The sequence below is a fragment of the Alnus glutinosa genome, chromosome 3 (assembly GCF_958979055.1).
Source record: "Alnus glutinosa chromosome 3, dhAlnGlut1.1, whole genome shotgun sequence".
Classification (NCBI taxonomy): Eukaryota; Viridiplantae; Streptophyta; class Magnoliopsida; order Fagales; family Betulaceae; genus Alnus; species Alnus glutinosa.
Genome location: NC_084888.1, coordinates 1385644 through 1455668, shown reverse-complemented (window position 1 = coordinate 1455668; position 70025 = coordinate 1385644). Strand labels below are relative to the sequence as shown.

The following is a 70025-nucleotide window of genomic DNA, read 5'->3' as shown; positions in this document are numbered from 1 at the left end:
TGTTATCAATAAGAGAAAAGTATATTTTTGTTTCATAATTATTTTATATATGCTGATGTAGTAGTTTTAACCGATCTTTGAATTAATCTTTAAAAAAAAAAAAAATCAAAAGCCACGTCAGCATAGTTAGATAAAAGTGATATAAATGTGTAGTATATAGCATTACTCTATCAGTAACAATAAGGGCAGAGCTAATATTTGGAATTTGAGAGGCAAAATTGAAAAAATAAAAAAATGAGGGGGATAAAATTTTAATTTTTTTGGGACTTCCAAGCCCCAAGCTAGTTCCGCCATGGTAATAACATCACATAGCAAGAAAGACCACAATTTCCCATAATATTAGAATGGATGAATTTTTCATTTAAATTAGTTTGGAATAAATTTCTTAAATTTAGTTTGTTAGTAATGTATGCGAGAATTATATGATCTGTTTATTTTATTAAAAACACACATGAAAATCACATGTTTTATGTGAATGTTTTGATACCTAAACAACACACGTAAACGTTATGTTGGTCACGTACGGACCGGATCTCCATCATTTAGTTGGTGATTAAGTGGATCTCTATGACGAGAAGTGATTCACAAGGGACGGTTTATTGTCTCTATCCGTTATTTTTTATAAAAAAATATTGTTTTATTAAAAAATGACGGGTACCAATCATTTTCCCTCTATGACTCTATCTCCAACATTTTGAACATTTGTCAGCTTAATAGACTTAATTAGAAAAAGTTAATTAAGCATAAGCCAAACTTGAAAGAAAAAATTGTTCCACAAATTAAACCTAGCACAAAATTCAATAAGAAAAAAAGTACAAGATAAAGATGAAAAGTAATGAACACAACACGTATTTTATGTACATAAATGAAATAGAAAACGGTCGTGAGTCCGTATATAGTACCTTTGCTTGACATTTTAAGACTGAACTGTAAGAAATAACAAAAATGTGAATGCAAATGGATGAATTAGAGATATATTAAAGAGAGTATTTCCTTTCTTACTACGTACTGAAGTGTTGAGTTAAAAGATTATTGAAGAACATTAGAAAGGTAAAGAAGAATTCAGATCGTTTTGTGGGTATCTGAAAAACTTTACTTAAAGATGGATAGAACAAAATTTTATAATAAGAAAGCTATGACAAATATAGAAACGTTTCATGAAACAAATTATGAGGTTACTTTTTCTACTCAATTTAGTTTGAAATGATACGAGGGCTCTATATATTGAAGATATATTCACGCAATCATATATACACAAAGCACGTACATCCAAGAGATCGAAAAAGATAAGGAGGATCGTGCAGGAACTAACAAAAAATAATTAAGGACATGTCACTGTAAGAGGCAACCTATAACCAAGTTAAAGCTATGGATTTTTGATCTCTACTCTATTTCGCATTCATCATCTTCGTCTTCCTTAAATACATTACTGATTTAAGTATTAAAGTTATTCCGTCGGTACCCACCAGAAAGCTCCATTGCTTGCTCTTTCTCTCTTTTGCACGTGCAAATTGATCGGTGTTCGACCTGATTAAAACTGTTCTAACATAAATAAATTAAAATGAAGACATTTATAAACTGTTTTCATTCTATTCATTCCACTACCATCTCGTTAATTTGGTCTTATTCAAAGGCAGAGATGATCATAAAATCGTATCCTAATTAACCAGCAGACCGCTCGTTAAATAAATGAATGTATGTTTGGGTCTCATATTCGTCAACACGTATTATTATGTCGGTTCTCTACACTTGCTGAACTTTGCCAGCTCATTCTAGAGGCTAGGAATGATCTTTACAACTTTTCTAAGGATGATCAGTCAAAGTCTAACATACGTTATCAAGCAGGTAGTGGCAAAGTTAGGTTTATTCGGTTGATTAACTAAAAAAATATATTAATCACCCTTGAATGTGCTTCAAGCTAGAGTCACTTCCTAAAAGCGTTATTTAAATGATCTTCAAAAGGTAAATTATATTTGGCACACCTTTATCTTTTAACAACCTCCATTAATAAGAAATAATTAGGGTTAACTATATTTATCCTGCTCTAATTATTATTATTTTTGCAATACAATGGTAGGAGATTTCCAATGAAAAAAGAAAAAGCCATGCATGGTGCTAAGCTGAGCTATCCCAATCAGTGGCCCATATTTGGGTTGCATGCCCAAGGCAAATTTTTTTTTTTTTTTTTTGGTAGGTTGAGATTAATTGATATTCTTTTGGTAGGTTGAGATGAATTGATATTCGCTATCCAGCCTCTTCCATGTACCAATTGACATTGCGGCTGTCCGAATACAAAAGTGACAGAGTAGTGGTGACTGATTCTACCATAAAGGCCAACCTATATGATCTTAAGATGTCATTTAGTATTAATCATATTCATTTATAAAATCTCATTTACTTTTTCAATGATTTTAGGCGGGCGGGAGAATATTTTCCCCTAAATGTGACAACATTTAATATGAAAGGCACGTGCCTTCTCATTTGCAAGGAAGTTAAAGGAAAAACAAAATGTATAATGCTAAACTTACAAAATTAAGATAAAAAAAAATAATAATAAAAAAAATTATATACCTTTTTGAGACGTGTCATCATTTAATTAAAAAGTATTAATTTTGTTTTTTTCAATGGCTTTACATAACTACAAACACATACTTCAGCAAGTTATAGATCTAACATTATTATTAAAAATTAAAAAAAAAAAAATTGTACGATCACCAAATCTTTGTTCACTGAAACCCACCACGCATTGATCCACCAAGAACCAGAACGTCCTCCTCATCAAATATCTGCGCCTTTTTTATGGTCATGCTTGAATCTTTCGTCAGCGCCCGCCTCATTTTTGGGAGCTAGTGATCTCGCTTTTTGGCTGACGATATGAACCACCACTGCACCGGCCTTCCACTTTGGTTTGTATCTCTTGACAGGTTCAGTGCATTAATGTTCATACAAGGTGACAATGACCACTCCAATATGGCCACGCGTCAATCCCATGTAATTAGAAAACTGCATGCAGAAGCAGGCAACCATTATTATTGTGCATATGCTCTTTTGTTTCAATATTTGTTATGAAATTTAGAATTGTTCTATCTAACAATGATTTTTTTTTTTTTTTTTGGGCTTTAAATTAGGTCGGAAGAATTTTTTTTAATACAGCCTATTAAATTGATATATGTCTAAAATACATAACATGCATTTTTAATATAGCATGCAATTTTCACATGTACTTTTAAAAAAGACTGCTACTACAGATCGATACTATAAGTTTAATTCCTTACAGACTAACTTGACCGTCTATAAATTTTTAAATTATTAAAAAAAATATGATTTGTTAATTTAATTAGTTAGTGTTGCACCTATCAATCATGCACTCTCATTTAACTAATTATGAACTGCTACGTCAGTTGTTATGAAGATTGTAGTAAAAGTATGTAGTAAGAGCCCCAAGCATTTTTCTTTTAAAAATACATCCTTATCCTAGCTTGCACGTACACATTTTGGACACATGTAACTTTAATAGACTAAACTAGACCTAATTTTAAGGAAAACTTTATCCATAAAAGATAAAACAATACCATGTTTAAGTGTCTTTCCATATCAGCCACTTACAAAAATAAAAATGTTCGCAACTCAAACACATCATATCAATCGGTGTAAAATGAGTGTAACGATCATCAATTCTCTTTCGTTTTTTATTGAAATATGCTGGGTCATTAATTGGCACAAAAAACGAATGATTGTATTAGAGAAATGTTATATACCGAGCAAGTAGGTGCATTTTATTTACCAAAGTTGACGTGGCATGGTCCTTATACATGTCAGATTGCTATTCTTTCTTACCCAAAATAAAATATAAATACAATAAAAGTGGCAAGAGCCCATGAAGACAACCATACGATAAAATTTCGACCACGACGGATTTAAATCCTGGTTACATATTAATTAGGCCGTTTCTCTGATGAGCTAGAGCTAGAGATAACCTAACTCCAATCTCTTCTCTATAATATGCTTGTTTCACTCTTGCCACTTGCCACTTGCCAGTGTCATGTACGGAGAATGAAATCGAGAAAATATCTCCATATCATACCAAACACTACCGTGGGTACCACGAGAAGTACTGTACAAGATTAAGATCGAGCTAGCGTTTAGTACTCTCGCACGTCGCTCGTGATCTTCTTCTATATATATACCACTATAAATAATGACAGGGCATTAGTCACAGAAGTATCGATCGTACTCAGACGACAGAGACACAAAAAGGCCGTCGTACTCGTACATGTACGCTTGCAGACATATACAGACGGGAAGAGCGTTTAATATCTATGCGTTCCATGGAGGATGTTAGTGGAGATCAAAATCAGACAAGGTTCAATATGTATGCTTGTGCCTGTGCTTTAGTTGCCTCTATGATCTCCATTATATTTGGTTACGGTAAATTCTCGCTCTCTAACTCGATCTCTTATTTTATCTCATTAGGCTGATGGGAGGGTTTGTAAAGAGTAACAAGAGAACAGTGTTAAGTCAGTCCAATAAAATAGGTTAGGATGAAAGTGTTGTACATAGCATTAATTACTCTTTTTGTAAATTAAGTTTGTCAAAGTGTCTCATTTCATATTCTATGCGTACAAATTAATCCTATATATATATATAACGAAATATACATCAAAATCCTAACTAGATAGCGAGAGTATATAATTTTCATTTTCATGCGCAGATACTGGTGTAATGAGTGGAGCCATGATATTCATAAAAGAAGATCTCAAAATAAATGACACTCAAGTTGAAGTCGTAGCTGGAATCCTGAACTTATGTGCTCTAGCAGGCTCCCTCGCCGCAGGAAGAACATCTGATTATATCGGTCGCCGCTACACAATTGTCTTAGCCTCCATCACTTTCTTGCTTGGTGCAATTTTGATGGGCTACGCCCCATCTTATGCAATCCTAATGACTGGAAGGTGCACCGCCGGGGTTGGTGTGGGCTTTGCGCTCATGATAGCTCCCGTTTACTCGGCAGAGATTTCCTCTCCTTCGTCCCGAGGCTTTCTAACCTCCCTACCGGAGCTTTGCATCAGCCTTGGAATCTTACTCGGCTATTTATCCGATTACTTCTTCGGAAAAATGACCTTGAAACTTGGCTGGAGGATGATGCTTGGAATTGCGGCAGTCCCATCACTAGCCTTGACTTTTGGCATTCTAAAAATTCCCGAGTCCCCAAGGTGGTTAGTAATGCAAGGCCGTCTGGGAGACGCGAAGAAAGTATTGTTGCTAGTATCCAACTCCAAAGAAGAAGCCGAAGCTCGTTTCCGTGACATAAAAACAGCTGCCGGGATCGACGAGAACTGCCAAGAGGATGTTGTCAAACTTCCCACAACGGTGCGTGGTGAAGGGGTTTGGAAAGAACTTTTACTTACGCCTTCTCAGGCAGTCCGCCGGATTTTGATCACGGCAATCGGAATTCACTTCTTTGAGCATGCAACGGGCATAGAAGCAGTCGTGTTATATAGTCCAAGAATCTTCAAGAAAGCTGGGATCACCGACAAGGACAAGCTCTTGCTTGCCACAGTTGGTGTAGGGCTTACAAAGACTGCATTCATATTTATAGCAACATTTTGGATCGACAGAGTTGGGAGGAGACGACTTCTTCTAATAAGCACAGGCGGTATGATTGCAGCCCTAACAGGATTAGGATTTAGTTTAACAATGGTGGAGCATTCGGAAGAGAAGCTCTTGTGGGCACTGAGCCTTAGCATCGTTGCTATTTATACATACGTGGCTTTCTTTTCTATTGGGCTTGGACCCATAACATGGGTCTATAGCTCTGAGATATTTCCTTTGAAGTTGAGGGCACAGGGGGCAAGTATCGGGGTGGCTGTGAATAGGGTCATGAATGCTACAGTTTCTATGAGTTTCATTTCAATTTACAAAGCAATTACCATAGGTGGGAGTTTCTTTATGTTTGCTGGTATCTCTGTGTTGGCATGGGTGTTCTTTTATTTCTCTTTGCTGGAGACTAAGGGAAAGTCTTTGGAAGAGATGGAGGCGTTGTTCAGCGAAAACGCTAGGCCTAGAAATATAGGTATAGAAATTCAGCGAAGAAGCAATGTGTAGTATGCCTGTCGTTTAGTGAGAATATGTTCACTTCTACGTTAAACTACGTACATCGATCCTTTGTATGTTTGTTTCAGTTTGAAGAGTACTGTATAGTAGGACTGAAAGATGATCAACGGCTGTTATTTTTATAATTTATAAAATAATTAAATAAAAAAATTGGCTTCTGATTTCAAAGCGTGCTATTTGCGATTTCGATTTTAAAGTCGATGTTTAACATTTTAAATAATTGCGATTTCAAAAATTAATCTTTTAAAAATTTGATCTGTCAAGCTTTTAGTAAAATTGTTGTCTAGCCTTAAAAAATTATATATTTTTTAAATGAACCCAGCTACATATATATATGTGAGGCCTGCACGCGCATGAAAAGATGATTGCAATAAAATTTATATACTCCTTTATCCAAGAAGTAATTAATATAACTTTTGTTGCAATCTTTTTATAATTGGATTTGGTGATGTGGGTAATGAATCAAATATTGGAGCGGATTTTGGTTCAGGAAAAGTCATTTTATTTTAGTACTATTTGATCTTCTCTTAATTGAACAAATAATAGGAAAAGATCAATTAGTTTCTTGTCCAGATCATACTATGACCTGGTCTTGAGCCTTGTTAGACACCCATTCACAAATTCCGGTCTTGGGCCTGGTTTAATCGAATTTACAATTTCTTCCAATCCTTAAATGGCTTAAAAATAGAGTTTGTCCCAAGCAAATGAATTTTCACATTGGTTAATGTAGAGACATAATAATGATTATAATAACAATAATAATAATCCAAATTCCAAGAAGGCCCTCCACATTCACATGCCCAAGAATGTGAACATTCTTAAATGCTTGGGAATTATAGTGATCATACCGTCCTCTAATTTGATTAAGAATCTAACCAACAAAAAAAAAAAAAAAAAAACCTTGATCTGAAAGAAATTATACAAAAATAATTAATATGTTCACACATTTGTCCTAACAATTGCAAAATTAAAGAAAACTTGCATCAAACTTTACCTCTAAAAGACGTCTCGCTAGTCATCTAATCCTTTCATCAAACAGTTTGATTAGGGACGGCAATGCCATTTTGTAGCCTTCAAATCATGGAAGTGAAAAACTTCAACCTGCATGTGTAAATATAACAATACTTAAACAAAACGGAAATTATCTTGTATAATTTTTCTATTCTCAAAAAAAAAAAAAATTGAAAAGTAAAATACAGATAAGAAAATTATTAAGATTTTTTTTTAAAAAAAATAAAGATCAGTTCGAACAAAAATTAAACAAGATATTTTTTATTGTTTTCATCTCACTGCTTTTGGAAAGGAAACCAAACATATATATATATATAACCCTGGGTTTTTGTCTATAGTTTTAAATGCCCGAAAAGATAATAAAAGAATAACATAATAATAATAATAAAAATAAAAGACTCCCCTTCAGAGAGAAAAAGTTTCTGAGCTTTCTGTCTCTTTGATGCCCGAAAAGATAATAAAAGAATAACATAATAAAAAATAATTTTAAAAAGAAAAAAGAAAAGATCGACACATGCATTTCTCTGCTGATGTGCTGATCATATATATATATATATATATATATATATATATATATATGTATATATGTATGTGTGTGTGAGACTGCGGAAAGTGCATTCTAGGCTGCAATTTAGCAAAGTACGCGCTGCATGATTACTGTGGGAAATTGGGAATAAAGCAATAATTTGCATGTCCTGTAAGAAGTATATATATGTTTTTAGGCGGGTGAGGAGGCATTTGCCCGCTCTGGCCTTTCGCTCACTCCGTGGTAATTGCCAGTAAAAAAAACGCTAGTGGAAGTCCTTTTTTTGTAGTGAATTTATTTACGAGAATCAACTATATATGATAAAATTGCTTGTAAACATGTAGCTAAATTTAGTGTATATATAGCTAAATTATGTGTGTGTATATATATATATATGTCATTAACTTAACTTTGTCATGCACATATGCTCATATCCTATATATATATATGGGGTATGCATGAAGCATGGCTACTAGACCTTATCACATTAATTTTGTAAGATATTTATGTGGTACTATATATCATTACTCTATTACTTAATTAATATTGATTAAAAAATGGCGTGTAAGTGATCAATAAGAGAGTCATTGGCCAATGGGTGAAAATGCGGATACGGTTATTAGAAATATCTGTATTTGCAGTTATTAATTTTAGATATCTGTATCCGCATTATATGATTATTATCCGCATTTGTGGCTTTGTGCATTTATTAAATAAGGTCATTATCCGCTATTCGTATATGAGGTAATGGGCTTTTTGAATTACTGTCTAAATCTATATGCAGGATTAAATAATGCAGTTATTACTATGTGCAAATTTAAATAAATTAAGATTAGAAAGTCATTGTCTCATAGAATAATTGAGATTTGGATTACCAAAGAAAATAATATATATATATATATATATTGTAAATGTAATGAGGTATGACTTTGAAATAATAGTAAAAAAAACCTAATATAACCTAAATGATAAAATTACGAGCCGTTATTATTCGCTCTCATTTTCACCCTTAATCCATGCATTATGATAAAATTGACATGCCCCCAATATATACTAATTGGCTGAATTGAAATCATTAGTATTGTCAATTGAACAAACAACATGCAATTTTCGAAACATGTTAATATGTGATTGAAGTCAAAAGTTGTAAGTATTTAAAGCCTTCTACTATATATAAAGAACAAATTACTAATGTGGCACCATCTACATAACATGCTGAGCAAGAATGTTTAAATGAATTGAAGAAGACCGCATGAGTTGGCCGGGTACTGTTAGAAATAATCAACATATTACTTAAACTAACATGCGCAGCGGAAAACGAATAAGACAGGATTCAGGCTTACCTTTAGCCATTTTTGCTCAAGCGTTTCCACGATTCATCTGAAGAACAAAAATAAAATTATCTGAGGGATCTTCTAACCTATGTCTATGACTGTATTGCCGTACTGATGGTGTACACAGGCTATTAATTTATAGGCTAGGTCAGGGACCCTCAAATATGGTAAGTACCGTATTGTTCCTCCCATCAAGGAAACAATATTATTAATTGATTTTAAATCAATTAAATGATTCCATTACGGTAATCTAAATTAATTAAATTACCTAACCGTAATACCGTATATTATATTTATAATAAATATAATAAACACTGTATATGTGGCATATAGGCCATATATGGAGACAATATCTAACATTCTCCCACTTGGCTTTTATGACACATGACTTTATGGTATTAGGTTCCTTAGTTTGGCCAATCACTTATGGAATCCTCCCACTCAGATAAGAAATGTTTCACACGAATCATGGCGGTAAAACCATTATAAAATTAGGTCGTCCCTTCCATGTATCAGAATGTAAAACACTCCTTACATGAGTACCTTATGGATAATCAAGCTTTATGAATGAACTTACTATAAGTCATTCGGGTCCAACTTTATTTATCCTCATGGATAAAATAACAAATATGCACAAAATCTTTGTTATAATAACTTTATGTCTATAGACCAAAAGAGACAAACCAAGCAAAAAATGAATTAATGAGTCTCATATATTCCGCATGACTTTATTCTTTATTTACCGGTAAACTTTAAGTCATGGGATCCGCAATCATTAATTCAGTACTTATATGCTCAATAGACCCTTTATGTCTCTTAATGTTATCTCTCGTACTGAGATACTTGATGTCGATTTACTTCTGCTTCTACTCTTTATTCTTATAAAAGAAGATTATAGTAGAATTACCGCAAAGTATCTTTATGGTCTAACTGTAAAATCGACGAAACTTTCAACAAAATGTCTCATCCATCATGCCTGTGTACTAAATTCATAGCACGCTAGAATTTTAGCTTTCTTGGTAAACGTAGCAACTATAGTTTGCATACTGTATCTTTAAGATATATCTCTCAATAAAAAGATATATAAACCCTAAAGTAGACTTTTTACTATCTACACAATCAGCAAAACTCAAATTTGAACAACTAACCACCTTCAAATGGAAAGTGTATCCTTAGGTTAAGTTGTACTTCTTGGTTCCTTGCATATACCGCAAGACTTTATTTGCAGCACTTTATTGACTCAATATACTTATTGTCAGTCATATGGTTATGTATAATGCAGACGCTTAAAACTTTTCATCTGCCCTTATTCCAATACCTTTTGGGACATTAATCTGTATTTAATTGATCCCTCTTAATTACTACTGAAGGTGCATAATTCTTCATTCTAAATCTTCCCAAAACTTTTTCAATGTAGGCCTTCCGAGACAATGTTAATATTCTTTATGTCTCTGTGAATCTCTATGTCAAAAGACATAAGAGATTTCACCCAAATCCTTCATTTCAAAGTTTGTGAAATGAACTTTATGTAGCAAACCTAAATCACCACTTGCAAAAATAATATCCACATATAGGACTAGAAAGATTACTGTACTCCCACTGACCTTAAGGTATATATACTAATTAACAAGGTTCTTCAATAAACAATAAAATAATAACCTTGTAAAAAGTATATCACTGATGAGAGATCTATCATAGCCCATAAATAGAATTCTTTAATTTGCAAGCTTTCTGACTGTTATTTATAAACCCTTTTAATTGTTTCATATAAACCTCTTACTTGAGATCCCTATTCTCGAAAGTTGTTCTTACATCCATTTGATGTAGATCTAGGTAAAAAATGAGTTACTAATGCTATGATTATCTTGGTGAACCATTCTTAGACACTAGAGAGAATGTTTCACGATAATCAATGCCTTCTTTATGAGTAAAACCATTGGCTACGAGTCTAGCTTGACTTTTGAGCCATAGATTTATCTCTTACTTCATGGCATTGAATCACTATGTGGAGTTTTCTCCACTCATAGCATGTGAAAACAATTTTGGATCATCTTTATGTCCAATGTCAACATCAGACTCTGGGAGATATACAACATGATCACTAAGAATTGTTGATCTCCTTATTCTATAGGATTTTTCTTAATTCTACTTCCTCTGCATTTTGCAATGGGAGAATAGATTTTGAACCTGTTCTGTATGAGTTGGTTATTCTAGAAAAGATTGTGGCTCAGGATAATCAATCTGATTTTCCCTGAATACAATCAATCATCCTCTATGAGGAGGAGATTTGGCCAACTCTAGTGCTTCCTCAAATTTCAATTTGTGTGAATGAGCACTCCCACTAGGTTCCGCATCCTCTAGAAATTTTACAATCAACAACTCTATACTTATATGAAGGATAATAAAACATTAAAACCCCTTAAAGTTTACTAGATAGCTTATAAAATATCCGCTGGTTGTCCTTGAATCTAATTTCCTTAGGCGAGGATTTATAAATCCCCTCTTTAGCAAGGCAACCCTATATGTGTAAATAATTTTAAACTTGACTTCCATTTATTTCATAAAAGGTGTCTTAAGGACAACCTTAAATGGAATCTTGTTTAACATATACACAACGGTCTTCAAAGCTTTACTCTATGAGGGTAATAACAGATTAATATTACTAATCATTTCCTCTTTTGTGTGTACCTACCTTAATACTCTATGTCTATATTAGATCTTATGATCTTCATATTGTTTCTCTTCTTCTTTCTTATAGGTATTGAAAGCATTCAATACCCCAGCTTTAATATTTAGAAGATAGAAATACATAAACTTTATATGGTCATCACTAAAAGAGATATAAATATCTCTGACCATTTAGGCAATGAGTAGAAAAAAGTTAACACATTTCAATGTACATGATCTCAAGAATCTCAAAAGGCTCTCTTTGGCACTTTTAGTGGTCTTGCTGGTACGCTTTCCCTTATGCAATCCACACAAGTATCAAAGTCAGTAAATTACCGACTTTTATTTTTTGTATGGAGATATATTTCAATCTCCAAAGTCATAACAAGAGCATTTTTAAATTCTCAAATACTCTACTTTACGTCAACATTAGTATGCAGAAACAAACAAATAATTTTGTTTCAAAAATTGGGATGTAGGTCAATTTTAAATAGACTTTAAATAAACCCCAACCAATATTCCACCCAAAAAATAAGAAAAATTTCAAGTTTAAAATAAAATTGAATTTTTTTTTTTAACAAACCAAACTAGAAAATAAATTTCTAAAAGATTATGGAATATAAATAATTTTTGAGATAAAAAATATAACTGAATCTCAAAATTAACCTATAGATCCCAACAACCTCAAATTATAAACACGTGTTATTCACTTTAAAAATATCTGCATTTGTGTTGACAATGTGGATTGTTAAACCATAATCAATCCACAACATATTTGAATGAGTCACTACAAGAGATTCACGACATACTAGATATACGAGATTATCTTTATTTTAAGTCATTTCTTTTACTTCATGCAATCTTTCTTTATATGTTCTTAATTTTTCTTATTGCATGAGAAATAGGTATCTTGATTGCCATAATACTTTATTGGCACCTTATTCTCATGCTTTAAGTGTTGGACATGATTGCATTTATTGGTCATTCCTTTGACATGAGTAATCATGTGAACACTTTATGAATTCTCTCATATCCTTGAACACACATGGTTAGAAGTTTATTTACTAACCATTTATCCTTATGTGTGTTACAAGACAAAATTCTACACTTAGAAGAGAGAATTCAAAAATTGAAATAGACCAATAATGACTTAAAAAATCTCAATCTTTAAGGACTTAAGCTAAACTACAATATCCTTCATTCCCATAATGGAATTAGAAATACTCAAATGAAAAAGTATATTAATCTTTTTCAATATTACCATAAGGTATTGGAATATAAAACTACCAAAGTAGAGTAATATGAATAGCTGCAAAAACCAAGAAAATAAACACTTTAATGCTATGAATTAACTTTATTTTAAATTAGCTAATGCCAATTTAAATAGTAAATTTCAACCTACCTGTGGGCAAAGGTTGCATTACGTATGAAATTTACTCTTTATTAATAAGACTAATAAATTTAAATATTAATAAATAAAATTCTCCGTACTTGTGGGCAACCGAGAGAAATTTTACTTTCAATACTAAATTTGTATCTTATTCTAATTAAGTCATAAAAATAAAAACTTCCCTGTGGGGATAGGTAATTAAATTTATGAATTAATTATAAGACGATGTTAGCTTTATTTTAAATTAGCCAATGCCAATTTAAATAGTAAATTTCAACCTACATGTGGGTGAATGTTGCATCATGCATGAAATTTACTCTTTATCAATAAGACCAAAAAATTTAAATATTGATAAATAAAATTCTTCGTACCTGTGAGCAACCGAGAGAAATTTTACTTTCAATACTAAATTTGTTATCTTATTCCAATTAAGTCATAAAAATAAAAACTTCCATGTGGAGATAAGTAATTAAATTTATGAATTAATTACAAAACGATGTTAATTTTTCTATATGAAGTTCATGTGTATGATCTTTATGCAATTATTATAAAATTGAGAAGATGTAGCTCTCCCAAAATCATAATAATCAATCTGCAATTTATGAACATCTAACAAAATTCTTTATGATGTTCATATGTGTAATTCTGATGTAATTATCATTAAAAATTGAGATGCTGTGGCTCTCCCAAAATCATAATGATAATTGCGACTTCATTAACATCTAACAACTTTATAGATGCCCACTAAATAGCCCCAGGAATATAACAAACCAATACCTAAATGGGGTAAACAGCATTTTTCAAAGTGCAACCAGGTGAGTTCCCAGGAAAGTGAGGGGGGTCACTTGGACACACTTAAATCCCAAGACTTTCCTAACCAGAACTTTTCTAGACATTGTATTCTTCGATATTACTGTAAATACACCAACGTATATGGTATTGTTAATTATTCTTAGGTCTAGGCATCAAGTAATTTATATTTAAACAATATAAATTCAACAATTAAAATATATTTCTCAATTCATGTATTAAAGAAACAATAATTTTAATACACAGTACTGTAAATAATAAAGGAAATAAAACTTTAATAAGAAAACATAAAACCATGCATAGCTGAATGGTTTGAAGCTTGGCACTTTATGGACATGAAGGTTCCAAGTTCTAACCCCATATAAGCCATTCCTTTTATTTTCTTGAATGGGCTACTACTGTATTGGGCTGATGGGTCTCTTTATAGGGCTGGGTCAAACCCACTTAACTGAGCCAGGCTTATGGGTCAATGTATAGGGCTAGCCCAAACCGGGTTAGCCCACTTAAATAGGCCTCCTTCTCTTTTTTTTTTTAAAAAAAAAAGAAAAAAGAAAAAAGAATGGGTTTCTTCTGGCTCGGGTCAGCCCGATACCCGACCTGAAATTACATATATGCTGACCCGACCTGAATTTCCTGATGGGTTGAAACCCTACCCTGATGCCTTATCCCCTTGACCCGAAAATTGAAAACCCTAGCTGATAAAATTGCAGCAGCCGCCGCCTCTTCCTCCTTCTTCTTCCCCATCTGCCAGCAGCCTACCTTATGCAGCGGCCACGAAGCCGCTGCTCAGCAGCAACGGCGACCCCTTCTAGGTCCCCGTTTACTCAGAAATCTGGCGGCCCGTAAGGGTCGCCAGTTTCGGTGACGGGGAGAGTCCGCTTCAGCGGCCTCTCCTCCTTACACGGACTACGCCGGCCATTACGGGCTGGCGCCTACTGCCTATCGGGGAAGAGAAAGGGGGAGGAAAACAGGCAATGGTTACAAGATGGGTTTTACGGTGAATTCGCGAGTATCACAGCAAAACCTTGTGAGTTTTGCAGTGTAATAACCAATGAATATCATGCTTTTCAGTATTTTCACAAGCAATTTCCTCCCTACTGTTTCACGACAAATCATGTTTTACAGTGTGCAAGTGTATAGATACAAAAAAAAAAAAAAAAAATCTCTTTAGGCACAGATGCAGTTTTTCACAAAAACGGACGGTATAAACAAATGGAAAATACCCTTAAACCCAAATGTTTTGTCAACCATATGTGAACAGTAAATATGATTAAAAGAAAACTATGTTCACAAAACAATGTGTAAACGACTGTACATGAACAATAAACAACGAACTATGTTCACAGAAATTATGAATTCAATAAAAAACTCAATGCTGAGCAAAATAGCATAGAGGTTGCTCTGATACCACATGTTAGAAATAATCAACATATTACTTAAACTAACATGCGCAGCGGAAAACGAATAAGACAGGATTCAGGCTTACCTCTAGCCATATTTGCTCAAGCCTTTCCACGATTTATCTGAAGAACAAAAATAAAATTATCTGAGGGATCTTCTAGCTTTTGCCTATGACTGTATTGTCGTACTGATGGTGTACACAAGCTATTAATTTATAGGATTGGTCAGGGACCCTCAAATATGGTAAGTACCGTATTGTTCCTCCCATCAAGGAAACAATATTATTAATTAATTTTAAATCAATTAAACGATTCCATTACGGTAATCTAAATTAATTAAATTACCTAACCGTAATACCGTATATTATATTTATAATAAATATAATAAACACTGTATATGTGGCATATAGGCCATATATGGAGACAATATCTAACAGGTACATCTTTAATTTATATGAGATATGATAAGTTTACAATTTTTATGTAACTTTTGTACAATTTTAATAACTTTTTTGAAAATTAACCATTAGATATTTAAGACACACATATAGAAAAATAGATACAATGATTAGTTTGAAAAAAAAAATTGTTAGAGTTGTATAGAAGTTGTAAATGTATTACATATCTTTTTTTTTACGGTCAATTCAAATTAAATCATCACTTATCTCAAAAGTTTAAGATCCAAAAAAATAGGAGGGAGTTGCACAGTGGATAAGATCGTGGAAACAAAAGTCCAAGCCGCCAATTCACTTGGAGATCAGGTTGGAATTTTTGTCCCTGGCCTCAACGTAATTTGGAGCCTCCAAGTTAGATTTAGATTTTTCGGATAATTATATTTAGTAGATATTTTTAGCAACTCAATCTTATTTATTATATCAACCGGTGCTGTAGCCTATATTTATTCATATTTTGAAAAGAGAAACATATTTTTATATCTCTATATTTTCAGTAAATCTTTTTTAAAAAAAAAAAAATTAATTATTGGATCTGATTGATTTTTTAAAGCAGAAAATACGTATGAGAGATATACATGTAACAAGTATCTTTTGAAAATAATAACCGTTAATATGGTAAAATCTCATCCATTGAATTACAAACCAACATTAGTTAAGATTTGAAGAAATCTAGTGGATAGAATAACCTACATATGAATTCTAATAAATCCTAAGCTAAGTAAGCAATTCAATCCAGACTGGATGAATGGAAAGATCGAACGACTTGTGACAAATGGATGAATACAAATATATATATATATAGGCAACCAAATCCAGCTATAGTTTTCCCATACTAGCTACAGCTATAAAGAGGGAGAGCCTTTGGAAATTGCCATTCCCCCTCATATATATTCCCTTTTAATTTCTTTGCCAGGACAAAGGCCTCCAATATTTTCATTCCAACCCTCTCTCTTTATTCATTTGCCTATCCGACCAGCTTCAATGGGGGAGATAGTGGGGAAGGGTAATGGAGAAAAGTTGAACAAGTATGCTCTTTCCTGTACCATAGTTATCTCTATGATCTCCATAATATTTGGTTATGGTGAGTTCTCTCTCGCTGCTGATTGATGCTAATATATATTCAGTACTGCTCATCAGACTACTTCTCTCTAGTGGTCGGACCACAACTATGATGTCTTTTAATCAAAACCAAAGTTTTCCATCATCACATGCAACGACAATATAATCACGTTTTCTTTAATATTTGTCCATATTATTTATTATAGATTAATATTGAAATATTAATTATTCTCCTTCTTGGATATTCAGATACTGGTGTTATGAGTGGTGCCATGTTATTCATAGAAGAAGATCTCAAAATCAACGACATCCAAGTGGGAGTCCTCGCCGGAATCCTAAACCTATGCGCCTTGGTGGGTTCCCTAATAGCCGGGAGAATTTCAGATTACATTGGTCGTCGTTATACAATTGTTTTAGCCGCCAATGTTTTCATGGTTGGCTCGGTTCTGATGGGGTATTCCCCGACCTATCCGGTACTACTAACCGGAAGGTGCATTGCTGGGATTGGCGTGGGATTTGCACTTATGATTGCACCTGTTTACACTGCGGAGATTTCGCCTCCTAAATCCCGCGGCCTCCTCACCTCCCTGCCGGACATGGCCATCAGCTTTGGCATCTTACTTGGCTATATCTCAAACTACTTCTTCGCCAAATTGACTTTGAAGCTTGGATGGAGGCTGATGCTTGGTGTTGCAGCAATCCCTTCGCTTGCCTTGGCTATAGGCATCATGAAAATGCCAGAGTCTCCCAGGTGGCTTGCAATGAAAGGCCGTCTAGGTAATGTTAAATCTCTACTTATGAGATTGATGAATTTAATTAATCATTTACTTTATATTCCAACTTAATTTCCCTCATGTATGAAAATAATTACAAATACTAGCAACAGTTTAGGTGACAGTCTTCGGTGATAGTGTTCGACTTGACTTGAATTTTTGAACTTTAAAATATACTCGAGGTGCGAGTGAAATATTTAATTGAAATGAAAAATAAATAAATTAAGAGCATCGGATACTATGACAAATCATTATATCACTATTTTTTCTAACAGGTGAAGCAAAGAAAATGTTGATGAAAATATCCAGTAGTAAAGAAGAAGCCGAGATGCGGTTCCAGGACATCAAAAGTGCAGTTGGGATCGATGAAAACTGCACAGACAATGTTGTCAAGCTTTCCAAAGAGGCTCAGGGCGGAGGGGCTTGGAAAGAGCTGTTGATAAGGCCTACACCTGCTGTCCGCTGGATTTTATTCGCAGCAATCGGACTTCATTTCTTTGACCATGCAACGGGCATTGAGGCGATTGTGTTGTACAGTCCAAGAATCTTCAAGGCAGCTGGAGTCCACGACAAGGGAAAGCTCTTGCTTGCAACTGTTGGGGTAGGCCTTACGAAGACTCTGTTTATATTTGTGGCTACATTTCTTCTCGACAAAGTTGGAAGGAAGCCGCTATTAATGATAGGCACAATGGGTATGGTTATAGCCCTAGCAGTGCTAGGTTTTGCCCTTACCATGGTGGAGCACTCAAAAGAGAAGCTGATGTGGGCGCTGATCCTCAGCATTGTTTCTGTCTATACATTTGTTGCTTTCTTTTCTATGGGAATTGGGCCTATCGCGTGGGTGTATCTCTCCGAGATATTCCCCCTCAGGGTGAGGGCGCTCGGCGTTGGCATTGGGGTGGCTGTGAATCGTGTCATGAATGCCTCGGTTTCCTTTTCTTTCATTCCAATTTACAAAGCAATTACAATCGGAGGGGCCGCCTTCATGTTTGCTGGCTTTGGCGTGTTGTCTTTGGTGTTCTTCTATTTCTTCTTGCCGGAGACCAAGGGGAAGTCTTTGGAAGAGATTGAGATGCTCTTTGGCAAAACGAAGAAAGATGTTGGAATAGAAGCTCAGCCCATACGCAATCAATATTATCAATAGATGTACACAAACCATTCATATATAGAGAGCTTTGTGAGATCCCAATCAAGCTAGTATATGATATCCCATTGCTTTCTATAAGAGGCCGTTTGTGCAGAAACGTACCCTCAAATGCGTGGAGGAAGTACGTTGGTGTAGTTCGCTGCTAATTAGGTGCATGTTTTGCGACACCTTGCAACAGACTTTGTTCATGAAAGAAGTGAGATTTTCATTTTCCTAAGATGACTAATGAATCGTTACAGTCACATGGATTTTTATTTTGTGCACTTTTTTTTTTTATTATTATTTTTTTCGTATAGCCCGCTACATCCTTTCTATTAAATTACCGGTTATTTTTGAAAATTTAAATTATAAATTTAATCATCTAATTAATATTTTAATATTTCTTCCTATAGACTTTGGTAGCTAGCTAGCTTCTTCTTCTTCTTCTTCTTCTTTTTTTCCTATTCAGCCAAGGAAAAAATGGTTACAGATGGGGTTTTTCTCGTACTTGATTCGGGTGGAAGAAAGAATAGGAGACCAATCATAAATGCTTTCAAAACACAAGGTAAGAAACCACCTATTTAGCTAAACAATATACTCTAAAATTTGCATTGTGAGAAATTTTCAAAGCAGCTGGCAAATGTAAGTGGATGTCAGAAAAAATGCTAGCAAAATTTCAATAAGCAAACAAGCTAGTTCGGATCATTGATAACATAGGTCTCAGTACGAGCATCTCCGACCTTCTAAAATGAGGGAGTTGTATTCGCGGAAAGTTTTTATAAATAGCTATTTGGTATTCTCTTATCTTTATTTTTATCCTCATTTTCTTAAAATTAACTATTCAATCTGTAGGACCTAGACCTTCACCTATGTCCTAGGTCATAAAAATTTAATTATTGCTTTTCAAAAAACAAAGATAAAAAAAAATGAAATAATACAAAATAGCATTTCTCACCATTAAAAACAGCCCCACCTGGAATGGTCCATAGACCACTTGACCGCCTTTCCTCGGCACACTTTTGGGCTTCAGCCCTTCGACCAGTGGAGTCTGGCCAGCCTATTAAAAAGCAAATAAAAATAAATCACAAAATTGGTTGGGCCCTGATATAGAAAATTAATCAATCAGATCGAGCTATAAATCATGCCCATCGGTCTGGATTAGTTTACTACTCATATTAACTTTTACAAATTTAATGGTATTATTGGTATATATATATATATATATATATATATATATATTATCAGGTGTTATTTTAAAAAATTTAAATGATGCAACACCATATATTGTTAAGGATATAGATATAAATTTCTTACAAACTGATTTGTATGAAATTTCATACAACCTACATATAAAAATGACATGTGTCCTTTAAACATGTAAGAAGCACGTTTTTTTATTAGTGCTATTAAAAAAGAGTAATGCTACACATCATCCCCTTGTCCTCCTTTTGTCACCTCAAAATTGATGTGACTCTTAAAATTAGGGGTGTGCAAAACCCGCAATCCCCGCCCCGCCCCGCAGCACCCGCCCCACCCTGCCCCGCAGAGGACCGGGTTTTCAAGTTTTTTTGCGGGTTAGGGTCTTAATTTGAGAAATTTTGCGGGGCGGGGCGGGGTGCGGGTTTAGCCTTTTAAAAAATGCGGGTCCCCGCCCCGCCCCGCCCCACACCGCACAAAGGAGAAAAAAAGAAAAAATAAATAAATAAGGGGTCCACTAGCTCATTTCATTGTGTGAGAAATACAATTTTTATGGTTCAATTTCATGGGATGTTAAAGTGTACACTTTTTTATTGTATTGTTATTTGAAATAATCTTTTCATTACTTCTGAAAAAGACAAGAAAATTGATTAAATGGAATAATGAAATATTATAACTTTTTATTCTTTACATTTATTCAATTATGCTTTGTTGATGGGAGAAAATAGAAATCATGTTTCTTAGAATTTTATCTTATAATTAATAGGGCTTTTAGTTTAAAAGACTAATTCCATAGAAAATGTTCTTGAATGGAAATATGAATTTAATTTTTTATTTACAAAACCAGTATTTTTTTGAATTTTTTTTTTTTTACAAAATAAAATCAAAATTACGTAAATACCACTCAAAATACCCGCCCCGCCCCGCAATACCCGCAATCCCCGCCCTGCGCGAACCCACCCCGCAGTGATCCGCCCCGCACGGTTAGTCTTTATCAAGTGCGGTTTGCGGGTTGAAAATTTCCAACCCGCAAAGGTGCGGGGCGGGGCCAAAAAAGGCGGAAACCCGCCCCACCCCGCCCCATGCACACCCCTACTTAAAATCACCATTGAATTTTTGATATATCACTCTTGGATTTTGATCCAATGGTGATTTTAAGAGCCACATCAATTTTGGGGTGACAAAAGGAGGACAAAGGGATGATGTGTAGCATTACTCATTAAAAAAGCACGTGAGAATCACATGCTATTAAAACAGCATGTGCTTCTCACATGCCAAATGATACATATCAATCTTATATATGGGTTGTATGAAATTTCCTACAAATTGGTTTGTAAGAAATTCTTGTCCTATTGTTAGATATAGTAAAAAAGCGTGGACCATGAATTTAATTCCCTTAATTGGGCTTGTACGTAAATTAAACTAAAGGAACATATAACTAGAATTGAGCTTGATCCATCTTGATGGGCTAAGCATTCATCGAATAATGCTAGAAACCACACTTTTATTCTACCACTATCTCACTCTGCTGACGTAACAGTGTCAATCACCCATTTTTTTTTAATATATATATATATATGAAAATAAGTCTAAGAGGAATTACAAATGACCATAGATCACATACATCAGCACAGAAGGCTAAATCATTGCCCGTAGGCTATCACAGTGACTAGAGATGAAGAATCTCTACCCATTAAGTCAGGAAAATCCAGACTTAAAGCAGCTACCAACAGTAGACTGTGACCAAGATCAAGAATATACAAAATCTACAGCTATCCAAATAATAAACAAACATTACAAGGAGCAGACATTAAGCCTCTCTTGACAATGAAGCACAATCATTACAGATAAAAGAGAAGCAGATCTAGCATCCAAGCCATCAAACAGATCCCCATATTGTCTGAAAATTACAAAGTCAAACTGTAAAAAACACAAGCAGAAACACAAGTTCAGAACCGGCACAGAGAAGACAACATCCTAGTGTCGACGCGTGACTCACACGCGCCGCCCCTGGGACTCCCCTTTTGCTGTTGAACACCGGCCATCCCGAAAGCACCAACAACCAGGCTGAAAAAAGTGGAGCGTGGCCCTCACACGCAGGCCCCATCATCAGCGCGTGTAAGCCACACTCCGAGCGTAGAGGTCCGACATGGCCGAAAGTTGCAGCGGCGAAAACGGAAACTGATGGCGAGCAACTTTGAAAGGGACGTGTCACAAGATTTCCGGCGTAGCAACGTAGATCTAGCTTGAAAAGTGGCCAGAAAAACACGAATGGTCACTCCCCATAGACGACTCAAACGAAATGCTTCTGCAAAAAAAAAAAAAAAAACAAATAAACAAACTCCATAGCCCCAACAGCTAGGAGGACAACAACCTTTACCGGATCTAACTGGAAGGAACAAAAATTCCACAGCCCTAATGACTAGGACAACATTTAGCCCCACTAGAACAAGCCAGGGGGAACCAAAAGAGCCCTTAGCTCAAAAGGAGCCAAGGGTGAACACCAACCGGGAGGAGGGAGGTGTGAGGCCCCCCCCCCCCCCCCCCCCGAAGCTACAAACTTCTCACGAGCGCACTCTCACTCAAGCAAGAAGACGGAAGACTCGAGCAAAGAACCCATATATGTATATATAAGGTCAGATTGACAACGCCACATCAGCTGTATGTGATAAACGTATGGTTTCTAGCATTATTCTTACCAATTGAAATTTCAGGATAAATGCAAAATTGGTCCATGTATTTTGGAATTTTTGTTAGAATATATTAGGGATTTGATTTAAGAGATTTATTGTACGTAATTATATTGTTATCTCCTATAAATCATATTTGAAGGTAATCAAATCTGATTGATTTGATTGTAATCAATTTTGATGATAATGTGATTTGATTACTATACTTATCTATCCAAACTCTCCTATAAATAGGAGCATCATGTATTATGAAATCACCAAGAGAAATAAGAGCATAATATAGCCTTTTGGGCTTTATCATGTGGACGTACATAGATCATAGACCGAACCATATAAAATCTTTGTTCTTATTTTATTTATTTCGCTTTTCTTTTATATTTTTATAGCATTATCTTTTCTTTCAGTTTTGACTAAAAAGGTCCCTGATATTAGAAGAATTGACCAGATCCCTCTTCTTCTTTTTTTGGATGAGGACTGAATTCATTAATTTGTCACATTAGCACCCATCACTGTGTGACATGTGTCACTTATAATAATAATAAAAGGCGATTATTAAATTGTTAGGGAAAAAAAACAAAGAAAAAAGACCCAAGTACCGAATGACAAAGGCGATATGGCGAGAATGACAAAGAATCAGTTGCCCAGTGGACGAATCAAATTCTTGGATTGATTTTGCCCACACGACACCTCCAAGAAAGGAGATCAAGCCTTAATTAAGGCAAATTCGCACCCACACCACCCTCTCATTCCCATTTTCCCTCGTGGCCCCTCTTTTTCCCTCAGGGATCGAGCTGAGGCTTGAGGGAATGAGAAACTAAGGCGTACGTACGTTTAAGCCTTTGATTCTAACCCTCTCTCTCTTTTTCTCTTGCCCCCTTCTTGCCTCTCCTACCAACTCATTCTTTCAACTTCTCTCTCTCTCTCAGAGACTTACATGAGGAGACTTTGTCCGAATATTGATCGAGAAGATGGCCTCGAGACGGTTCTTGAGGTCCCTATACCAGAAGAAATGTTCACAAGCATGGGGACTAATGTAACATTACGGTGGCAAAACATGCTCACATGGATGAGAGCTCAAACTTCCGACAAATGGTCGTCGCCGGTCATCGCCGGACGCTTTAACGAGCTACGTTTCCTGCTTTACCTTGTTGGATCCCCACTAATCCCCCTTCAGGTCCAACTGGGACACTCGATCCACCGTCCTGTCAAAGATTGTTCTATTGTAAGAGTTTATCTATCTTAATTTCTTGGTTTTTTCTATCTTTTTCTGCATCATTCTGTGAACACTTTTTCCTATTGATTTACGAGGATGATATGTAATCCTCTAAAAGGATGGCTGGCTGGCATGGATCGGAGTTGTTTTTTCTTTAAATGTAACTACTTTTCTAATAAACCATATGGAAAAACCCATATATCGTGGTTGATTTCCATGCCGTTTCCCTTCTTTTCTAAATCCGGATCACCGGCAATTTGGTATCTATTTGCTAACAATTCAAGCCGTATATGTGTGAGAGTTCTTATGACGTTTACTTGTCTGAATAAGCGGACGAGCTGCCAAATATTATATGCTCAGACAGCTCATATTTATTGTCCTAATTACTAATAATTGGAGTATCAAAATTGCTTGGAATCCATATATATCGATCAGCAGCAACGGGAGGCCAACCTATAATTAATTCTCATTTCTTACAGGAAGCTTCAACGGCTAAATATATTGTTCAACAGTACACGGCAGCAACGGGAGGGCAACCGGCATTGAACTCAGTGGGAAGCATGTGTGTGACCGGGCAGGTGAAGACTAGAGCATCGGATTTTCACCAAGGGAAGTACGAGAGTATAGAGGTGAAAAAGTGCACCCAGGAGGTTGGCGGATTTGTGCTCTGGCAAAAGAATCCAGACTTGTGGTGCTTGGAGCTTGTTGTGTCCGGCTGCAAGGTGAGCTGTGGAAGCAATGGAAAGGTTTCATGGCGGCATTCCTCTAATCAACAGACGCCCATTTCAAAAGGTCCACCCAGACCCTTGCGCCGTTTTCTACAGGTATATCTATGTTATCTTCTTCTAGGACCTTGCATGTTTAGTGTGATATGTATAGATTGCCAAATGACAACTTCTAGCTAGCATAAATTATCTAAAGAACTATATATATCTATATCTCTTGAAGGAAAAATCATTTTTTTTTAAAAAAAAAAAAAAGAAGGAAAAATCATAATAATAATAATAATAAAGGGGAACTACCGAACTATGCTTGCCCTCTTCAGTCTACTATATATGCAATTCTTTAATTTGGTTAATGACAACAAAAAATAAATAAATAATGTAAGTCTTTTTAAAAAAAGAAAGCTAATCCATGCATGGCACCGCCGTGGGTTTGGTGAACCATGCATGACAACACCGTGAGTTAGAATTTTAAAAAAAAAATAAAAGATAAAATCTGGAATTCTTTAATTTTTCCCAATGACAGATTTGGTATGTCACATTAGCCTAATTGAAAAATTGAGAGCATTGCAAATGAGATGGTAAATTGAGAAAGCTAAGTGTAGTTTCCTCAAAATAAAAGAAGAGAAGAAGAATAAGAAATCATTACATTGAAAGAATAGCAAAGAAAGGACTTAGTATTTATTGTATGAAAAATGCTTGGGGTTAGTAAAATTTAATTGTTTAGTGGAATATGAAGTATATATATGCCATATATATGCACGGACACGTCAACTAATAAGTGACTTATAATGAAAATTATATGTCTCTCACCATGTATACTCTTATTATACTCTTCCCTATCAAATAGCACATTTGGGGGGGGGGATAGCACATTTGGGGGGGGGGGGGGGGGGGGGGGGAGAACGTACAACCATCCCCCCTCGACTCAGATAAAACCCAAAATTTGTCCCTGTTAGAGGAAAAGAGTAGGAAATTACTTGGTTACAAAGACAAATCTATGGGGAAATTAAGTCCAATATATATATATATATATATATGAGCAAGCTTACCCCGAATCAGAATTCCCTATAATTGTGAGAGGCCTTGATGGGATCCACTTAAGGCTCACATATCCAAACAGGTGCTTAGGCAAGTCAGAGATTCGCAACAATTTTGATGTTTGGATTGTTAAAAAAATCTTTATAGAACCCACCTGTTCAAACAAGTCTTCGGTTCTCCGCCTTCTTGCTCAATCAGGTAGGCTCCATAAAGACTTCCCCACATTTGTTGCTTAATTGCTATAAATATGAACAAAAAATTGTCAAAAATTTAGATCCGTTTTCTTAGGCAACTCCCCGAATAAGACCTATTGGGGTCTCTCACAATTGTAAAAAATTACCTACAAATCGAGCGATCAGTTTTACCGTGGTGAGTTATATATATAGCAATAACATTGTTAGAGTTTTGATTGGCAGGGATTGGACCCAAGGGCCACAGCCAACTTATTTATAGACGCAATGTGCATTGGAGAGAGACTCATAAATGATGAGGATTGCTTCATACTGAAGCTAGAGACGAGCCCAGCAGTTCGCGAGGCCCAAAGCGGTCCAAACTATGATATAATCCACCACACAATATGGGGCTACTTCAGCCAACGCTCCGGCCTCCTGATTCAGTTCGAGGACTCGAGGCTGCTCAGGATGAAAACCAAAGGGGGCGAGGACGTGTTCTGGGAGACGAGCACAGAGTCGGTGATGGAGGATTATAAATACGTTGATGGTGTAAATATTGCGCACAGCGGCAAGACCCACGTCACGGTTTTCAGATATGGGGAGCAGTCCGCTAACCACAAGAGGGAGCTGGAAGAGACGTGGAAAATCGAAGAGGTGGATTTCAACATATGGGGTTTGACAATGGAGAGCTTTCTGCCTCCTGCTGACTGCTGATAAAGAAAACAAATAAGATATAGTTGAGAACATTTATAGCCTTAAATAATGGATTTTGTAATTGAGGAGAAATAAATGAAAAAAAAAAAAAAAAAAGTGTAAATACCAGCAAATTGGGAAGCAATGCTTCTTTTATTACAAACAAATTGGAAAGACTTTTTTTTTTTTAATAAAAAAAAAAATGGAAATCAATAATTTTCTATCCACTTCAACTTTTAAGATAACCAAGTAAAAGTGACACAAAGATGTAAGATATTATGTTTTTCCGGTTGATTATTCAAATTTATTGAAATAAATAAATAAAAATAGTAGTCTTTTTTTTTTTTTTTTTTTTTTGGTGTGTGTAAATAATCGTACTCTATTTTTCAGTCGGTAGAAGAGATCAAAATTTCACCCACCTAAACGTCAAAGTCTTTCATCAAAATAATCATTTCTAGGTTTGACATTCTAATTATTAGAAAATAGAATGCTATTCTCCCTGAAAAAAAAAAAAAAAAAGAAAAAAAAGAAAAAAAAAGACGAAAGAGCGATACTTTTGCTTCAAATTATATGTAACGCAGTACAAGTATAGGTCACTTGAAAGCTGTATAGAAAAACAAATTTAACAAATAATGACATATAAACATATAATATAACAAAAAAAAAATCACTAGCTACATTAAAACCGCTATATTATTATTTTTAATTTACATATATAAAGATAGGTGGTTAACGGTTATTAACCATTTTCGCTACTCTTAAAATGGCTAACCACAACCGTCTTAAGCTGTTATACGATTATAGTTATTAGCGATGGACAGTTAATAATCGCCTCACTTGTACGCATTTAAGTTAAGTGCAATTAAATGAGATAATCTTTTAAAATTCTCAAGAATCCTATAAGATTATCCCCATCCAAACGTTTCATAAATGTTAGTCAATAGCAAAATGGTCTTAAAAATTCAAGCTCAAAGAACATGGCCAACTTGTGATCGGTTGCAATAGCTTTAATTTGGACAAATTATTTTAGAAAGACACCTTAATTTATTTTTTCTTATGTGCTATCTTGTTCTAACTATTCATTTAAACGATCCAAATTAAAAATATTACACCGTGTATCAGAGCATTCACAGCAACTTTCTTAAAGGGGGTCTGTTTCCTAAGTTTTAGAAAAAATTTCAAAAAAGTTACAAAAATCCCTCCACAACAGCTTCCCTAAAATTTTCATTTCCTTGAGAAATGAATAGTGATTCTCAATGCATTGAAAAGTACTATTTACTTCACATTCAATTGTTAATTCACAAAATATATTATCTCTCTCCTACTTTATTTTTCTTTCCTACTTTTAATTAAAGTAAAGGTAAAAAAATATATTATCTCTCTCCTACTTTATCTTCTTTTTTCTACTTTTAATTAAAGTAAAAGTAAAAATAATGATATTTTAATGATATAGAAAAAAATAAAGGGAAGCTGCTATGAAATGTTTTTTTTTTTTTAAGAGAAAAAAAAATAATAATAATTTTGTTCCCTACATATAAGAAAAATAATTAAAAAACTGTTGTGAATGCTCTCAACCCAACACGGTTAAATATTACACTGCATTTCTACTTCCATCTAAGACACCTTATATTGTATTCATTCTCTTTCCGCTTGGGAAGCTAGAAAAGTCAACTAAAATATAAATTTTGGTACGACCATATGGCTTGTTAGGAATTTAGGCCGCTACCAAATATTTTTCTAGTTGAATTTTCGTATGTCCTCCCCCTCCTCTCTCTTTCCCTGCTCCTAGTGGGAAAGACCCCCTTCTTTAGCCTCTTTGTAGTTTTCTTATGTACTTAATATATATATATATAAAACACGGGTTAATTGCAGAAAACTTGCACGTGATGAAGTCAATTTTTTTATTTTTTTTTCAATGAATTTGAATAACTTCATTAGGTATAGAGTGTACAAAAAGTACATAAACTAGTAGCAAATAAATGATTGGCAATTTCGCCATTGCTTTAAAAGGGAAAACGAACAAATAAATGAAGAGCAATTTAGCAAGGACGTCAAATGCAACGCGGAACCACGAAGCCATAGCTATAAGTTCTAGATTCACGGGTTTGTATTTTGGCTGTGGGTGAAAATGCGGATGCAGATTTTATTTGTATGTGGATATGATTATTAGCTATATTTGTATCTGCATTTATATAATGTAGTTATCATCTTTAGGTATTTGCATTTGCATTGCTATTACAGCTATTATCTGCTATTCGCATATGCGATAATAACTCTTTTGGATTACTATATCCAAATCTATTTGCAAGCTTAAATAATGCAGTTATTATTATATGCAATCTTAAATAAATAAATAAATATTTCACTTGTTATATAATTCATGATTATCAACCATAGAGAATTATTGTTTCATAGAATAATCGATGTTTGGATTACTCAAATAAAATAATAAAATAATAAAAAAAGTAAACATAGTGAAGTATGACTTTAAGATGATAGTGAAAAAGAACTCAACATAACCTAAAGATCTTAAACTTACCAAATTCATAACGACGTTGTTTTAGTAAATTTAATTAAATTTATATTAAATGTGTGTGTTTGTGTGTATATATATATATATATAAAATATGTAAAGGGAATGCGGATAAAGTTATTAACAGCATTTGGATGCTCTAAAATCGTGTCTTCACCTGCATACGAATAGCATATATAAATTAAGTGTGAATGACGGATACAAGTGATTATTTTCCGTCCGCATTTTCACCCCTAATATGCTACACACCTACAACGATGTCGCGTTGCGTCGGTTGTCTCATGTTTCCTACATCAAAGCCTTGAAAAAAGAGTTACATCCCATTGTCAAAGCCACGGTCCATATCACCCAGCAAGAGTCCAATAATTAAAGTCAGCGTTTTACATCATTCTCAGACCACTCACCACTCATCAGGCCTCCCTCCTCTTTCTTTTCTCCCCCGTTTTTTTTTTTTTTTTTTTTTTTTTTTTTTTTTGAAAGCTATAATCACAATTTACTATACACCCGCACCTTCTCCTCTCAATGCGCTTCCTCCCTGTCTTTCCCGGCCTTGATCCACTTGTTGAATTACATCCTTTAACATGCGTGTACAGTGCAATACATGTGCCGCCACGGCATACGTGGCCTACACACGCCGCTCGTTGTTTTAGTTCCCTCTCATCATGCCTGAATCTCCATAGTTGGTATGTTAGAAATAATTTTATACATGAAATTATTTTAACCTAACATGCGCAGCGGAAATAATAAAACATAGAAGAGTTTTTAGGCATACCTCCGGCCATTGTTGCTCAAGCACTTCTTCAGAACTTCTAGGAACAAAATATGAGTGTCTTCTAACCTATGCCTATTGCTTGATGGCTGTACTGATGGTGTACACAGACACTTTATTTATAGGCTAGGTTAGGGACCCTCAAAATGGTAAACACCGTATTTGTTTCCTTCCATCAAGGAAACAATATCGTTAATTGATTTTAAAATCAATTAACCGATTCCATATTTACGGCAATCTAAATTAATAGAAATAACCATAATACCGATTCCATATTTACGGTAATCTAAATTAATAGAAATATCCATAATACCGTATATGTTTATTATTAAAATAATAAACATAGTAAACACCGTAAATGTGATATAAAGGCCACAACCAAAAAGGAATATATATTACATGGTAGTCATGTTTTATCCATGAAGACTTCCAGATCCAATTGCAGATTCAATTTTGATGTCCTTTAGTGCTTTTATTGTCGGTTACCTTTCCTGCTAGACATCACAGTGATGTTCTGCTCCAGCAGGTCTCATCCCGCTACTAGTAGTGAGTAGTGATAGGCAGGGGCCATCTTGCCGGCCCCTGCCCGGCCCTTTCCTACGTGGAAAGGGCCATTTCAATTTTAACCTTTTTTTTTTTTTTCAAAAAACAAAAAATTAAAAAATTAAAAATTTGAAAACAAAAACCAATACAGCACCCTTTTTCTCATTTTTGTTCCCCGACCTTCCCCCCAAATTTTCCCTCCCTCTCTCCATCTACCCTAAAATCTTCCCACCGTCGACCACCACGCACTACCCGCCACCGTCGACCACCACGCACGACCCGCCACCGTCGTTCTCCATCTTCGGCCAACGTTCGTTCTCCGTCGTTCCGGCGACCATTTTCACACGACCCGCCACCGTCGTTCTCCATCTCCGACAGAGCGACCGCCGACGAGGTCCCCCACCGTCTGACGACCCATACCCAACCACCGGCAGTCTTCCAGTTCCGGCCCTCTTCCATCTCCGACCGTCTTCTAGTTCCGGCAAACCAGCCTTTTTGTTTTTTTCAGCTACCATGACCCAGCTCCGCCACCGTCGACCACCACGCACGACCCACCACTGTCGTTCTCCATCTTCAGCCAAAACCCAACAACCGGCCGTCTTCCATCTCCGGCTGTTTTCCAATTCCGGCTTCCCCCCAAATCCGTCTCCTTCAAGTCGAGGTCTCCGTCAGGTATTAAAGCAAACACCTTTCCTTCTTTTTTTTTTTTTTTTTTTTTTTTTTTTTTTTTTTGCAGTTATGCTTGTCTTCAATAGCATTTGAAGCCACAGACTCTTCCCTTATGGAAGGAATTCATTACTAGAATTTGGAGCCATCAGAAATAGGATAAAATGTTGCAATGATGTCAGTTCATGAATTCCTGAAACCTATCCGTCCATGCTTAAGCAGAGTTAACTTGGAATAGAATTTTGAAAGGCAATGTTAAATAATCAAAGATTAACGCTTGTTTCACATCCTTTGTCTCCTTTCATCAGAAGCATATTTGGAAAACCATAGTCCCATTGGAAATCATGACCTTTCCCTTCCAATGTCATGGTACAGACCATTCTTTTGACATATGTTGGAAATTCCAGAACCCTTTTCAAATCATGGAATTATCTTGTGTTGTTGATTTTTGTTGAATTCGCAATTTAGAAACGTGTTATAAGAACACTATAGTGATGAAAATCAAGCAAGTAAAAAGAAAGTGTCTTTTTCCTTTTACAAGTAAAAGTGGCATTAATTGTTCAAGGTTCATGTCCAGAAGGTATATAACCCAACCTATTCTAGTCTGTCTCAGTGTGGAATAAATGCATGCTTAATGCTTTGAGGTTCTATAAAGAAGCTAATAGAAAGGCTTATTCTTTGGGTTTGTGAAGTTTTGATATTGTTCTTATGCTTAGGCCTTTATTGAGTGCTATGAACTAAATGATAATGCACTGATATGAATTTTTATTTGTTACAGAAACTTTTAGATGGACTTATTATATATGCGCATTTGATTCATATATGTTGACAAAAAGTTTAATTTCATATATATATTAATCATTTGAGGTATTTGTTTCAGACGTTCAGAAATTCACAACCATCATGTATTTTGGAATGAGATTTTATATACTTGTCGTAAGTGGTATGGTCTCTTTGATTAAAGTAATTTTTTTTTTTTTTTTTATTTTTTTCGGGAGGTCAATTGTTCTTACTAAAGTTTGCTTGTGTGCTAATTTTTATTTCAAGGTTCCAAGTAGTTGTGTTTTATATCTCATTTGTTTTACACTCATTTGCATTTATCCTTATTTGAGTCCATATTTTTTTTGTTGAGGGCAGAGTTTAGTCAGGTTCAAATTGTGGTTGGCTTGATATAACTCGTCCTTAACCTGCCATAGTGTGTTCTTTCAATCGATTCCTGGTTATCCTATGCAAAATTTCATGACAATACTCCTGGATCCTTGTCAATAACAGCATATATTCTTTGCTGTATTTATAAGAATGGCTAGATTTAATCAATCTAATAATAGTGGGAGCAACATGCCTAAATTGGTAAAATGGATAATCTCAAAACAAATAGGTGGCCTGCTTTATTGTGAAATTTGTAGAAATTTTCCTATATAATTGCTGCATACGAGGTGTGATGTTATAGCCTTATTGTCATCAAAATTTGTCTACTTTTGTAATAGATATGTGCATCTTTCTCCTCTCTTTTTTTTCCTCAGTTTTTCTTGGTTGTAAGTTACAAATGCATCCAATGGATCTTAAATGATTTTTCAAGCATTATTTGTGAAAAATGTGGATCTTAGAATCCTTGTTTTCACTGCTTATTCTATTGTTACTGTTTATGTAGAATTCATATTTCCATTTTCCGGGGAGAATTTTAACTCTCATGAAAGATGCTTCTTTGATGTCAGGTAGAACTGGCCTTTTCCAAAAATGAAAAGCAATGAGAAGCAGGTATGTGTTTTGTAAATTGATTTATATTGAAGACCTTTGTGAATTATATACTATACAGACCTTTGTGAATTAGAGCAGATATATATATATATACTTGTAAATGATAGGACTTGTAAACGGTTAACAACAGCAAGAGCTGGTATCTTTTGCTGTTGTTAATCTCAAAATAAATGTTATGATGTGTTTGAAGTACTTAAAACTGCTGTGATATTCATGTGGCTAACTGCACCATAATTCTTTATACAGACTTGTTTCTTGCCCTGGATAAAGATATGAATCGAACATTGAGCAAGCAGGAGCTTCAACACCAGTTTCTACATTATTTTCCTACTTTTTCTATGTAAATTTGGATTTCACTTTTTGTAGTAAATTATCTTATGGATAGTTCAGTTTTTCACGGACACTTGAGTTACTCCTCTATGTTGGCTTCTTATTTTTCCAATCTAGTTGTTAATTGTATATGTATATATATTTAAAGATATATAGCAGCAATCAAAACCTAATTGATGGGGTCTTGGTCTTTTCTTTTTTCTTTTTCTTTTCCTCTTTCTTCTGCGTGACAAAGAAACAAGTGGTCTTTTTTGTTACAGAGAACATTCACGGATGATAAAATGAGAAAATGAAAGAGAACCTAGCTACAAATAGGTTAGGCTGACTACATTTTTGTTTAATTATATGCATGGATTAATAAGTGGGTCGAGTTTAGTGTATGTTAAGCAAATTGAGAGGCTAAGTCTCGCCTCTGCATCTATGCTACATATGTTATGTTCATTTTCTATTTTTTCTCTCTTGGATTTTTAGCCTATCACATATAGAAGAAAAAATTGAGAGGCTAAGTCTTGCCTCTGGATCTATTTTTTCTTTTCATTGATTGAACAACATATGCACCTCGAAACAAATCATTCTACACTTGATTAACCATCTCATTGCTTGTTATCACTCTTCTCATAAGTTACGACATCTTTCCTGGATCACTTATGTACATATGAACTATATATGATAATTTTATGTCCAGAAAATACAAATGGTATACATAAATCCTAGTTCCATACAATCCAGCCACTAGAAAATCTATCCATTCTGAGTGGTTATCAAACCAAACCTTAAATCTGAGTTTAACATACATTTAGGAAATTCGTACAAGCAGAAAAAAGTTTCATACAACTGAATTGTTTCCATAATTTCATTTTAACAACAAGTTAATATGTCTAGGTTACTATAACTACAACAATAAAAGGCTAAAAGCAAAATGACAACTAATAACAAAACACGAAACATCTTCCCATTATGTTGCGCTAATTGTTCCTTACATTTTTTTTCAATCAATTCCTTAACTTTCTCCTCTATTTCATTCAAATGTTGCGCCAATTGTTCCTTGCATTTTTTTTTTCAATTAATTCCTCAACTTTGTCATTGTCAGCCTGTCTTCTTTCCTCCATCTCTTTCAGATGTTGCGCTAATCTCTTCTCGTATCCAGACATCTCATTATCAGCCCATTCAAAAAAATCATAATCACTGACTTTATGCATGAAAAAAAAAAAAAAAAAATGGTCAGCAAAAATGTCATAAACTACTAACGACAAAATATAACACAAAAATTATGTGGTCCATACCAAAATTAACACAAAAATGCTAATTTCAGAATATAACAAAAATTAAACACTCAACAGAACCTAAATATTTTTTACCCCAACTACTTAGGGACGAGCAGTGACTAGATTTACATAAATTGAAGTTATTGTCCACAAATTCAAGATCTCAAGAATCACAAATTGTCAAAGAATCTAGCTTCAATCCCACCTCCATAGTCATAATTGCAAATTCAAGACTCGACTCACAAGAGTTGCTAAGAAAATTTAAACTGTTTCTACTGCAAACCCCCACCCTACCCACTAAAAAAAAAAAAAAAAACAGAACAGGTTAATAATGTTGAACAAAAAATGACACGACCTTATTGGCTTTGAAACTCCAAGTATTTACATCAAATATACAAACCCGAAAAACTTTCAGATCATACCGAGATAGAGACTTTAAACATCAATACTTATGAGTCACTCTTGGACTGATTTGATCAATAACAGGTCAAACCACTGCATTGTCAAGGTACCTCCGACTGCTGGCTTAAGTAGATATATTCTGAAATACCCATCTCCTTGAGAAATTCTCTTGCGATTTTCCAGCCCGTCCATGAGCTTGAAGAAAAATGAAATACATCATTGAAGCCTAGATAATGTACATGGAGACTTTGTCCATCACATTGATTAAGAGTGTTTGGGCACATCCATTTTCAGACAAGGATTAAACCAATATTAGTGTGTAAATCTAAAGGAATGCGGTATACATAAAGTGAAATCCAAATTTACATAGAAAAAGTTTCAAAATAGAAATTGAAACTGGTGTTGAACAAATCCACTTCTACGCAAAGCAACTAGATCAACATAGTTAAGTTATCCCTTCTCCACAATAACAAAGTGATAGGAACCGTGGCCGTGGTTGGAGGAGTAAGAAGCCTAATCCGCGTTATGTGGATTAAGCTTCCACGTGGTGATTAGGTGAAGTTCAAACTGAGAAGTTGATTGCTATCACACTTCTCAGTTGAGTAGCGATAGAGCTACAACTATGTTTCCTTTAAATTGTTATGTTTATCTTTTTCTTATGTTTATCTCTTTTGCTCTATGTTATCGTTTGCTTTATTTAAGTTGGGAAGAAGGAGTAATTAAGTAGGAATAGAGTTCTTATCAGATGGGTTGTTCATGCCCAGTAGGAGTAGTTGTCTATTTAAGGGAGGAAATAGCCAAGAGGAGGAGAGAGAAGATATAACACATTGGTGTACGGTGTTTTCCTACCTAAAGTGGAAAAGGGTGTTTTCCTACCTCAAGTGGATTATTTATCAATTCCAGTATCATTTCTCATTCAATTCCATTCACAACCCATCCATCAATCTAGTAGATCCTTATCACAAAGCCACTTCTAGGATCACTAGTTTGCCTAGAAAGAAAAAAACATACAAAAATAAATAGTTGAAAAACTGAATAAATTGATGTAAAAAATTGCCATTTGGACCATAATATTACAGGCTACTCACTAAGTTAACCAAGAAGTCGATGAATAAAATTTTCCAATTGTATGCCTGAATAGAAATTAACAGGATTCAACAAAGCTCAACATTCAATATATGACCACAAAGCTGTAAGTCTGAATAGATATTCAACAAAGCTGTAAGTCAATACATTCTATTGTTGAACAAGGCTAATATATGCAAAATTAAGATACAATTCTATTGTTGAACAAGGCTAACAAGTTTGGCTGTAAAGGCTTTTTCACACAACACAGACATTGAATTCCACAGCCCATGTTCCCTGCAATGCTTGAACTAAACTGTAGGATTATTTGACCATCTTTCATGCATATGAACTAAGAGCTTACAAGCACTCTTGATTTATTCAGGTTGTCAGTTTGGCAACCTTGTGCAATCTATGTACATGCCCTGCTCGGTTGCAGTTGTTTCAAGCATCATTTGATGTCTGCCATTAGAGAAGAGTAAAGGCCATCTAATGTTTACAGCATTATCAAGTACATGGTTTATTTCTACATGGAAACTTTATTAATTCTTCGATCAAGTACAAGGACGATTTCAACTACCACCAACAAATGAATAAATTAAGATGGAAAACAATAACACGTCGACATACATTGAAGCCGAACAAAGATGAGTTGTTGAGTGGTAAGAAAAGTCATCGATGGGGCTGCATGCAGGATATGGTGCTTGTTTAATATTCAACCACAAACATGGGAAGTAAATGAAGAGCAGAAACTGAGCTGTATGATCATATATATGTTTCTCAGAATTCTGCATTTTCTTACAGATCGTCTGATCGTGCATGTGGTGTTTAGCAGTTAGCTTGTCAGCCATGATCTGGCCATCTATTGCTAGTAGGCAGATGTACAGAAAGCCCATTTCACCTGGGGAACCCCACTATAACACGAAACCTCAAAGGTCATATACTCCTTCCAAAGAATTCTACAAAACACCCAAAAACAACCCAAGTGAAGAATACCCCCTCTGGATGGTCGAATATCTGACCAAAAAAATGTTCTAACACCTGTTAGAGTCTTATTTTCATCTAAATCAATTCCATCATCTCAATCCAATTTCCAGTTTACAATCCAATTTCCAAAAGAATTGGTGTTAACCACAAAATGATAGCGCAAGACTCAATTTTACCAATTGGTAATTGGTTTTATGTTTACCTTCGACTTCGGGGCTCAAGCGTGTAATCACTAAAAACGAATTTCACAAAAAAAAAAAAAAAAAAAAAAATGTCTGTCTAGTATTTTTCTTTTCAGTTTCTTATAAAAGGAGAATGTACACTAAAATCATGTGGCATAAATATGCGTAGCTATAACAATTGGGCAGACATCAACAACACATCCATCACAAATACAAGAAAAAGAAAAAAGAAAATGGTACGACAGATCAACAAAGCATAGAAGAACAACACAAATCACAGCAAGGAACTAAAAAAAGCAAATCTGAAAACAACTGAAAAAACGCAAAAATGGGGGAGATCGGTACCAGAGCCGGAAATGGGGGAAATCTGGGCCGGAAATGGGTCGCTGGAACTGGGGGACCTCGTCGGCGGTCGTTCTGTCGGAGATGGAGATCGCACGGTGGTTGGGTTTTGGCCGGAGATGGAGAACGACGGTGGCCGTTTGTAGTGGTTTTGGGGACCAAAAAATTGGTTACAGAGAAGAAGACGTACTGCACTGGTTTCGCACGGCCGCCGGAACTGGAAGACGGCCGGAGATGGAAGACGACCGGAACTGGAAGACGGCCGGAGATGGAAGACAGCATGAACTGGAAGAACGACGGTATTGGCCGGAACTGGAAGAACGACGGAGTTGGCCGAAGATGGAGAACGACGGTGGCGGGTCGTGCGTGGTGGTCGACGGTGGGAAGATTTTGGGGTAGATGGAGAGAGGGAGGGAAAATTTGGGGGGAAGGTCGGGGAACAAAAATGAGAAAAAGGGTGCTGTATTGGTTTTTGTTTTCAAATTTTTAATTTTTTAATTTTTTGTTTTTTGAAAAAAAAAAAAAAAAAAGGTTAAAATTGAAATGGCCCTTTCCACGTAGGAAAGGGCCGGGCAGGGGCCGGCAAGATGGCCCCTGCCTATCACTACTCACTAGTAGTATTATCTCCCCTTTTACGGTTTCCAAGTTTGCATATTGCAGCAATAGGTGTTACTACAAGCAATTCCGACTTTGGATTGTCTCTTCAACCTACCGTTTACTACAACCATTTTCTTGCTCGGTGTGCCAAGATTCAATTGGGTCGAGCTAATATTTTAATCTATTTTGCAATAATCTTTAGGTTTACGTTGTGTTATAACAGTTTTTGGTATGTGTGGACAACACGTTATTTGATGTTTATAGCGTTCCCATGATTATTGCAAAACAAATAAGGTCAGGAGAACTTGTCGGCGGGTCTTACTTCGATGCTTAAGTAAGTTTTTAAGTGAAAAGTATGCTAAAACGCAATAATTAAGTCTAAGTTTCGTTCTTGGTGTAAATGTTTATTTATAGGGTAGGAGGTAGAGGCAAATCTGAATTATGACTTCGCCCACAGCCTATCCACGCAATGCCGCCAAAGCTTGGTTTTGACTTAAAATGTTTCTTGGATCTGAATCTGGATTCTTTCTATTTGCCTTAGAGTGAGATCCTCACTAGATTTCTTGTGATCCTATATGATATTGGATAATTCGGAATTGCGAAGTAGTCGCCTCTTTCCTCAACGACTAGATTGACCTCTCGGTTTTGGGGGCACGTTCTTCCCGAGACTCAACAAACTCTGAGCCCGGGTCATATTTATTCCTGTGGGTCGGATCCGGATACGCCGCTGATTAAGTATCCTCGAAAATAGACATTTTTGGGGATAGCTTATCACACATTTTTCCAATGGGCTCTTTGTTGGGAGACATTTTTCATAGGCTCAGAGCCCATACTTTTCTCTGGGCCGATGCCGATTCTAAGACCCACGACCTTTGAGAAGGGCCAGACTGAAGTGGAATATTATCAACAAGGTCTTTGCAGGCATGCCCCGCCCGTTTTCCTTGTTTTTTCTTTTTTATGTATTTCCCGCTTCTATGTATCATTTATGGCTTAGAAAAGGAAAAAAAAATAACAAAAGTCAAGCCAGTAAATAATAATATAACGTGGTGGCCCGCATAATATATTAATATACATATAATATATAAGTGAGTGCCGAGTGGCTACCCACCTTTTCCCTGAAACGGCAAATATTTCTCGCAGATCGGACTCTTTTCTCCTTCAAATCTGAGAGTCCACCTCAGACGAACACTGAAATTAGAATCGCATTATTGAAATCCAATCCCAAAATCTCCAACGCTGTTTACGTGATCGAAATGAAGGACGACGATGCCCTTCCAACGACGACAGCTAACACCAAGAAAGAAAGCTCGGATTCGAGTCTATTTGGTAAAGGCCGGTACAAGTTCTGGGCATTGGCGGCCATTTTGTTGCTGGCATTTTGGTCCATGTTCACCGGAACTGTCACGCTCCGTTGGTCCGCCGGTAACCTCAACCGCCTCTCCGCCGACTTCGATATCCCCATCCACGACGATCTCGACGTCCTCGTAAGCATTTGTATTTGTTTTTTGTTTTTTTTGCGTGTGTTTTTGGGGTTGGATCTTTGAGTGGGATTTGACCGAGTTGATTGGGGGTACAGGAAATGGAGGAGAGGGAGAAGGTGGTGAGGCACATGTGGGACGTTTACACCAACAGCCGTCGGATCAGATTACCGAGGTTCTGGGAGGAGGCCTTCGAGGCTGCCTACGAGGATTTGACCAGCGACGTCCCTGGGGTCAGAGAGGCCGCCGTTACTGAGATCGCTAAGATGTCCGTGCGCTCTGTTGATCTCGATCCTCCTCCCGTCCAATCAACGGTTCGTAATTCTTTTTCTCCTTCGTATTCGTCTTAGCGTTGTGGATTGTCACTTGCTTGAGCGCTTTATTTAGGGATTTCAGCTGAATTATTATTCAACATTTGGAGATTGAGATTGTTTTTTTTGGTTCTTGCTAAGTTGCTATAATCTACTACTAGCATTGTTTCCCTCATTCCCTAATCATTTGGAAGTTGAATGGATTCCATTTTTAGTTTTTGTTTTCATTTTACAGTCAAACTGCCTGCTCAGCTACCCCATATACTAAGAGGTAGAGGATAATGCTTTTCATGCCTTTTGTGGCAAAATGTAGTTTTGGAATGAAAGAGAAGGGTGGCGATTAGGGACTGAGATTAGGAATTAAACTTGTAACATTCCCTACCTTAGCCCTAGTTTAGTCCATAGGTTAGCCCAGGGTGATGGGCTTAGATTGTGCAGGCCAGCCCTAGCGACCGGGGCGTTACAAAACTTGTTCGATCTGGCGTGGAAGTTCGGATGTATTGTTGTTTCCATTGTTTTTAAGTTAGACTTGTGACCTGCTATAGAGTCTAGACTACTGTCAAACATTGATTTTTTTTTTTTTTTTTGTTCTTTCTAATAACCCTTACCTTGGTTGATGTTGGGAATGGGGTAACCTTTGCCACATGATTCAAATTCTGACAAGTTTTGGATTTGATGTTTGTGCATTTATTCTGAGGGTATTAGTGATACTATTTTGCCTAATCAGTTTAATCTCAGTGTTATGAACTTCTTTTGATCATTTTATTAGGTAAGAATAGCCTTTTAGTCTTGTTGTGATTGATTGTATTATTTTATTAATTGGCAGATTTATCGTTTTCCCGAAACTTTGGTGCTGTATGTGTTTTCACTTAACTTGAAGTCTTGAAGATGTTTTCCCCTGTTGATCTCCATCATTTCTATATTTATTCTGGAATATCCATCTACATCTTATCTAATTTTACTATTTTCCTTCAAGAGTCGAGACTAATATATACTTTTTACCCAATCTGAAAATGTTTAATGAGCCTTCTTTTGTTGCTGAGAACTAGCTTTTCCCAATTGTAAATTTACTTTTTCTAAGCCCCAATTGTAAATTTACTTAGTGACACAACAATCATCTTAGCTGTAAATTCTTCATGATTTGTACAGTCAGGGTGCAGACCTAGCACATGAGGCGAATAAAAGAAATAGAGGTCTCAAGTTCAATAGATCTAAGAGTTTTACCAAGTATGTAGAAGTGAAACAATTTCTTGCAGCCATCCAATCGAAAAGCAAGAAATTTGAACTGTTATCACATCGATGGTCCATTTTAAACATCATAGAGGGGCTTGGCCAGAAGACCCTAAATTTATTAGTCTCCTATGGATCCATAACATCTTCACCAGGCTAATTAAGACCCTGTTACAAAGTACTAAAATCAGCATTGGGTTTTACAATCTCCATGAAACATCAGGACTAAGGTTCAACCCCAGTTGAGTGCAAACAATTTATTGGGGCCACGCTTGCGGGCAAAAGCTTGAGCTTTATCCGACCTTTGTGGAGCGGGCGCTTTGCATGGTGTCCTGAGGATCTAGTTGGGGCGAAGCCCTGAATACCTTGGGTATCAAAAAAAGAAAAAGAAAGAAGAAAGTGACGAGCACGTTGTAGGACTGTACAGTCCTATCTTGGGCTACACAGATAGGAGGAAGTGGCAGACGGGCAATTATTTTGTCTGATCTGCATCTCTGCTCCATTTTTCCTTGGGAGTGCAAAGATCAAATTTAGCAGTATTGAGGTAATTGGTAAAGCTACGATGTTCATCAACAAAATATGTGATGGAGATTGATTTAGTACAGTGGAGTTTCTTTTTCTTTTTCTTTTTTGGTGGTGGTGGGGGGGAATTCTCGATGCCCTTGTTTGGTCTGTCTACTTTTTCATTTCGTATTACAAAAATTTTACGGATGAGTTTTTTTGGATAAGTACTAGAAATTTATTAACAAAACAGTTGTGCTGTCAATTTTAAATTTTCAGGTTGTAAGCACTGGATAATAGACAAAGGAAAACTCTCAGCTTTGTTAAACTCTTTGTGATCTTCTGGTCTCTTGGCCACTATGAATTACTAGGGAAAACTTTGGATTAGCCTCCTGGACCACTATACATGTTGGAGTTTATGAAGATCTTTTATGAAAAACTTGATTATTTCCCTTTTACTTGATTTCGGTATATTTTGGATGCTAGTGTCTGCACTGTGTGCCGCATGTCTGCAATTCACCCTGATGGCAGATGTGCTCCAATGATTGTCTCTAGATTTACCCTCAGATATCAATTACCGATCTTGATAAACACCATTTATATTGTGCAAATTTGGTTGGAATAAATTTAATGGCCATTCAAATATGTGTTAAGAGTCATATGATGGTTTTTGATTCTTGTATTCTTCCAAATTTATGGGATTGTAACGAATAGCAAATTGTAGAGATGTGTCATATCTCTTTGCCTCATTGTAAGGATTAGCATTGGAAGGGCATCATTGATGAGGGTATCAAATTCTCATTGTATAACTTCAGAATTGCTGTCTATGTGAAACTCATACACAACGTTTTTCACCTGGAAAATTAGATTGCAGATGATAAAAATTCACATCCTTTTTGTTTGTTTCCCAATTATTTGAGACACTGTGCTTTAGGTATCGGAGCCAGATATGTGTAGATATATTAACAAAAGTGTTCTGGTCCTGTGGTGTTTTTCCTTTTCTATAATGCCAGACTGCACGAGAATTGAGTAAGAGTTTGAAGCAAGCTGAAACAGGCAGGGAAGTAGTGACCTGGACAGGTGGTCACCGATGATGTGAAGGATGTTTAGGATTCGAGGATTCAAATCTTCGGTACTTGTACTCACAAGTGCTCATGTGCTGCCCAAAGTTTGTGAAAGGTAGTGTGGGCCAAATTATACTCAGATCTTACTTGGTTTCATAACAGTGACAAACTATATATTTAATTAGGTTATGATTCTTCCAAATTTTGCTGTCACAATCTTTCCAGGCGAGTGGTGAACCGGAACAACCTATCGAGTAGATCAATCTAGCGAACAAATTTTTTTATGAGATTTATTTATTTATTTAATTTCAAAAGAAAGAATTTGCGAATTTTTGTGCTGTACAGAAGTTCCTTACTAGCATGGATAAGCATATATTTAAGTACTCGTCTCTTGACTAAATATAATTCTAATTTGTGTAGCTGCGACCTTGAGTAGAATGTTTTCCACTATGTTTAGAGAAAGAGAAATGCTTGTTTACGATGGTTCATTTCTCCTCTTGTAGGACCGAGATCTCTTGAATTCGGTCAGGAAATGAGAGAGGAGATCTGAGGTCCCGAAGTGTTCGGACAGGTTGGGCCTGCACCCCAAGCTGTCTGGGTGTCTGCCTGGGTACCTCGGGTTCCCTGTCTCATTCCCTAGGGAAGTTCAGGGGGATCCCAATCCTCTCTTGTATGAGTTCCAGCTAATCAGGGAAGTAGTGCTTGCTGCAACAGCACAAATCTTCTATGTTTTTTTCACGGGTTCAAGTGTCTCACAGTCACAGCATTGATTTAAAAATCAAAGGAAGCTGCGTTGGGACTTGTATCTCCTTGATAAAATTTTAAAAAAAATTAAAAAAAATTAAAAAAAAAATGCTATACACCATATTTTTGTTTTATCTCACTTTGTTCATGTGCCAATGTCAAATAATTCTTTGATTTTTTTTAGAGAAATAATAACCGAGCAGCGTCATCAATAAATTGAAATATAAATGTAATTTCTACCATTTCTCGTTCCTCGTTCGATCAACAATTTAAAGCACAAAAAAATGTCGTTCCAAACAAAATGAATACAAAAACATAGACGTCGCAGCCCTTGCGAACCCACCGATTCCCTCGACCTCTAGTCATTTGACTGAAGAAAATGAGGAATGGTTCAGAATTTAGGACAATGGGAGCGTAGACTTGCGCAAGAGTCGAGACCAATCCATTTTCACATACCTTTGACTTTCTGTCTCAGATTGCCAACGACTTCCACATGTAATTTGCAATGGCAGAGCCACCGGTGAAAAAAGGGCGAATTAGGTGAGAATCGTTTTGATTTGAAACGACTAAAGACATGGACAAAAAATAAAAGACGAATACAAAAACAAACAACTCGTTAAAGTTTGCTGACGTGTTTTGGGGTATATTTTATTTTTTTTTGTTTGAAAAGTCAATCTAATGTAAAATAAAGGTGAAAATTGTTTTTATATTTTTAGGTGTGTTTTGTATTTGAGTTATTTGTTAACATTTTTATTTTGAAATGAAAGGAAAAAAAAACAAAAATTTAAACAAAAAGGAGCCTTTAATCCTTTATCCTTTTACGATAGAATTGCTTAGATTTTATCATCTTAATACTTATCATTTTTAAAAGGTTTTTAATTTGTAATACTTCACTTGATATATATGATAAAATCAAAAGCATTTAATTAAAAATAATAAGAATCTCTACAGTTAGCGTGGTGATAGATTTAGTAACTAAGAGTATTAGTAACATATGTTTAATAGGTGGATTCTTTTCTTAAATATAAAAAAGTCACCCACATTAATTTTTCTATATTTTTCTTAAACTCTTACGTAAGTATAGTGTTACCCAATGAATTACGGGAAATGTTTGTTGGGGGACAGTTTTACCGTCCCCCAACCAGCTATTTCAATTAAAAAAACTATTTTTTATAAAAAATAATTTTTTTACCAAAAAAGTGGCTGGCAGGGAACAGTAAAATGTCTCATGCCAATCAGGCCTCATGAATTATATAATAATAAAAATGACAAAAAGTATGAAAGTAAAATAATAATAAGAATAAAAAAAAAGTATTTAATTAATATAGATAAATATAAGTGAATTTATTGTGAAATATATTTTGATGTGAATGTTAAAAATAATTTTATACTCTAAATTTAAATTTAGAAAAATAGTTGAGTGTATATTGCTGGCTCTAACCAAGCAAGCCAGGCAGGCCGTCTTTACACTAGTTGAGCCCCAGTAAGAAGCAGCCCATCCCACACAACGCTGTCGCTCCGACCCTCACTCGCAAGCCGTGCAATGAAGTGTCCGTACTGCTCCTTGGCGCAGGGGCGGTGCGCCACCACCAGCTCCGGCCGCTCCATAACGGAGTGCGCGTCGTGCGGGCACGTTATTGAGGAGCGGCAGTCCCAGCCCCACCACCTCTTCCACCTCCGCGCACAAGACAACCCTCTCTGCCTCGTCACCCCCGACCTGCCCCCCGTCGAGGCGCACCACGACGAAGAGGACCCATTCGAGCCCACAGGCTTCATCACCGCCTTCTCCACCTGGTCCCTCGAGCCCAGCCCTCTCTTCCTCCGCTCATGCCTCTCCTTCTCCGGCCACCTCGCCGAGCTCGAGCGCACTCTCGAAACTTCTTCTTCATCATCGTCATCTTCCTCTTCATCTTCCACGGTCGTCGTCGACAATCTGAGGGCGTACATGCAAATCATCGACGTGGCCTCCATTCTGGGCCTGGACCACGAGATATCCGACCACGCGTTCCAGTTGTTTAGGGATTGTTGCTCCGCCACTTGTTTGAGGAATCGGAGCGTGGAGGCGCTCGCCACTGCCGCTCTTGTCCAGGCCATTAGGGAGGCCCAAGAGCCCAGGACCCTCCAGGTACATCAAATTTCACTCTAATTCCCTATTATTTTCTTTGTGCTTGTTTTTATTGGAGCTTTTGGAATTAATTTGTGCAGTGGAAACTGATTTTGAGGAATGTGAAGCTATTTGCTTGCTCTTTCACATTATAGTCTATACACATTTTGTGTGTGGTTAGATTGGGAAAATAGGGCTGGGATTTTTCATGTGTAGAGCTAAGGCCTTTTGGGGAAAACAAAGATTGCGATTCATGTTGCCTGCTTTGAATTGCAGAAGGCAATAGTTCTGCCTCGGTTTTTTTTTTTTTTTTGATGAATAAGTAGAAATTGATATTAACAAAAAGAATAGTACCGTACAAACACCGACAAAACCAATTAAACCACAAACAAAACAGAGGAAACCTCTGTAAACTCATCTACCAACTAACAACTAGATTAAACCAAAACATTAACATCAATGTTCCAGTTCAAACACAAACTAATATTTTCCAGATTCTTCTTAAAACTTCTCTTTCCCGAAACTCTATACCGGACTTCCCAAATGATAGATTTTAATATTTGTTCTTCAATTTTGATCTGTCCTCCATGCCGAATAGCATTACGAGCCTTCCAAATTTCATAAACGGTGGCACTTAGCACCAACCGACAAAGAACCCCTCTCATGGCCTTCGTCTTCCAACTTCGACACCCTTCCTCAAGAATATCCTCCCAATCATTTGGAGGATTTGGTATATTACACCGTTCCATACAAGTTCGCCATAAGCGAGAACAAAACCCACAACCAAAAAATAGGTGATTTCTACTCTCTGTACCATTCCGACAAAATACACAAGCAGTGTCTCCCTTATACCCCCATGCAAGCATTCGATCTCCAGTTGTAAGTCTATTCTTAAACACCAACCAAAAAATAAAAGCCTGCTTATAGATGGAGTAAGAGTGCCAAACCAAAGGCCACCAGTTGACACAGCTTCTCTTAATTCGGAAGTGGTTCCATGTATCTGCACTAACATAAACACCAGAACGGGAGATAGTCCAAACAGGAGAATCAACAATACCCAAGTACACTTCTGGAAGTTTAGTTTGAATTTCTACAAGATCTTCAGAGCGAGCCGGTCTCCAACACCATATACCATCCTTCAAGACAGAACTTAATTTGGCCTCCAAATTGCTACAAGAATCATACACAATTCTGAAGCCAAACTTCTCCACTAAGGGACCAAAAGGATGCCAGTTATCCATCCATAAATGGATATTTTCTCCAGTACCCACCTCAAATCGGATCAAACCTCTAGCCAAATGTTGAAATTTGAGGAGCTTTCTCCAGCACCATGAACCATTTTGAGGGGTAGAAACATTCCAGAAACTCTTCCCCTTCAACAAATAGGCTTGCACCCAAGCCACCCACAAAGAGCCAGACCGAGCAAACATCACCCATATATGTCTCATAATTGCCGAGATGTTCCAGGACTCCAAGTCTTTCAATCCCAAACCTCCCTCCTTCTTAGGAAAACAAACATCCTTCCAAGCCACTTTTGCCTTTGCATTATCCTCAACCCCACCATTCCAAAGAAACCAGTTAAAAACTTGGCTTATATCCTTGAGAACCTTCTTAGGAAGGATAAAGATACTCGCCCAGTATACTTGGAGACTAAAAAGCACAGAGGACAACAACTGCAACCGACCCGCAAAAGAAAGTTTTTTGGAAGTCCAAGAGTTAATCCTGCCTGTAATTCTATCAACAAGAGCCTTACAATCCCCAGCTGATAGCTTTGAGGAAATCAGAGGGATCCCAAGATATCTGACCGGGAGAAGTCCTTCCTTCATCTGCAGATCTTCAAGCAAGAGTGCCCTCATTCCATCAGAAACTCCAGCACAGAACAGTGAACTTTTAGAGGGGTTTGCCTTCAAACCTGAAATCTGCCTCGGTTTTTTGTCAATTCTTTGAAAATTTACTTTCATATCGTTTTGTTGGCAAGAAAAATGGATTGTTCACACCAATGATTATTTGTTTTGCATATGGTTCTATATCTTAATGGGTTGCTTGCATTGATCCTTCTATGCATCCTTGGCGACGGGCATTAGTTCCATAAATGATATTTCTGTGCTTATTGTATTAGCTCATCCTTTTTGTGTTTAAATACAATAATTTTTATTTGAAGTCCTCACAGTTAAATGCATTACCCATTTGTAGATGAAACCAGTTAATCACTGGATGGGTTAAGCGATAACATAGGATGTGCATCATGGAAACATTGGCAAGGAAAACATTTTTAATTACTGAATTAGGGCCACACTAGTTATACATGTTCTTGCACCATATGAGATCATCTTTTTTTGTATATTTCTTTTAGTCCTCATGAGAATTGCACTACAAGGCTGCATTATTTACTGTTATATGCCTGAAAAAGAATCAGTGGCAAGCAGGCTGTTGTAAGTGCATGCACTTGCATGACTAGTGATAGAGCTAATTCCTTTACTTCCATTATTCATCACGAGCAGTGAGATTATTTTCTGTTTAGATCTGGGTGTTTGCTTGTATTAAAACGTTAATGAGGCAATTAGTCCTTGGATCATCTTCTCCTCCATTGTGAGGTTGCTTGAGCCTTATGGAATGCCGTTTTCAATCTTTTTTGGCTGTCTTGGATAATGCCTAGTAGTGTTGTTGACTTGTTTGCTTGTTGGTGGACTAGTGGGAAAACTCAGAGTGTTGTGTGGAAGATGGTGTCTTCCTGTCTCTTGTGGTGTCTTTGGAGGGAAAGAAATGACAGAAGTTTTGAGCATCATGAGAGATCATCGACGGAGCTTGAGTCTTCTCTTTTTTACTCTTTTTACTTGGACAACTGCATTTGAAGCTCCTTGGGAGCTTAGTTTTCATAATTTTCTTGTTCTTTTCTTTCTTCCTACCTAGGCGTTTTCTTCTGTATACTCCTTATATACTTGAGTAGCGCTTTTCGCTTTTAATAATAATTTGATTACTTATCCAAAAAAAAATGAGACAGTTATTGCTGGAAAGGACTCTAGTTGCCAACCTCGTGTTCTGAGCCACTATCCATTTGCTATCTTTTGACTCTAATGCCATATTCTTGTATGGCCACCTACGGATTTTGTACTTTGATGGTTGTTAGTAGGACTGAGCAAAACCCGCAGAAACCCGCCCCGCCCCGCAGAAACCGCCCCAACCCTCCCCGCAGAGCCCAAAACCCGCACCCATGGTGCGGGTTTTGGGGCTGTTTTTGGCCCCCCCGCGCGGTGCGGGGCGGGTTGCGGGGGGGACCCTTGAATTTTCTCGGGTCCCCGCCCCGCCCCGCATATTTTAAAAAAAAAAAAAAAAAAAAAAGAAGAAGAAAAGAAAAGAAGGAAGAAAGCGCCAAGCGGCACGGAGAAAACCTAACCCTATTCTGTCTGCGGCTTCTGCCTCTTCCTTTTCTTATTCTTCTTTCCTCTTCTTTTGTTCTTCAACTTCTTCTCGCCGAGTCGAGATACACAGAGAGAGATCGAGAGACTGAGGAGACTGAGGAGATCGGGAATCTGTTGAAGAGAGAGAGATCGAGAGACTGAGGAGTGAGGAGATCGGGAATCTGTTGATTCTCTGTTGAGTTGCGCCGCCCCCAGTCTCCCATCCCAGCATCGGCTCACCTAGTCACCTCCCCGCACGGCACGCACGGTCCGGCACAGAGCAGCAGCAGCCAGCGCCCAGCAGGCCACAGCAGCTTGATACGTTACAATTTTCCCTTATTTTAAATCTGATGCTTCCATTGATTTTCGTTGTTGATTAGTGAGGGTTTTCCTTTTTGTTTTTCATGAGTTTGATTTGAATCTGTAAATGATTTTGGGTATGGATTTCCTGTTGGCCCTGTGAAGATTCGGCCGTGTATGTTGGGGAAACCGTATGTTGATTTTTGGTTTGAGTTATGTTTTGGATTTGGGTTTCTAGCTGGTTGTGTGGTTCAGCCGACTATGTGATGTTTTGGATTTGGGTTTCTTGTTCTGTTCTTTGTATTTTGCAACCCAGAGCTCTGTTCCCCTGTAAAAAAAAAAAAAAATTGAACACAAGGGTTAATGGGTCACAACCCGCGGGGATCCCCGCATACCCGCGGGGATCCCCGCCCCGCAGCCCCGCCCCGCAGCCCCGCCCCGTGCGGGTGGAAGGGGTTTTCTGCGGGGTGCGGGTTCACTTTGGGGAACCCGCACCTCTGCGGGGCGGGGTCAAAAAATCCCCATCCCCGCCCCCCCCCCCCCCCCCCGCCCCATGCTCAGCCCTAGTTGTTAGTAATAATATTGCTCACTTATTCATCAAAAAAAAAAATGGCCACCTACGGATTTTGGTCTGAATGGGAGTCATTTCCCAGCAAAACAGTTTTATGATTTTAAAACTTGCTGATTTTAAGCCTACATGATGGTGGCCAGCAACTTGATTCCTAGGAATTACTTCTCCACATCAGGTAGATCTAGAAGTTGTTTCATTCCTCTGTCTAGCATGATAGAGAACATCAATAGTTATTGTCTTTTGTCTCATGCAAGTGATTTATATTGCACAAATGTTTCCCAATGGCAAAATAGGGACAGTTTCCTTCACAAAATATAGTAGTGAAGTCCCCAACTTCTCTAAGCAGCATAATAGATCAATTCTTAGTTATTTTTTCAAATTTTTTTTTTTGGTACTTGCTATGGGATTCTAAATTCTTCTTATTCATTTTTTATATTAATTTATGAAGCTCACAGTGGATGGTGTTATTGCAATGGCTAGTCTTTTGTCCCTTGAGATTAGTGAGAACGCTTGCTTATAAATGAATCCTCTATTTTTTGTACTTGTCACTTGTAGTATTTGTTGCCAATTCTTTTTTACTTTAGGGCTTCTATAATTTGGCATCTGTTTGTATATGCCAGGAAATTTCAATTGCAGCTAATGTACCCCAGAAGGAGATTGGGAAGTACATCAAGATACTTGGAGAAGCTCTACAACTAAGCCAGCCCATTAATAGCAATTCCATATCGGTCCATATGCCAAGGTTTTGCACACTTCTCCAACTCAACAAATCTGCCCAGGTACACTTCTTTGAGTGCAGAGTACCAGTTTGAACCTTATCATCAATTTGAATGACTTGAAATTAAAATTCCTGCACTAAAAAATCCTCGATATCACGTGGTGTGGTAATCATACAATAGGTAGATTACGGGGATATTCTGCCAAGAAGATATTGGGAAAACACATCAAGTTGGAGAAAAGGGAATTGTGTTATAATGCATCGGAGGAGTTGTGAGTCTGAAGGGAAAAAAGAAGGATTTATCCTTCTTTTTTCCCTTCAGACTCACAACTCCGATAAACAGGAATCTCAAAATAACTTTTTAATTCCAAATGGTCGCAAGAGTCTGAATCTGATCTTGCTAGTTTCATATCGGCTATTACACTGGAAACCAAACTGTTTTTGGATGTTAGGATGACATTTTTGGTTGCAGATCACCTTCTAGTCCACATCTGAAGACTTCATTAATTGCTGCACTGGCATTTCTCCATTTTTCTCAAATCATCTAGTCAGGTTAATGATGCTATTTTTTTGTTCGTAGGAAATGGTCTTTATTTCGTTTTGCTAGTGTTGGAATTTGATGTGATATGATAAAACTTGCAACTGTTTTACATCGAAGTTCACTCTAGTGAGAATTTTATGCCCCTCCAGCTTTTTATCCTCATCAAATTTGACCGTAGTCCTGCCTGTTGTTTTAGGAGCTTGCAACTCACATTGGAGAAGTTGTTATCAACAAATGCTTCTGCACTCGGAGGAATCCTATTAGCATCTCTGCAGCTGCTATTTATTTGGCTTGCCAATTAGAAGACAAACGCAAAACCCAGGCAGAGATTTGTAAGGTGACAGGCCTCACTGAGGTCACTCTCCGTAAAGTGTACAAGGAGCTGTTAGAGAATTGGGATGATTTGCTCCCATGTAATTACACCCCAGCTGTTCCTCCAGAGAGAGCATTTCCCACAACTGTGATTGCTTCAGGCCGTGCTTCAGCGCCTAAAGTTGATTTAGTTGAAGTGACCCCTTCATCGGACAGAGACAAGCAATCAGAAATTAAAGGTAACAAAACAGTTGAGTGTCCAGACATGGGCCATCCGGCCCGAGCTAAAGAGGAAGCTGAAAGTAGGGGTAACTCTCATAGTGCCTCTAACCCTGTGTTGAGCCGACCACCCACATTCTGGCAACCCCAGGCTCCATTTGTGAATTCTGGTCCCAGGACAGTGGCGGACAAGAATCAGAATCTCTCTCGAGGAACAGACATCAATGAACTGCACTCTAACCATCAAGACTTGGAGCGGAAGGTAGATCAGGATACAAATCATGCAACTACTAATTCCCTAAAGCCTAACCAGCTTGTGAGTCTCCCAACTTCTAGTGGAAGTTCAGTTTCCAGGCAGTTTTGGCCCCCATCTATGTCCGTGCCTCCTCCAAACGTTCGATTTGTTCAGCCACCAAGTGTAGTTTCTGGTTATGCTGAACATCAAGGAGCTGGGAGCCTAAATGGAACTAGAAATGCCAATCAGTGTGGAGATACCTAGCCACATAAGTGGATTCTGTCTTGTTCCTATGGTGTATAATTAGGGGTGGCAATTCGTGTTTGCATGTCAAGTTTAGGTCATGTCGAGGCATGGGTATAAGATTGTTTAAGTTAATCATAATCTAACTCATTTAATTAAACGGGTCAGACCCTTTTAATTCTAACATGCTAATTTCGTATTATATTCATGTCGAATTTACAGTTCGTGTAAAAAATTGTCAGTTTTAATGTATATGCCTCTAAAATATCATAAAGTTTGTTATGAGCAATTTTAATTCTTTTAAGTTGTCAAAGCAAGTGCATTGCCGAATTGAGAATGTTATATGGTCTAACAAGGCTAATTTGTTTGGTTAAGTAGGGTGCCGTCAGGTTTATGATCTCAATCACATTTATAGCTTTTACCTGTTTGGTCAAGAGCTTCAATGCACTTTTTTTCTAGAGTTCATATTCAACAAAACAACTGCTCTAAGATTAGTTAATACTTTAGGAACAAAGACAATTGCTTAAGGGGTTTATTGTGAGTTTGGAAAAGAATATGATGTAATATTCTTCTCCATCTGAATTGTATCAAATTCGGGCAAAGAATTTGAGAGGATCCTAATCCATTTAAGTATTTAATATTTCGTTGATGGAAGTTGTGTATTAGGGAAAAAGAATCGTCTTTGACTAGATTCTCTTTCGAAGTCGTTTTCCAAACTATTACAATTAATTTGCAATTTTTTTGTTGGAAATAAATAATAATACGTATGATTTGTTGAAATATAGGGCCTTTGATAGCAACTTTAATAGTCACATCTGAGGCCACAAGCTATGCTCTTTTCCAATTCAACTTTTGATTTGACACTTTTGTGAAAAATCTCTTGTACGTCTTTGCCGCTACTAAAGCCTTCTTTTAGATTGACATTTTTAATAATTTCTTCTTTAAATTATTAGTAATTTGAATATTAAATGTTCGAATAAATAATCGAATAATTTAAAATTTATTTGTTACAAGTTGCTAAATCCACCAAAAAAGTTAAAAATGGCAAAAGAATATTTCAATTTTTAATTTTTTTTTAAGAGAAAGGTTAGAATTCATTCTAGTGTTTTTTTAGAGTCCTTTTATACTAACATGACACTATATTTTTAATAAAAAAAATTACAATTTAATTTATCTCTTATATTTTTATTAAAAATAAAATAAAATGCCATGTTAACATAAAAAAATTTCAAACTTTTTTTAAAAGAAACTCTAAGATTTCCCTTTTATTAATGCATATTGCTTGGTTGGCTTATTATTGCGAAACAACACTAATATTCAAGTTGTGAAAGGGACACACGTACGCAAAAAGAAACACAACAAATGTCTTGAGTGAATCAGTTCTTTCCAATGAATAAATAAATCCGCACCGAAGGTATTACTTATTAGTTAAGGATTACACGTCAATATTAACATCGCATTATAAACTAGCTAAGTTTTTCTGAACCATCTAATCATTGAAATCAAATCGTCCAAAATTTGTAGTAATGCAGGCTTGTTAGATTAAAAATCCCGGTCCAAATTGTAGCTGATTTGGATAGACAGTCAATCAACTACCCAAGTAGTTTATGCTCTATGAGAGTCCTCTCTCATTAAGAGCTCAAACACGTTGCAAATCCCAATCCATTGTCATTCTTGTTGTGAATTTTAGGAAATAACAATTCAATTCACTATTTAACATTTTTTTTTTTTGGATAGGTGTTCAATTTAGTGTTTTGGTTCATATCATTGCATTATTTACATCCGAAGGGCTCAAAATCTATAAAATCAAATTTCCTCTTAGAAACAAGATTTTCAAGATCTATATTGAAAATCATAAAATCCATTTAGATTTAATAAAACACAAATAAATTGATGTTTAAGGTATCTTACTGATTAAAAAAAATAAATTAATCCGTTAATTATTGGATGGAAGAATAAATAAACACAACTAAGCTCCAAATTGTTTCCATTTTTCTTTCTCAAACCAAAACATAAAAATGAAAAAAAGAAAAAAAAGAAGAAGAATGAATTTAGAGCAAAGTGCTAATCCGTTGGTCCGTAGATATCGTGGTAAACACGTAATTCACTCAAACAATAGTGGCATATCTCTATGGACCCCGATATTTATACCCAAAGGAGACGTGTCGGACTCTCTCTCTCTCTCTCTCCCCATCTACCTAGATCCTTCTCAAAAACAAACACACTAACCCCAAATCTAAACCGTCCATTTATCCACGTCATCGATGCGTGCCTCTTCAATCCGACGGTCCACGCTCTAGCAGTTCAAACACATTTCAACTACACGGGCCAACCTCAAACCCCGAACCCTAGCCACGCACCCTGAGCCCCTTCTCTCGAGCTTTATCACGACTCGCCTATTCCAACCAATAGGAGGGAGAGAGAGAGAGAGAGAGAGAGAGAGGGGTCTATTTGTGCCTTTGAAGCATTTCGAACTTGCAGAAGAGAGTCCGTACATCTGAAAAAAAAAAGAAAGAAATTTGGGGTTAAAAGTCGGTGAGAAAGGATAGTTATTGGGTCTTGAAATCGATTTTCATATCTACGGTTAAGATTAGGGCTCGGGTTAGAGTTAGGGTTAGGGTTGTCTTACCAAAAAATTTTGGTTTCTTCTATGAATAAGAAATTTCTGGTTCGTTTTACAGGGAAATTGGCTCCGAAATTGTCTCTCCATGCTCTGAAACGATTCGTTTAGGGAGGTATTGAGAAATTGGTGTATGAGATATAGGGTTTCGTATTTGATGGACGAGATCTGGGAGCGAGCCGTGGAGACAGCGCTAGACGGTCAAACGGACCACGCCTCGGCTCGAACGCTAACCCTAGACGGCGCCGTAAAGTGCGTGCAAGGCCGGCTACCCCCTCCGAGCCTTCTAGAGAGGTTCCAGAACCTTCAGCACCTCTCTATCGCTAACATCGGCGTCTCGTCGCTCGAGCAGTTCCCTCGACTCCGGAACCTCCAGAAGCTCATCCTCTCCGACAATAGGATCGCCGGCGGCCTCGAGTTCCTAGTCGAGGCGGGCCTCGACTCGCTCCGAGACCTCGACCTCTCCAACAATAGGATTCAGTACATCGAGGATCTCGCCCCGCTCGCCCAACTTAAGCTCGTCTCGCTGGATCTCTACGAGTGCCCAGTGACTCGCGTCAAGGACTATCGATCTAGGGTTTTTGGATTGATCAAATCGTTGAAGTATTTGGATAAGACGGACGCGGAGGAGAATGAGCGGCCGGAGTCCGATGACGAGGAGGATGAGGAAGAGGAAGAGGAGGATGATCCCGGGAGTGGCGAAATTGATGGTGAGGATCGGCCGTATGGGATGAACAACGGGCACAGCGAGGGGCCTGAAGGAGTTGTTGATGTCGACGAGGATGAGGACGAGGAGAGCAATGCCGATGAGGAGGAGACCGAAACGGCTAGGATAGTGAACGGGCCAAATCATCAGTCCAACGGGTTTCGGGTTGAGCGTGTGGAGGGAGTGAATGGTGATGAGGATTTAGACGCTGATGATGATGAAGACAATGAATCGGGGGAGGAAATTGATGAGGAAGAGGGTGAAGATGATGATGTGGTTGAGGTGCACGAGATTGAGGACAGTGATGATGAGGAAGATGGGGTTGATTATGATGAGGAGGACGAGGACGACGAAGAGGATGACGAGGATGAAGAAGAGGAAGTGGACAATGACGAGGGGGATCTTGCAGAGCCGGAGAGTACAGGGCAATTGGCGAGCACGGAGGGGGAGATTGATGGACACGAGCAGGGTGAGGATGTTGGAGATGAGGAGGATAACGGTGAGACTGGGGAGGAAGAGCAGGGTGTTGAAGAAGAGGTAGAGTTTGAGGACGAAGAAGAGGGTGAGGAAGAGGTGAGATTCCCTTTTACTTGCGTGCAAATCAGCTTTGAAATCTCTGGCATTTTTTTTCCCTCTAACTGACGTGTCTTTATTGCTAGTTTATGCGTCTTATTTTCTAGTTGCTACTGATATTTCTTGTTTGGATTTGTTGATTGAATCGTGTGTTAGATTCGTGATTTTCATATAATCTTCTGCATCTGCAAGATGAATTCTATTTCGGTGTTGATTTGCTCTTGCTCTCTTGCGATGCTTGATACCTGAAAGTATTTAGGAAAATAATTGCTTAAATAAGATAATTGCTACTCTTGTGTCTAATGTGGTTCCAGCCCTAGCTAATGCGTAGCACATTCATCACTTGATCTGAGTTTTATATGGTACTCGAATGCATATTTCTATTTAGTGGATAAAAAGGTTGTTAAGCATATTCTGCTTTGCATTCTTCAGTTGAACTGTTTTACGTTCTTGTTAGTGGATAAAAAAGTAAATTTTGAATTCACTGCAACTTGATTTCACAATATTAAAATATCGGCTGGCAGTAAACAGGTTTTGAAATTTTCCCCATTATTCCTCTCGATACCAATTGTGTTGGGATGTTTTTCATGATGTTTTAAGTTCTTCCTGTATCCAGAAAAAGAAAAAAAGAAAGATTTGTTTTTCTAACTTATCTTTTTCTGACACAGTTTTTCACTTGTGGTGAAGCTTCATAATTATAGGTTTCCACATTATTGATTATTCCGATATCAGTAGTTTTCCTTGATCTCAATCTTCCCTTGGTTTTTCAGGTTTCCAATATTTCACGATATATTTGGTCAAACATAGTGTTATATTTTTTTTTTATAAGTAATATAAAATTCAATAAAAAGCGCAGAGGGGCGCAACCCTAATACACGGGAAGTATACAAGAGAGCCCCTAAACGGGAGGAACAACTAATAAATTAAGAAAGTCCACAAAAGTAGAAACACCTAGGTGGCAAACATAGTGTTATATTTTAGATGTTTAAAGTCCCGACAGTCAGTTTGTTGTCATGTTTCGTGGTAAGATTTGTTTTGTGGAATCTTAGACAAACAAAAATGATGGTTATAAAGTTGCTGAGCAAATTGCTTAAAGCCAATTTTGTCAAGTGTGCTTCAATTTCAGCTGCATTAGAACTTTTGAATTGATAATGGAGCTGTCTTTGTACACCATATAATGGGAAATCACTGTTGATCAACATGGGTAGTTATTAACGTCCTTCTGGTGTCGATCTGTTTTTAAATGTGGACTTTTTTACTCTGATTTCTGAACTTGCATGTTTTCGTTTAATATTATTCAATTTTGTCCAATACATATTTGTTACTGTTGTGGATGCATTCGCTTGTTCATGTTCGGTGTATTTGATTTGTTTCATAATTTTTTGTATTTATGGAAACAAAAGTGCAGTAGTATATTTTGGTACCATGTTTCATCACTCAAGAGTACAAGTTTTCCTTCCCATTGTCAGCGTAAACCATTGACTGCTTTTGTACGTTATTTCAATTTTTGTATTTAACTATTTGCAAGTTCTGTTATGATTTTTGGTGATATTAAGTAGTTTTAATTGTTAATTTGAGTTTTGCTCAATACTGAGATTATTTCTTTGGATTTTCTGTTGGTAGTCGGTTATCTTATGATGGATACATTCTTCTGTTAGTTTGAGGTTTCCTCGGTTATTGAGATTATTCGTTGAATTCCTGTTATATATTTGAAGTACCATCCTATAATTTATGTTAGATTTTTTTTTAAATCTATCAACTCACAGAAGTTTGTTTTTATGTCAGGAAGAAGACTGTGGTGCAGGCTACTTAGTTCAGCCAGTGGCACAGGCTGAAGAAGATGATGATGGAGGTAGTGACATCGAACCAGTAAATGAAGAAGATGATGCTGAAGAGGAGGAAGAAGTTGAAGATGATGACGAGGTTCAAGTGCTGCCCCCACCCTCTTCTTCACACCTTAAGAGGAAAAGGGATGAGGACGCCGACGCCGGCAAGGATGACAATGGTGAGGATGATGACGAGGAAAATGACGGTGACTACAGCAAGTCATCTAAGAAGCACCATTAGCGCTCAGCTGTCAGATCTCCTATGTTAATGTTATGTTAAATGTCTTTCAAATATGGAAACAGGTGAACCTCACATTAGATGATAGTTTGGTTGGTAGTAGTATGGTAGTGATTTTGGCCATCTTCTTGGACAATTAGTGATTTAGTTCAAAAAGTCGTTAGGCTCATGTCCCCGCTAGCTATTCTGATATAGCCGTTGCACCTTGTTTTTCAAATGACAGTTATGAGCGGTTCACCGCCCATGATCAGAAGGGGACTAGTAGGAGGTGACCAAAAAAAAAAATTCCTGGAATTTGTTTTTTTCTTTTGTTTTTCCAAGCAGTTTTCGGAAAAAAAAGGGGGGTTGTAAAACGCTTGTAGATAGTTACTATCTTTATGTTTTATTCAATCAAGTGGAGTGGGCTTGAGCTTTTCCTGTCTTATGACGTGTTCAGTACTGTCTTATTTTACATCTGACGTGTAATATTTGTAGGTTGCTTTCTATATATTTATTGTCCCAGGAAAGGCCAGGTGGCAATAAGATTTATTTTGGTTTGATGGGGAAGGATGCGGTGCAAATACCTCCTGGTACTGGAAACGTTGTGATGATGGATCGTGTGATATTCGTTCTATACACTAGGAATCTATCATTGATCCAACGGTTTAACGTCGTCTCTCCTCTGTTTAACCTTTGCGGGCGAAGCAGCTGAACTTTTTGTGATTCCATTGGATGGTATAAAGTCCTAATCCAAATGCATGTGGCAGTCAATTTATTAATATCTATTTCAAGCGAGGCCGAGTGCTCGACTCACTTAGCCAGGTCAAGCTCCAGCTGATCTTCTCTTTACTGACAATTGAGAAGCCTTTTTTACGACTCTTGCGACCCTAATCCAGCTGATGTTAACTAAGCTATCTATTTTTTCCTGAGCAGTTAACTGATCGATGATCTATCTGTGTAATACGGTATACCCTGATCCCCGTATAGAGGATCTGGATTCTCTGCAATTGCTAGATCATTTGTTGTCTGATTTACTAATACTTTCGACAGTAAATATAAAAATTAATATTAGAGGCCCTTCTGTTTAAGTAAGTAGGTGAGCAGTTCAAAATTTGCTCCCTTTATTGGATGGGGTTATTGAGCTACAAGAGCCAACAACTTTAATAAGCAAATAGGTGGGCGGTTTAAAATTTGCTCCCTTTATTGTATGGGGCTATTGAGCTACAAGAGCCAACAACTTTAATCAGCTATGCTCGCCAAGCTAACAAGCTGTTTAGTTGGTTTTATAGTTTTTACTATAATTTACTTACAAATTGGCGTACTTACAATTAAATTTAATTATTTGTTGGTTGGTGTAGTAAGTGTAATTTAAACGGTTAAACTTACAAATTAATATGACAATTCATATGACTTACAATTAAATTTAATTATTTGTTGGTCGGTGTAGTAAGTATTATTTAAACGGTTCACTTACAAATTAATATGATAATTCATATGAACTGTCACCTCACAATTAAATTTATTTGCCCGGCAGTCGATATACAAAGTAAATTATCACATCAACATATAATGTACTAATGTAGTAATGCTTGATAGTGATTAAGTTAATTTGTTTTATTGGGATCCATCCAATTAAAAATTAGAGTTAAACACATTTTTAGTCCTTAAGTGTTGACAACTTTATTTTTTAGTCTCTAAGTTTCAATTCGCATCACAGATGATACCTCAATTTTGGAAAAAGATCAAATTAGTACTTCAGTTAAGTTTTCCGTCCAAAAACTAACGGTCTACCAAAGGTTGACACGTGGCGCTATATTAAAAAAAAAAATCTTTAAAAAATAAATAAATTAAAAAATACTAAAAAATTAAAAAACAAAAAAACAAGGGGGTGGTTTGGCCAAAATGGGGGTGGCCGGCCACCCACCCCCATGGTGACCAAGGGGCCAGCCACCTTGTTTTTTTATTTTTTAAAGATTTTAAAATTTTTTATATAGTGTCACGTGTCAATCTCAGAGGTTGACTCATGGCGAACTGTTAGTTTTTAGACAAAAAACTTGACTAAAGTATCAATTCGGTCTTTTTCCAAAACTGAGGTACCATCTGTGATGCGAATTGAAATTCAAGAATTAAAAAATAAAGTTGTCAAAACTCAGGGACCAAAGATGTATTTAACCCTAAAAATTATTCAAAACCTATTATTTTTTTCAACTTTATTTTACATTTAAGGGTTAAACACATTTTTGGTCCCTGAGTTTTAAAAATTTTATTTTTTAGTCTTTAAGTTTCAATTCGCATCACAGATGGTATTTCAATTTTGGAAAAAAACCGAATTAATACATCGGTTAAGTTTTCCATCCAAAAAAAAACTAACAGTTCGCCACATGTCAACCTCTGAGGATTGACACATGTCACAATATAACAAATTACAATTTTATTTTTTTTTTTTTAAAAAAAAAAAAAAAAAAAGAGCCACCCCCATGACAAGAGAAAAAAAAAAGAATAAGTGTTTTGGCCCTTGGGGTGGCCAAACCACCCCCAGACCGGCTGGCCTGTGGGTGGCTGAGCCACTCCCGTGGCCCTTGGGAGTGGTTTGGCCACCCCCAAGGACCAAAACTCTTGATTTTTTTTTTTTTTTTTTTGTTCTTATTTTTTCTGTCATAAAATAATTTTTTTAAAAATTTTTTTATATTACAACACGAATTAATCCTCATGGGTTGACACGGTGGCAGACCGTTAGTTTTTGGACTAAAAACTTAACTGAGTTATTAATTCAGCCTTTTTTTTAAATTAAAGTACTATTTGTTATGCGAATTTAAAACTCAAAAATTAAGAAATAAAATTTTCAAAACTCGAGACAAAAAAAAAAGAAAGTATATTTAACCCTACTTTTAATGGTCTCGATCTCTTTATTAAACGGAGGGGGATGAATATAAACGTATTTGATAGACTCCACACTCTTTGACTAATGAACACCGTATTTGACTTCCTGCCAAAAACATATGTGTACGTGTGGATAAGGTGCCACGACTAGTAACCACTGATCTTGCTTTATGTGATACACTGATGATTTGAAAATAACTAGCAGGACTGCCCCTCTCTCTCTCTCTCTCTTTCTCTCTGCGGAAGAAAATTTGTAGGATTAGATTTAGGCCAACTCTCTATCTTGGGAACCTCAAAGATGTTGCTATTGTCACCAGCATCAACTAACTCCTTACCGTCACTACGGAGTAACTCTTTCAATTTCAGACATGGAAGAGCGAGATGGCATGCACCACTCAAACTCTTGGGCATGGCAAAAGAGAGCAGCGATAGCGGCAACGGCATTACAGAGAAAGCTGCAATAGCTGGTGGCTTGGTCTCAACCCCAGTGATAGGCTGGTCCCTCTACACGCTCAAGACAACAGGATGCGGCCTCCCACCGGGGCCAGGGGGCTCGATAGGCGCAATAGAGGGCGTCAGCTACCTAGTTGTTGTGGGAATTGTAGCTTGGTCCTTGTACACCAAAACCAAAACGGGTTCGGGTCTGCCTAACGGTCCTTTCGGGTTGTTAGGAGCTGTTGAAGGTCTATCGTACTTAACTTTGCTTGCCATTGTCGTTGTGTTCGGGTTGCAGTATTTTGAGCAGGGTTATATTCCCGGCCCTCTCCCAGCTGAACAGTGCTTTGGCTGAGCTCTCTCTCTCTCTCTCTCTCTCTCTCTAGAGGATAATGTGGTATCTACGACCACTACAATTCTATCCTTTGTCTGTGGCTACGTTTATCTGTCATGATAATTTTCTTTACATATATGTTAATTTTCTTTATATATATATATTTCTCATCTCCGCGCTAAACATCTTGGCTTGAAAAACCTTCGAGGCTAGGTAATAAGAAGCACGATATATATGCCACAGTGGATGCACGTACATTCTACTTATTATACTTTTTTGAGAATATTAATTAGATAATTAAATTGAATTTATCCAATAATAATCCAAATGAAAAGAGCTTTCATGGCCCAAAATTACCTCAACAGGCACATTCTTAATTATTCTTATATATGGATAGACCGAATCAGGCCAAGTCCAAATGGACATTGGTACAAGCAAATTAAGCAATAGAGAGACACTGTGGGTATAGTATTCAAACCACTGCCACTTGAACTCTTAACGCTCTTTTATTCTCAAGAGTTGATAGACGTTTGCATAACGGAATAAGGGCTATAGAATCAAGTCAATTATCATATAGATCGACCTTCTCTTTAACCAAGCGTGAAAAAACACTCAATAAAAGAAATACAATAAACTTACTCACGAAGTACACATCATTTTAGTAAGATATTTTTCTTCTGCAAATTTCCTAAGCTAATTATTTTTTCCAACCAATACTTACTTAAGCATCTAACTTAATAACCTCCGCTAAATTCGGACGGAACACTTTGTACTTAATCTTCCCAATTTTTTGCAAATTCTCTTTATTTAGGACTTGGTGTGTAACCAATTGACTCTTCAATATCAATATTTGTTGTTTTTTTTTGTTAGTTGCTACCAATATTTGTTCCATTGGGCTAGACTGTTTCTGAATTCAGATGTAAGATTATCCTCTTTCAGCCTTGGGGCTATAAATTTCTTGTAGATGTCCATTTTCCCTACGCGCGCTACCAAAAAACAAAAAGGCAAAAAGGGGCAATTTTAATTTTAATTTTTTAAACAAATAACTCAAAATGCGATACACTTTTTAAAACACAAAATACATTTTATAAACCTTTTCACACCTATTATTCTTGGAGTAGACAAAAGCCAAAGAGATAAACTAAATTCTTTTTATAATTCGAAATTATTGTTTTATTTTCTGCCTGCATAGAATTCCTAGCTACCATATCTCAAATAAAAAAGAAAAAAAAGAAAAATCAATTCTATTATAGTTAAAAGTTTTCTTCAAATTGGCACGTGTGTTTTAAATATATGTGAACCACATAAAATTTTAATGAAAACAAATTTCTTTCCAACTCAGTTGGGTTCCAAACAAAGTGCAAGGTTTTCCTTGTGAACTCCTATAGCTGGAGTAGGATAGTGATAGTCCTCGGCTAGCATATAATATTCCGAAATCCAAACAGACTTCCTTTTGCAACAAGTCAAGCTGTGTGTCTTTTTCCTTTGTGTCTTTTCGTATTATAGGGAACCCCCGGACAATTCAAATCTCTTATCTCTTACTCACTCTCTCTGGCCGTCTCGATCAAAGATTCTTGCCGATCGAAATTGAGGTGCAGTCGCTGATATCAAATTTATGATATTATTTTAATATTTTTCTGCAGATGTTAGATTTTCCATAATCATGAAGTTAATCGTGATTAGCACGCTCCTTTAGACTATTGCATCGTTTGGATAAAAATTGTATGTGTTATTTTGCTGTTGTTCACTTTTCTTAACGAGAAATATTTGGATTTTCCAGTCTGATCATCGGTATGTAAACTATTTGATCGCGTAAAAGGGATCTGTTTATACGTGTCATCACTACGAGGGCCTGTTTGGTTGCAGAGAATACGAAGGAAATGTTAACAAAATTTTAGGTTCTTTTTGTTTCTGAGAATAACCAGTAGAAATGAACAAAAATCAAATTAGACGGTGCCAATTAGTTGCATTGAGTTCTGCTCCGTGATTTTTTATTTTTTTCAGTAAATTTTAGTTTTGGCTATTACATATTTTTCTTTGTATGTGTAGTTTTGTTTGGACTTGGATTATGTTTTCTGAGCTCGTAAATCGTATTACCGGGAATCAATCGGAGTTTGAACGTTCTTGAAAAAGTAAATTTTCTTAATTCCAAACCACTCCTTACTCGGTGGATCTCAACCTACAAGAGGCAATGTTGTGGAAACAACCATTCGTGGTGTGAAAATAGGGCCACCTTGTTAAGCATTAATTAGTGGAAATTTTTATTGTTAAGTTAGGTAAAACATGGTGCAATTTTTATGAGGAACAATGAGTACCTAAAGAAGGCAAAGTTTAGTATAGAACTGAAAATTTCTAGCAAATTGATAGTTCTTTGTGGTTTTTTTCTTTTGGAGTAAGCCAATCGTTTTGAGTTCTAAGTAGCCCAAAATGTGCATAGTTGGTGACATTGTTTGGATGGAAATGGGAGTAGACTGATATTAACAAATGGGCATCTCGGGTGTTTGATGTAGAATTTCTTTTTGGGTTTTTCGGGTGGTTTTTTTTTTTTTTTTGGTGTCCTTTTTGTATAATCCCTATATGCTTAGGGGCGCCTTTTACGCTTTTCTAATATATTCTGCCTATTACCTATCAAAAAAACAAATGGGCATCTCCGTTTGGGGTTGGATCATCAGCCCTGGTGATGGCTTCCCTTACTAGTAAAGGAAACTGGAAGGGATATGCCTCTTTTTTCTATTAGCGGGCGTCTTTCTCTACTTTGATTTGGTGACATTGTTTGAATGGAAATGGGGGTAGACTGATATTAACATGTGGCCAAATAATGTCGAGCAGAATCTGACCAGTTTGTAATTTTGTTTAGAAATAGATAATTATATTAAGTTCGTTGTCTGATGAGAATTGAATTCGGGTATGTTAGTATGTATTTCTAATGTGTTCCAATACTTTGAAAGAGAAATGATTGATTTTGCTTTCTAAGTATGAAAGACAACTGCAAAATGATTTGTTCAATTCATGAATATGACTTGCAGAGCTTTTCCATAGAAAAAAAAAAAAAAAAAAAAAGAATTTATAGGTTTTTATGATGGGCTGTATTTCCTTATTGAAATTGTGATTCATCCATGGCATTACGGAGTTGTTAGTTTGGAAATAGTACCAATAAGGAATTTCCATGACATGGTCAAGTAAATAATTACTAATATGCATGATGTTTTACTCATCAACTTGTTTCTGAATATTGCATGCTGCCACAAACCATATCTTAAGTCACCTATTGGTTTAGCTGTTGTGTAGAATACTAGTATTGTTGAATAGGAGGTAAACATTGAAGCAATTGAGAGTTTGCATATTGATTTAGCTAACTTATGAAACATCAGAGTTCAGCATTTTGAGAAAAAAAATGAAAAACCAAAAACCAAATCTATACTGTGGATATGGAAATTTGTTGCTTTTATGTCTGCTCTCTACATTTCTTTTCCTTTTTTGTTAGATTTATTATATCTATGTAATTTTCCATTTTACTGACAAAAACTTCGATGTGTTGCTACAGTTCAATAACTGAAAAAGAAATTTGATAAGAGGTTTAATGGATCGAGGAAAGAGATCAAATAACATCATTGCAAACAGAAACAACAAGATATACATGGACCTCAAAGACATAATAAGGGAGCACACCCTCCCTTTTCTTCCTGCTAAATCACTTTTCAGGTTCAAGACAGTTTGTAGGGACTGGAAGCTCCAGATCTCAACTCCTTTCTTTGCCCACAATCAGTCAAATTGTTTCCATGATGTCTCGGGCTTATTTTGTCAATCTAGTTCAAACCCACCTTCATTTATCTCCCTTGACCCAAATTCCTATGGTGTTCCAGACCCATCTTTGCAGTTTCTGCCTGAACCAGTTGACATCAAGACTTCTTCCAATGGCCTACTATGCTGCCAGGGTCACACTGGTGACAAGGCCTACTACATCTGCAATCCTGTTACCAAGCAGTGGAAGAAACTCCCTAAACCCAATGCTTATCATGGGTCTGACCCTTCCCTTGTACTGATGTTTGAGCCGTCGTTACTCAACTTCGTTGCTGAGTACAAGCTCATTTGTGCTTTTCCATCTGCTGACTTTGACAATACATGTGAATTTGAGATCTATTCCTCTGCAGAAGGATCCTGGAGAATTTCTGGTGAGATATACTTTGGTGCCACAAAGCTCATTCCTAACTCAGGTGTCCATGTGGATGGAATTGTTTATTGGCTTTCAGAGAGTAGTGGAATTGTTGCTTTTGATCTCACCATGGAGCGGTCACAACGCCTTTATGGTCATAATGGCTGCTTGGGTGTGATGAATGGGAAGCTTACATCAACCAGTGCTTATAATCAGTCACTAACTGTGAGTGTGCTGTCCAATCCCTACACAAACACGATGGCGATGAACAGCAGAGTCAAGGCTTGGGATACAAAACTTACTGTCAATATCAACAACAGCTCGGAGCTTCGCGGAGTTTCATTTTCAGAGCTTCATGGATTTTCATGTCCTGGATCTATGTCATACAATAGGGGAGCTGTGCTCTTTGCGAGCGGGGATGTAATCGTGTTTCGCAGCCATAAAACGCTTTACTCATACGACATGAAGACTAAAGAATTTGGACGACTTAGCGGTGAAGCTGATGATGATATTAGAATCATTGCTTATGTGAATAGCCTTGTTGAAATTTAGTTTGGCTCTCTTATCATATGTGGCTACCTCATCTGCAACGCTGTGTAGCCAGAAGATGACACGCTGGGGAGTTATATTAGGTGGTAATGGTTTGTAACTTAAATAATAGTTGGGGAAATAATTTTTGGGCTTTTGTGTTCGTAGAATTTTAGCTATCAAATTTGGCTGTGTTTTTGTTTGACATCTTGCTACTTTCGGTCTTTTTGCTGCAGAATACAAAATATATCTGATTTGGGGTTCAGAACTAGGATGAGAAGTAAATGAAACAATTTCATGAAATTGTTCAGTTTAATGGACCTTTATTTTAGGCGGCCATGTGCAGGACCCCGCACTCTAGGCTGCTCAAGGCAGGGAATTCTGTAGTTGGATTGGTATTTTTAGGAATTTGCTGCGCAAATTGTTAGGTAACACATGTGAGTTCACATGGAATTTACTTGCTCGAGTAGGTGGTCAGATAGTTAAAATTTATTTAGATAAATGAGTTTACTCTCTTATAATGTATTGCCTAAATTGTTGGAGATGTTAATCCAATGTAGCTCTTCCCTCTTTTAAGTTGCAATTTGAGCAGTACATAAACATTGCTAGGGATCTCAATCCTTTGTAGCTTCTCTCTTCGAAGTTGCTTGAATTTTACTAAAATTCTGCATTCTAATTTTTGGAAATTCCAATCCAACAAGAAACCACGTGTTATTCTCTGGTTGGATAAATGTACGTATGCAATATTTGATCGCTAATTTCTAAGTTCTCCTATATAGCCTTGGAATTTCATTCAGCCTCAGTGTTTTCCTCGGGTCCTCAATTTCATATGGTGGACCACTGGACCTACTACATTTTGGATCTGCTTATCCTCTCGAAACAGTTTTCTGACCAGAGAAAGCAATATAGATGTATATAAATTTGTTAGTTTTTCAACAGATTTCCATTGAGGAGACTGGGGTCTCCATAAAAAGTTCTAAAATTTGCATCTTCCAAAGATTAATAAACTAGGAGAAACTTTGCTTAATACTCTAGACTTTCATCTCTTTTGTAATTATCTTCTTAAAGTTGGTTCCAGTAGTTCAGTTAGACCCACAGTTGGTTCCAGTAGTGACCTATGAGTCATAATGTGGGTCACCATATCCGATACTGGCAATTTATTTTAGGAAAAAAAAAAAAAGAAAAAAGAAAAAAGTAGATATTTTGAGAATTTTTAAGGCCTCTATTAAGATTTAACAAATAACGGACGGGTGATATTGAAAACATTTTAATGTTGAATAGATTAGATTGAGAGTTTTTGAACTTTAGAGAGTGATTGCAAAAATGATGAAAGTTTAGGGAGTTAAGTGAAGTTTTCTCGATAAAATATTAAGCTATATTATGAGGAGATATGTTAGCTGCACAACTTTTACACAGCAATTGCATAACAATGCTTATTTGTAAGTAAGTTTTCCCCTCCCTTAATGTTATTCAACATTTTTTTTTTAAAAAAAAAAAAATTAATTAATTAAAACTCAATTACACGTAAGCATTGTTGTCCAATTATTGTGTAAAAGTTGTGCAGTTAACATATCTCTATTATGAGATTGTGAGAGCAACACTTATATCCAAGTGAATCATATCGATTATTTACGTCTTTCCTTTTTCCTTCGCCTGGTATAATATTTAGCTTAATTAGCCATTATGTTTGGTCTATCTACCAGGACTACAGGCACATGATATCAATTTACCATCAAGATTTTGTTTCATTACATCCAACAGTGTATATAGTTCCATGGCATTTTAAAAATATTGGTTTGTCAAATCTAATGCTGTATATGATGCCACATCATTTAAAAACCGTGATAATATATTCATCATGTGACAATATATACATTGTTAAATATATGAAATTTAATTTGGACCATAAAAAGGATCTCTTCATTGCACTGATTCATAGAGACATAAGTTGCATTAAGTTTTTGAAACTTTTATGATGTTTTTATAAATGAGAAATATCATTCACTACATTTTTATCTCACTTTATTGATACGAGCTTTAATTTTTTTGTTTTTTAACAAGAGCTGATTGGCATGCTATGTCAACAAAGTAAGATAAAAGTGAAATATAAGTCTTATATATAACATTTCTCTTCGTAAAACTATACTTTGAACCTCATTTCCATTTCACAACATGCTAACTTGCTAAGAAGCTATATATATTGCACAAATATGTGTATATATATATATATATAGAGAGAGAGAGAGAGAGAGAGAGCAGGCCGGTGATCAATTTGTTTGTCTGAGGTTGTGCTTTGTTACAAGTGTGAAGACAAGCGTGCAATGCGGAGGGGGTTTATATTTTGAAGTTAATATTGGTTACCTGAAAGGAAATTATAGGGTGGACATAAGATGGATGAGAAGTAAGCAAAAGCATAGCCAGGAACTGGTAAAAGGAATAACGAACTCAAGCTAAGTTAGAGGTGGCAAAACAGAAGGTTTATTAGACGTCACTTGAGGGAGAGAGGAGTCCACCTTTGTAGGAGGCCATTCGGAAGGACAGGGTCTCCTTTCTATTATGGAAATTTCAATATGCAACAGATTTTCTCTCTCTCTCCTTCGAGAACCATCCTATCTCTAATCAGGTACCTTCTTCCAATGCAAAAAAGTTGTTTTTTTTTTTTTTTTTTTCTCATGCAGAAAGTAAATTTTAAGACGTAAAAGCTAAAATTGCTGTGATTTATGGAACCCCATTTGGCATTTACAATAAAGAAATTGACATTTTAATTAGTTGAGGTATTGCTTAATATGATTACATTAATTTGATTCTTTTTCCCCATAACTGTTTCCATTTGGATCTTTTAATGTTATTGATTCAGGGGTCTCCAATCGTTGAGACGAGCAGTTCGGGGAGAGGTGGCCGGAGTTACTTTCCGGCGTATACTTTGACGTAAATCTTAGCTACCGGAAGTTGATGACCGTATAATGTCTTCGCCTTCTGTGAATGCTTCGTCGCCGGACTCTCCACCTTCACCAAACGCTCCTCCACCGTCAGACTCATCATCTTCACCAACTCCATCATCATCGCCATCACCACCCTCAAAGTCACCGCCACCGCCACCCTCACAGTCACCGCCATCTACCCCACCACCCCAGGCCTCTCCACCATCTCCGTCAAGAGGTAATTCATCATCTTCACCACCGCCACCACCCTCTTCCAATAATGGCTCTCCTCCGCCACCCCCAAAAAACGGTTCAGCTTCCCCACCATCCAATCACGTGTCGCCACCTCCACCCCCCCATTCTTCCTCCAGTAGATCACCTCCGCCCCCTCCACACAAAGTCTCACCCCCACCCCCATCGACGGGTTCTGATAGCTCAACGTCTAGTTCATCGGACTCTAATAACAACGCGCTGATAATAGGAGTTACAGTTGGGGTAGGGTTGTTTCTACTTGCTACGATCATCATTTGTTCAATCTGCTTTGGGAGGAAGAAGAGAAAGCGTGGCCCTATGCAGATGCATTACTATGGAGATCCTTCACAAAAAGGTGCCAATCCTATAACCTCCTTAATTTTCTGCTTCTTAGAGATCATGAAAGTGTTTTGATGTGACCAATTTTAAAAAAAAAAAAAATATATATATATATATATATATATATATATATATATATATATATATATATAGAAATATAGATATTATGTTTTGATCGAGTTGTTTATTAATGTGTCCATTAAGAGAATAAAAAACAAAATCGAGGATTGTGAATATGGTTCACCTACATCCAATCCGCAGAACTGATTTGGGTTGAGATGATTACAGCTGTATAATTTATTGCGCAGGAAGTGAATACTACAAAAGTTCATCTCACTGGCAACATGGCTCCCAAGGACCGGACCATGTTGTCAGGCTACCCGCACCGCCAGGCGCGGCGGGATCACCTGGTGCCGGATCCTGGGGTCCGCCTCCTCCA

The 70025-nt window shown here is 36.7% G+C and overlaps 9 protein-coding genes across 11 annotated transcripts in view; all 9 read left to right on the top strand.

Moving 5' to 3' along the window:
• The first annotated feature begins 4328 nt into the window (after positions 1-4328).
• LOC133862580 (probable polyol transporter 6) lies at positions 4329-6127 on the top strand. The gene is made up of 2 exons (XM_062298419.1): positions 4329-4428; positions 4712-6127. The coding sequence occupies exons 1-2, from the start codon at positions 4329-4331 to the stop codon at positions 6103-6105; spliced, it is 1494 nt and encodes a 497-aa protein (XP_062154403.1). The 3' UTR covers positions 6106-6127.
• Positions 6128-16688: 10561 nt separating this feature from the next.
• On the top strand, positions 16689-18683 carry LOC133862579 (probable polyol transporter 6). The gene is made up of 3 exons (XM_062298418.1): positions 16689-16788; positions 17016-17543; positions 17815-18683. The coding sequence occupies exons 1-3, from the start codon at positions 16689-16691 to the stop codon at positions 18681-18683; spliced, it is 1497 nt and encodes a 498-aa protein (XP_062154402.1).
• A 4642-nt stretch (positions 18684-23325) lies between these two features.
• LOC133862246 (uncharacterized) lies at positions 23326-26473 on the top strand. Its single transcript, XM_062298019.1, has 3 exons — positions 23326-23774; positions 24245-24589; positions 25945-26473. Exons 1-3 carry the CDS (start codon positions 23487-23489, stop codon positions 26413-26415), a joined length of 1104 nt encoding a protein of 367 aa, XP_062154003.1. The 5' UTR covers positions 23326-23486; the 3' UTR covers positions 26416-26473.
• Positions 26474-38954: 12481 nt separating this feature from the next.
• LOC133862247 (uncharacterized) lies at positions 38955-42836 on the top strand. Of its 3 annotated transcripts, none has more exons than XR_009899183.1 (4): positions 38955-39317; positions 39410-39625; positions 42367-42532; positions 42643-42836. XR_009899183.1 is itself a non-coding variant. In XM_062298020.1 (3 exons), exons 1-3 carry the CDS (start codon positions 39087-39089, stop codon positions 42445-42447), a joined length of 528 nt encoding a protein of 175 aa, XP_062154004.1. In that variant the 5' UTR covers positions 38955-39086; the 3' UTR covers positions 42448-42836. The 3 variants fall into 3 exon arrangements, 1 of the variants encoding a protein (XP_062154004.1); XR_009899184.1 differs by having other exon boundaries at positions 42603-42836; XM_062298020.1 differs by having other exon boundaries at positions 42367-42836.
• A 1781-nt stretch (positions 42837-44617) lies between these two features.
• Positions 44618-52076, top strand: LOC133864239 (plant-specific TFIIB-related protein 1). The gene is made up of 3 exons (XM_062300525.1): positions 44618-45286; positions 50155-50313; positions 50990-52076. Exons 1-3 carry the CDS (start codon positions 44705-44707, stop codon positions 51821-51823), a joined length of 1575 nt encoding a protein of 524 aa, XP_062156509.1. The 5' UTR covers positions 44618-44704; the 3' UTR covers positions 51824-52076.
• A 2069-nt stretch (positions 52077-54145) lies between these two features.
• Positions 54146-58187, top strand: LOC133862570 (acidic leucine-rich nuclear phosphoprotein 32-related protein). Its single transcript, XM_062298404.1, has 2 exons — positions 54146-55701; positions 57487-58187. Exons 1-2 carry the CDS (start codon positions 54556-54558, stop codon positions 57766-57768), a joined length of 1428 nt encoding a protein of 475 aa, XP_062154388.1. The 5' UTR covers positions 54146-54555; the 3' UTR covers positions 57769-58187.
• Positions 58188-60796: 2609 nt separating this feature from the next.
• LOC133864511 (uncharacterized) lies at positions 60797-61557 on the top strand. Its single transcript, XM_062300864.1, has one exon. It carries the CDS (start codon positions 60923-60925, stop codon positions 61412-61414), a length of 492 nt encoding a protein of 163 aa, XP_062156848.1. The 5' UTR covers positions 60797-60922; the 3' UTR covers positions 61415-61557.
• Positions 61558-62852: 1295 nt separating this feature from the next.
• On the top strand, positions 62853-66342 carry LOC133864249 (F-box protein At5g07610-like). Its single transcript, XM_062300534.1, has 2 exons — positions 62853-62985; positions 64938-66342. The coding sequence occupies exon 2, from the start codon at positions 64974-64976 to the stop codon at positions 66096-66098; it is 1125 nt and encodes a 374-aa protein (XP_062156518.1). The 5' UTR covers positions 62853-62985; positions 64938-64973; the 3' UTR covers positions 66099-66342.
• Positions 66343-68891: 2549 nt separating this feature from the next.
• LOC133864365 (proline-rich receptor-like protein kinase PERK4) overlaps positions 68892-70025 on the top strand; it is a 4002-nt gene continuing 2868 nt past the window's right edge. The window contains exons 1-2 of the mRNA XM_062300671.1: positions 68892-69602; positions 69895-70025. The exon at positions 69895-70025 is cut by the window's right edge and continues 409 nt beyond it. Of these exons, the coding sequence (XP_062156655.1) occupies positions 69038-69602; positions 69895-70025 (696 nt within the window). The 5' untranslated portion in view covers positions 68892-69037. The remainder of the gene's footprint in view (positions 69603-69894) is intronic.

What these genes read in the sequence shown, in the direction of transcription:
- LOC133862580 (XM_062298419.1), top strand. Translation starts at nt 4,329, where the DNA reads ATGGAGGATGTTAGTGGAGATCAAAATCAGACAAGGTTCAATATGTAT. An exon ending in CTCCATTATATTTGGTTACG is followed by an intron (nt 4,429 to 4,711) that starts GTAAATTCTCGC and finishes TTTCATGCGCAG; the next exon opens with ATACTGGTGTAATGAGTGGA.
- LOC133862579 (XM_062298418.1), top strand. Translation starts at nt 16,689, where the DNA reads ATGGGGGAGATAGTGGGGAAGGGTAATGGAGAAAAGTTGAACAAGTAT. An exon ending in CTCCATAATATTTGGTTATG is followed by an intron (nt 16,789 to 17,015) that starts GTGAGTTCTCTC and finishes TTGGATATTCAG; the next exon opens with ATACTGGTGTTATGAGTGGT. An exon ending in TGCAATGAAAGGCCGTCTAG is followed by an intron (nt 17,544 to 17,814) that starts GTAATGTTAAAT and finishes TTTTTCTAACAG; the next exon opens with GTGAAGCAAAGAAAATGTTG.
- LOC133862246 (XM_062298019.1), top strand. Translation starts at nt 23,487, where the DNA reads ATGAGGAGACTTTGTCCGAATATTGATCGAGAAGATGGCCTCGAGACG. An exon ending in CTGTCAAAGATTGTTCTATT is followed by an intron (nt 23,775 to 24,244) that starts GTAAGAGTTTAT and finishes CATTTCTTACAG; the next exon opens with GAAGCTTCAACGGCTAAATA. An exon ending in CCTTGCGCCGTTTTCTACAG is followed by an intron (nt 24,590 to 25,944) that starts GTATATCTATGT and finishes TTTGATTGGCAG; the next exon opens with GGATTGGACCCAAGGGCCAC.
- LOC133862247 (XM_062298020.1), top strand. Translation starts at nt 39,087, where the DNA reads ATGAAGGACGACGATGCCCTTCCAACGACGACAGCTAACACCAAGAAA. An exon ending in ACGACGATCTCGACGTCCTC is followed by an intron (nt 39,318 to 39,409) that starts GTAAGCATTTGT and finishes TTGGGGGTACAG; the next exon opens with GAAATGGAGGAGAGGGAGAA. An exon ending in CTCCTCCCGTCCAATCAACG is followed by an intron (nt 39,626 to 42,366) that starts GTTCGTAATTCT and finishes CTATAATGCCAG; the next exon opens with ACTGCACGAGAATTGAGTAA.
- LOC133864239 (XM_062300525.1), top strand. Translation starts at nt 44,705, where the DNA reads ATGAAGTGTCCGTACTGCTCCTTGGCGCAGGGGCGGTGCGCCACCACC. An exon ending in AAGAGCCCAGGACCCTCCAG is followed by an intron (nt 45,287 to 50,154) that starts GTACATCAAATT and finishes TGTATATGCCAG; the next exon opens with GAAATTTCAATTGCAGCTAA. An exon ending in AACTCAACAAATCTGCCCAG is followed by an intron (nt 50,314 to 50,989) that starts GTACACTTCTTT and finishes CTGTTGTTTTAG; the next exon opens with GAGCTTGCAACTCACATTGG.
- LOC133862570 (XM_062298404.1), top strand. Translation starts at nt 54,556, where the DNA reads ATGAGATATAGGGTTTCGTATTTGATGGACGAGATCTGGGAGCGAGCC. An exon ending in AAGAAGAGGGTGAGGAAGAG is followed by an intron (nt 55,702 to 57,486) that starts GTGAGATTCCCT and finishes TTTTTATGTCAG; the next exon opens with GAAGAAGACTGTGGTGCAGG.
- LOC133864511 (XM_062300864.1), top strand. Translation starts at nt 60,923, where the DNA reads ATGTTGCTATTGTCACCAGCATCAACTAACTCCTTACCGTCACTACGG.
- LOC133864249 (XM_062300534.1), top strand. Translation starts at nt 64,974, where the DNA reads ATGGATCGAGGAAAGAGATCAAATAACATCATTGCAAACAGAAACAAC.